This window comes from Puntigrus tetrazona, chromosome 7 (genome assembly GCF_018831695.1).
Source record: "Puntigrus tetrazona isolate hp1 chromosome 7, ASM1883169v1, whole genome shotgun sequence".
Classification (NCBI taxonomy): Eukaryota; Metazoa; Chordata; class Actinopteri; order Cypriniformes; family Cyprinidae; genus Puntigrus; species Puntigrus tetrazona.
Genome location: NC_056705.1, coordinates 38,881,557 through 38,953,645, shown reverse-complemented (window position 1 = coordinate 38,953,645; position 72,089 = coordinate 38,881,557). Strand labels below are relative to the sequence as shown.

Here is a 72,089-nt window from a genome sequence, read left to right as displayed (position 1 = left end):
TTGCGAGAGCTGGCGGCTTCGCACATTACGCAAGCGCTGGTTCATGACTTTTCGAGAAAAACAGGCTGCCTTATTAAAGCTGGCTGCCCCGGCTCCTAATCTATTTCTAGGATTTCCGAAGTTTCAGCAAACTGGGGATTAGAGGGTTTTTTTCCTTTCGCAGATTTAGCCTCTGTCCAGCACTCCTCTCGTTCCCAGATGGAGCCGAGTTGTTTGCGTCTGCGCTTTTGCCGGTAGCGCCTGTGTTTTGTCTGCACGTCTGAGGCGCTTTTGAGGTTTGTGAGGTCTTGCTTGTAACCCGTTTGAAGCACAGTACTCCCCTGTGATAGATGTATACACAAACGCATTCAAAACATATTAGCACATTTACCAAACAAAAGTGTGTATACACAGAAATTGGAGGCCTGGTGAAGTGAAAACAAGAATCGACTTTGAAGCATCAGCATTTGTTTTTCATTCATGGAAAGAAAATCGGTCTTGCACCCATACGTGAGCTGTGCTCTGTCTGTAATGGCACCTGTCCTGTCTCTCACGTCGTACCAGGCTTTTTGCCTATTGCGGTCATCCAAATTCCCAAGGCAGCCGTATCTCCTAAAAGCTTTATTCTGTCCAGCTCAAATTTCCTTTGTCTTCAGGTTTCAGAGTCAGAAGTGAATTTTTTGTGCAACCTCCAAATTAAATAGGTAATAATGACTATGCGTGTCTTTGGCAATTTATTCATGAGATTACTGAATGTGGTTTCTTTTGTTCCCCTTCATCTGGTTTATCATATATATACACACACACACACATATATGATTAACCAAGTGGTATATACTACAGTGCTGTTGAATGCTCTGATTGGCTGACGAATATTTTAAAGTAGTTCCAGGCAACTCTTTGACTGCATTATAGTTCTAAATCACTTCTCCAAATCGTTTCTATTATTTTAAAGGTCTTACTACAACAGAATAACCGAAAGCCACAATGACACTGGCCAAACAAATATAATAAAATATAAATTTCAATGAAAATATAATAATCGATGTGATAAAAACCTGATTCATTTCCGATACACATCAACATACGCGCTAATGTACGATTATACTTAACATCTACTTAAAAACAGCTTGGCGTCTCACAAGCGAGGTAACAACGGCGCCGTTAATGAAGAAAAACGTAAAGTTTCACCGTCTTAGCTGAACACTTTTGAGAGATGCACAGACTCAGAGGTAATTCAAATGCTCTCTCTCTCTTTCTCTCTCTCTCTCTATCACACACACACACACATTCATAACTTAGCTAACTGCATTTGTCTGTTATCAACATCTTTAGCCTCTGTTACTAGGTCTAAAATTGAAATGAACAACTAAACATTGGATGAGATGCGGGAGAAATATTCCTTCTCACAATAGCATTTTCAAGTCCAAAGACCGGACAAATACATTGAAATATATCATCTGATCGATGTCCGTAGTATAAGCTAAATTATTACAAAAATAATCTGAGATGCATTTACATTTAGTCATTTAGCCGACACTTTTTTCCAAAGCAACTTACACATGAGGACAATGAACCAATCAAAATCAACATAAGAGCAATGATACACAAGTGCTATAACAAGTCTCACACATAGCATTATGTATATATAAACACGCTTGTTTTTCACAAATGCTGTCACCAAAGGCACTGTGAAATTCCTGCAATTATTAGTGGGGCATGAGTGGGTTTGGGGTGGCTTATATTCAAAGTGGCCTTGAAACACTATCCCACATTGCTAAACGTTAGTGAGGAAAAACCAACATGACAGCAAACACATGAACCGTGTCTTTATGAAACAACAGCTGAAGAGATCAGAGCAAAACACAGAGGTCATGGAATTTGCCAGAGGTCAGCGACCCCTGACCTTTCGACATCTCAGTGTGTGTGTGTGTGTGTGTGTGTGTGTGAGTGTGAGAGAGTGGGGCTTCCTTCAAAAGACTTTACACTGAGAGTAATTAGTAATTCACACCGCCTCGTTTAGATGCAAGGAAAATCAGTGCTAATGTTAAAACGGTTGTAAACATCTTCAAATATTCCATGAACGCCTTTTTTCCATACCTCGGTTTTGAACTTAAACCTGCAAAGCCTAACTTGTGAAGTAATAATCCAGTAAAATCTATTCATTTTAAATGTGACAGTTTATTGAACCTTTATGCAAAATATTTTAAAAAGTGTGTTTTGTTTGTTGAGTATCAAGTTTGACATATATAGTATAATATAGTGAGAGTATGAAGCTCAAACTAGAAAGAGCTCAAAGAGCCACAAAAAAATTAATACTGCTATTTATATGAACAAAACACTAATAATATGATAGCTATTAATGCAATCTGTTTTAGAAGATATTAGTTGCAAAGCTACTTACTGTTAGAAGAATGTCTAAAAATTAAATACTATATATATATATATATATATATATATATATATATATATATATATATATATATATATATATATATATATATATATATATAAATGCATATAAATACCAGTTGTCAATTTATATATCTCAATAATGATATATTTATATTTATACCCCAAAAAAATAATAATAAACAAAAATAAAAGCATAAAAGCAAATGCATTGTTCCAAACATATAATACAATGCAATGCAATAATCATTACATGAACTAATAAACATGCCCCTACATCATATGATCAGCCATGTGATGAACATATATATTTGATGAATATATATATATTTATATATATTGCAAAGCTTTGAGGATGTTGTTCACTTCTGAGTGTTTCAAGTGTGATACAGTAACCTCTTGGGTTAAGCATATAGAGCTGTTCTGCAGAGCAAATGTTCAGTGTGTCTGGGCGGTTTTCAGCTGTTGGCGTCCTGCAGTGCTGTCAACACGCTGAAGGTGCTCAAAGCACTGTTAATACTGAGTCTCGAGGACAGAACCTCTCCACCGCGGCCCACTGTCACACAGCGTCCAAAGTCTGTGAAACTCTGGCAGCGCGGCTCTTAAAAAGGCTGAAGGAACTGGAAGAGGAACAGGTTTTTGACTGCTGCTGTGGCACTGGAACGGAGTGGATGTGAAATTATATCTGGGGCTTTGTCGAAGCTTATCGCTGGAAAGCTGGGGGCATTTTGGGGCACTCTGGAGAAGCGTGACGAGAGGGACAAATTGGTCATATGTATGTTGATAGTCTTACATGGCTCTGAGGTTCCTGTGCTTAATCATTTTAACTGCACGAGGAAACAAATAAAAGTCTGCTTTCTTTATTTTGGCTACCTTAATATCCACGAAGCGTGATTCAGAGACTACAGGCATATCCGATATCAAAGCCAGCTCCAAATGTATACTGATGCACCTGCCAGTGAAAGGGACTCTGACGTTTCAGGCAGAAAGCAAATGTTCAGGCCAGCCTTTATATTTGATCTGTGTGTCTGTAGCTCATACTAAAACACAGATGTTTTTGATTAAACTACTCTAAATGTATGTGCCATCATCTTTCTTTCAGTGAATTAAAAGATTTAGATAATCTGTAGTGATTAAGAGTGGAGGACGGGTCTGCTGGTAAATCCCTTCCAACAGTTCTTCAATATTTGTTTGCATTTTGTAATCTGTGACAGTAAAACCAAAATATTAATGCCAAGATATCTGCTATTGGCATTCTGTAAATGCACTGAATGAATCGCAAACATTTGAGCCACTTTCATTATTAAAACTAAAAACAAAATTAAAAGTAATAATATATATATATATATATATATATATATATATATATATATATATATATATATATATATATATATATATATATTTGGTTTTTGTTTTTGTTTTTTTACTTCAAATGAAATAACCATTACCTTATTTATTTATTGAATATGCCTTTTTAATTATGGGCGTTGCCTTCTTGAGATTCACAAGACTGACAAACTAACTAAGTAACTAGTTACTAGTCAAATAAAAGTGGATTCACACAGGTCTCATGCTTCAAAAATGGAATTCAATTCAGTTGCAATGGAATTAAACAAAATGCATTTTACGACACAGACATTGCAAACAAAAATGAAATGTTTTCAGACAATTATGACAATTAAAATGGTATAAATGGTATTGTGTATTATTTCCATTTATCAGGCAGCCCTATGAGTTTCCACCATTTATTGTATAAAGTGGTATAGAAAATAAAGTTGACTGGACCTGATTTCAAAATTGTATTGTTTTAAGTTTGATACGCATATTTAAAAAAAGCAAGTGCTCATGACACGAGCTGCTGAAAAAGAAAAGTGGGATATGTTGCATCCAGCGCGTTTGCATATGAAAAACAATTTGAAAAACCGCTGACACAAGGAGACACCATGTGTGAACGACCCCTAAGCAAATCAAAAGAAGTGATTTTGTTATTAAGTTTGAAGGCATATATTCCTTGGTGGCACCTTGTGTTTATCTGACTCGGTGTGACATTTGTTGTGTGCATTGACTCTAGCCTCACCATTGTGTTCACTTATTGCCACTTTATCAATGAAAGGATAGTCCATTCACATGCCAATCAAGAGCAGCCACACTGGATTACTAAACAGATTGCTGACCTTCCCCCGCCGCATAAAGCAGCGTCCTGCGCAGGGACACACACTTCCTCCTCTGCTGTCCTTTCTTTTACAAGTGCTCTCTGAGGGTCGACTTGTAGCAGATTTGGCTAATTAACTGCCCTTGTGTTGAGCAGTGATAGCTAGCGGGGATCCGTAGATGCTTTGACAATCAATACAGCCTTGTCCTTTCCTTTCCAGTTAGCATTTGGCAGGCCGATTTTATCCAAAGAGACCCGCGGTACTAACCAGGGGTTAAAGGGATCGTTCACCCAAAAATGAATATTCGGATCCACACCTGTTTAACTTCATTTCTGCTGTGGAACACAAAAAATGTATTTCTTTTTTAAAAATTGCTTGTTTTTTTTGGAAAGAAATGTGGTACTTTTTAAATCTGGCCTGGGCTTGCTTGTTTTTAATCATTATGAGGAATATCTACAACTACAGTAACATCATGTTCACGCAAAAAAAAAAAAAAACTGTCAGCCAATGAATAGGAACACAATAGGCATTGCTTATCGGAAAAAGTTTCTTATAAATTAAAATGCATTACTTGATACTTGAAAAAAAAGTAATCTGATTACTTGATTCGCATTACTTTGAATGCGCGTTACCCCCAAAACATACTTATATTAAACCGCCATCATCATTCAAGATGAATTCAAATGCAACTGCTATCATGTTTCACTTCACTTATCGATTGTATTTGCATTGGGACTTCCGTATTATTAAATATTGCCAGTGTACAAAATGACCGCACTGTAATAGATTTAAGATAAATAAGTAAGATTTAAAAAGTGCTTTCATCTCAAAAAGCATTTTACGTTGTTGCCATGGTGATAATTAGCGACACGGCTGTACAATATTGAAATATTGAAAAAAAGGGTATTAACAACAACGCTAAAAGACGACTCTGTATTTCAAAATATGGGTAAAACTGTCAGAAATGATAACAGAAAATTCCTTCATATTAACAGAACATACTGTGCCCTATTTTTAAAGACTTTTCTAAGAATATGTTGAATTTCATTGTATTGACAAAACATTTTTTTTTTTTTTTTTCTGTGGATGATTGTCATGTTCGGGTGAACTATCCCGTAAAGTCTCTTGCTTAATGTAATAGCAGAAAGACTCCATTGCTTGGGTCACACCTACTGCACCTGAGAATCCGAGAGGTCAATCACATGCCACGGGGCTTAAATACGAAGAAAAGAAAAAAACGTGATTCAAACTACTTACTGGAATTTCTCGAGATTTCAAGCAAAAACTATTGAAATGGACTACACTCCTCAGAACTATGTTTATGCAAAGCTCCTCTGATTCTAGGTAGTGGTGCTTAGAAACTACTCAGAGCGAATTCCTGATGGAAAAGTTAATGTGTTACTTTGCTTGAGATGTGTGCGGTTGGCTGTACTGCCAAGTTACTAAAAATACTATATATGGTTTTCACTATATTTAACAGGCTAGTTTGGTCATGGTTTCATCACCGTCGTAAAAAGAAATTGACAACTAAAGCTAATGATTAACTGCAAGTTAGGTCTTAATGACCCAATAAACAACTTTGATGAGTAATTAAGAGTGCGGTGTTAAAGCGTCAAAATATAAGAGGCAGAAACTTTGTTCTTGCGATCGTCGGCGTCGGATTGCGGTGTTACATTTCTCACCAATTACTCAGCTTTTATCATTAGCGTGGGCTTGTTTGAAAGTCAGGAACCGGAGCATTAGAAGTCATTACTGGGAGCGTCTGGGCTGGTGTGTGGTCATGACACCTTCACGGAGGTACAGAAGACGAGGTGTCATCCATCCCAAGTGTTAAACAGTAGCTAATGGGGATGAGCTGAGGGTGGTCTCAAGCAAATGGGGCTCTGAGAACCAGATCTCCCCCACTTTTCCTTCTCATAGCCAACACTCCTCTTCAAATGGCCAATGTTGCCTTGCAACACAGCAAGCATGAATCGGAGAATAAACACAAACTTTAGACAACTGCATTAGGTATATAACTATGCCACAGAATAACCATTTCTGTTGCTTCAAAGAATCTTTCAGTGAACGTTTTCAGTTTTTATTTTATTTTTCTTGGTAACAGAATAGGAAACACTTTTAATTCACTATTAATTAGAAGTTTTGCCTTAATAAATGCATAATTTGCTCCTTATTAATACTTAGTAAGTTGTTAACTTCAGGAATTGGGGATGTACAATAAGGTCACGTAGAATAAGGCACTAATATGTGCTTAATTGCTACTAATAAATGACTAATATTCTAATAATATGCATGCTAATACGAAACTAGTTAGGAGAACCTAAAATAAAGTGTTACCAAATACTTTTTCTTTTATGCAATGGAAAGATTCCTTAGATGTTAAAGACTCTTTATGGAACCATAAATGCCAACGAAGAATCTTTATTTTAACAGTATAGTATTATGAACTAGTTGGCACAGAGTCCACGCTTTATCTTTTTACAAGATACTAGTTCTTCTGTAGCCCTCGTATCCACTTCTGTGTCCAAATGACTTCAGATTTTTAGGAATCAATTATCACAATCACTCATTTCACAGTCTTTCCGCCTTCTGACAATGCACTGATTTTGAGTTGGCATGGTGCTGTGCATAAATAATTAATCTTCTGTTGCAATGGCAATGCCGTTTTCCATGTTTTAAAATGGTATGCATACCTGTACTGAATGTGCACTTATAGTGTACCTCATAGATATATTAGATAGATAGATAGATAGATAGATAGATAGATAGATAGATAGATAGATAGATAGATAGATAGATAGATAGATAGATAGATATTTTGATTCATTTGCAGCGTTTTATTCAGTATTACATTTAAAGTTAATATATTCTAACCCTTCGGTAGCTGAAATTTGGTAACTTTTAGGACACTTTATACATGCACACACACAAATGAGGGCATGATTCGAAAAAGCTAAATGGCCATAAATAAATAGCCACACTCACATAAATCCCCAAAAATTGCACAGCAATGAAGGGGTGAAACTCCTAAACATCCAGAGTGCAAACTCTACAGATGCACACACACATGTGCACACACACACACACACCACTATGAACTGTTGTGACTATAACAGGAACTACGTCAAATAAAATCATCATTCAACTACAATATAGTAAAAAAACACACACTCACAAACACATACATATCCAATTATACACACTCCAATGGACCCCAGAAAAGTAAATATGACTATAGTATTACACCATATAGCCAAAATGAGTTAGAAGACTAAAATAAAAGGATTAGGCTCTGATAAAGTATTTCTGTTCATTTTGTTACATTTTTATAGAGTTTTAATGTTTTGTGTAACAAAATGCTTTTGGTTGACTGTAGTAATAACAATGCAAAAACCTATATAATAACAATGCAAATAAATAAAAAAAAACTTTGACAGAAAGTAGCCTTTGAGAATGCTTAAATATACATTTTAATCCAGAACCTAATAAAATTAAACAATTATGTCTAAAAACAGCTAGCAAATTCAAGCCTCTCCATAGAGGCAAATACAGGCAACATATATTTTTGCAGATAAAACGTAGTTAGGTTTCCAGAGATATTTTACACTTAAGTATGGTCTTTCAAAGTATGTTATTCACTTTTTTCTTTTTAAGGTATTTGGCGCAGTGCAATGTAGGAAAGGAGCCATAAGTCAGATCGAATGTAAAGTCGAGATTCATTAATCTTTGTATATTAACAAATTTCCTCTTGCGCTTGTAAAACCACTCAAGTGCAGGCTTCACATGACGGCTTATTCAGACGAACCCCTAAACCAATGCGACCATTTAAGCTCTCCATGTGCAAACCCATCTCTTGGAAATATATGAAGGATGTTCCAAGTGCAATGCTGTCGAATCCAAATCAGATAGTGCGGCATAGGCCAGAGTTTCAGGTCAGTGCTCAGGCTAAACTGTACAAACAAACAGCTCTCGCCTGCACTGGATCATTACTCATGTAAAATATGTGCATGTGACATTTTCTTCCTTGATGGGGGAAGGGAAGCCATGCATACATGCCGCACGCGGGCCATCAATTGCATTACGTGTAAAAGGGCTCTCACTTCAAGCATATTAAATTTGTTGTGTATATACAGCGTGTCGTATGAAAGACTGTGAGTTATGTGGACGTGATGCCTGCAAAGCTCTGAATCATGATGCCCGTGTGAATGCTTTCATTGCATTCGACTGGACAGAAAAGACAGGAAGCGAAAGGGACATCGCGTAAACATGTTTTGACATAAACTCATATTACTGTTTTCCACGATCTTTCCTCCCTTGGATGTTGCCAAGGCAGACCGAAGCTCGTCTTACAGACGCAAGTTCGTGGAAGCCATATTGTGACATTAACAATTAGCGTCGCTGCTTAAGGCTAATAAAAGAAATCCCACTTCACCTTGAAATGTCAAGTTTCTAGATTAATTTGTTTAAAAGCGACACAGTCACTGTGAGAGCAAAAAAAAAGCTCAACTGTTTGTTCTTTTTAAACTAAGCACGTTAAAAGCAGCGTTTGCTGGAGTAACTTAATCTTAGTGGCATGAAATGGTGTTTTGGGGATAGGAAGTAAGGCAATTTGCATGTCAGAATGATGCGTTTAATAGGGGCTGTAAATGAGGTTACTTGATATTGGACGAGTCCGCAAATCTGGTTTCCTAGCAATCTTGCATGAAAAAGCATGCACGACTTAAAATAGCCAGTGGAGAGCCAATCATAATACTTTATTTTGAGAATGTAATTTTCTCAAGCCTCGCCAGTAATTAACCTCGCTACAAAAAAGGTATTGGAAGCACCGCACTCGCAATTCCAGCTACAGCACAGCAAAGGAGCGGCCATATGATAGGGAGGAACGAGAGGGAGAGAAAGCCAGTGAAAAGGGCTCTGGATTCGGCTTTATCTGTGAATGTCGGCTCTTTTTTTGCTCCGATTTTTATTTAAAACTTCTTTCTTTGGCTTCTGCTGAATTGGGGGTTTTGTTCAGCGTTAATTCACTTCCAGCTCATTCTAAGCCTTCTCCGAGCTGCTGGGGATCGCTTATAATGACGGCGGTCAAACACCTCGGCTGATAATTGACTGCAAGTGGTCCGACTTGTTTTGCGAAGGCCTAACAATGGAGACAAAGACTATTGAGGGCTAAAAGAGAGAAGATCTGAATCTTGAAGCTCATCGCGCAGGCAAAGTGAGAAGAATGTGTCCACCTGTGCCAAATTGCCTCCTTTTGCTCGGTGCCAGACTAGATCTGTTCCAAAACCCAGCGAGCTGCGAGCTGCCTAACAAAGGAAGTGTCCTAACTGGCACAGGACTTAGAAGTGACCGATTTGGAACGCTCTCACCACACAAGCGCTCTAAGAAAAGTACGTTTTGGTAGACTTTAACATGAGCATGGCACCTAACGCTGCAATAAGCATTAACTTCAATATTAAATATTTCCCAAAATAATTGACAAAATACTGCGAGCGTCTTAGGTTTATTTATTTAAGCTGAGCTGAGTTGTTAAGAATTGAATTATTAATACCGCACTCGTGGTTTGTCAGAAATGTACTACTTTTACGATTTAAAAGTTTTCATTATGAGAACATCTTTGCATATTTTGGAAGGAAATCTTCACGAGGAAAACATTCACTGGGCAATATAGAATTTTGGTAAAATAAATGCTGTGTAAAATACATACTGTCCAATCTCCAACTAGAAAACACATATTTTTGATAAATCTGCAAATGAAGTCAGCCAAAGAAAAAAAAACATAAAGAACATGAGAATGCTTCTATGATGCTTTATAATATTGTCTGTGGTGGCAACTCTAGAGGTTTTAGAAAACAGCTATTCATTTTTTTAGAGTTGAAGTAAACTAAATGCAAAGTTCAAGTATAATTTCTTATATACTATACTTTTAAATAAAATAGGTCTATGCACTATTTACACCGATATATTACATCTCAAAGCCGACTTGTTGCTATAATCTTGAACATGTAAGTACATGAGATATAAAATGAAACATTTTACACAGTACTACCAAAAAATTAGCCATTTTAATTTGGCAAACCATACCTGTGCAAGTATACAGTGCAATGTCCATTTAAACCAAGCACACTTAAGTTTATTTTTAACACCTTTGAAAGATGCATAAAAAGTCAACTGAATGTGTACATATTATTTTTAGCATGCTTGGAAAAAAAATAATTAAAGGTTTTCTTTGCAACCAAACTTATGCATTGCACAGACTCAATGAATCAAGTGTTTTCACCAAACCAAAGAAAAAACTAAATACAGAACTGTAGCAGCCTTACAGTTAAGCAGTCTTTCTAAGAAGGCTTTGCTTGCCATATCCATATTGCATAAGTGTATTCAACTTTACTTTAATAAATAATCGAGTGAACAGTGATGCTACTGAATGTTATGACAGTAAGCTTACATTTGAACAAGAACATGTTCCTGGAATCCTAGTCCCACTTATTTCTTTCTGAACAGACAGATTCATGCGCTATAAAACCTCTGCTCAAATTTTATTTTCCCGGAATCAGCATCCTAAGAGTGTGCAGATATAAACGCGTTCAGATGCAGTGCTGTGAAAGTTAGACAGTGACCTGACGGCGGACTGATCTCACAGTGGGCGGCCGGCCACTATCTGGAGTCTAATGTTGTGCTCTTTATACAGCAAGGGTTATTTTTAATGGCCAGCATGCCTCACGGTCTCCTGATGTGGCATCACCGAGTGTTGGTTCATTGGCAGTCACACCGCTGCCATTTAAACCGAGGGCATTCGGTGGTCAAACCGGACTAACAGTCGCTAGAGTCAAGAGTAAAAAAAAAAAGAGAGAGAGTTACTTAAAATTAAATAAATGTTAACTCAAATGTTAACAAGAATAAAAATAAAATGAAACACTTTAATTTTAGACAGTTTACATACATGTTTTAGTTTTCTGATTAACTCGAGGTACTACAATAATTAGCCCATATTAAGTATTTGCCAAAGAAATTTTCATTCAATTTAACTTGATGTATTATGAGAAAATAAAATAAAGTAAATAAAGTTTTTGATTTAATTTGAGGCATTAAAATAGCTTAAACTAAACCAAAATGGTCTGTGCCCTGTTTACACCAATATATTACATCTCAAAGCTGGCTTGTTGCTATAAACTTGAACATGTAAGTATATGAGATGAAACATAAACTGTAGTACTACCAAAAATGAGCCTGTGCAAGTATACAGGACAAATGTACTTATGTTGATTTTAAACAGTCACTTAAAGTACACTTAAGTTTATTTTTAGCACCAAGCAAAGTGATATATATATATATATATATATATATATATATATATATATATATATATATATATATATATATATATATATATATATATATATATGTGTGTGTGTGTTTAGATTAAGTTTAGTACACTTAAATGCAAATAAAGTATATTTACAATATTTTTATGTGTATTTTGTATACTTAAGTGAAAAAAAATCAGTTCAAAATCAGTTTCAAAATCAGTAAATATAATATTACTTTATTTTTCAGCATGCAGTTGTCCAAAAATGTCCATTCAATTCAGTTTGCACTGTAGTATACTCTTTTAAAGTACAGTAATTCCATAATAAGCACAAAATACATGCTAAAGTGTACTTGTTTATTTATTTATTTCAAATGACCTTTTCTGCATGCATAAAGCATAACTAGTCTCACACGGTTGTAATACTGAAGAACAACAGTCACATTACTCTGTAATGTTTAAGTGCAAAACAATATAAAGTGCGACAACAATTTTGACATCACAGAAACCGTGTTCTCTTTTCTGTGACTGTATTTAGGCAGTTTAGCTATTTCTGGTTGGGGGAAGAGTACAGTGGCTGCGTATGACTCATAAGCCAATGAGCAAAGTCTTTCTTTTTTTTTTCCCCCAGTCACTAAACTGTGAAACGATGAATCATACTAATTTCTGAGGCAGGCGGAGGATATTAGCGTATTATCGTGGTATCACACTGGCGTGCTGTTTTTACAGTCATTTTCAATGGGGAACGCAAACATAATTAGCAAGCGAAGGCTTCGAGAAGAGCGGCAAGGGCGAAGAATAGCAGCAGCTTGTCGCCGGGTGAATTTGAATTATTCCTTCTTCCCCTACGACAAAAGAAGGCATCCTGCACCCTCCCTTTCTTTTGGTTCCTAAAAGGGTAGATTCTTCCCTAAAAACTTCCATTTACATTGACCTATTTATGGCGCGGTGTGAGAGGAGGACAATGGTTGGCTGGTATATCTGACGGTTTTCAAGGCTGCGTGCCGTCACAAGGTTGCCTTAGTTGAAAGGCAACATTCCATCCTTTGCCCTTTTGCCGAGCCCACCTGTTGGAGCCATAAGTGGGTGTCAGGAGAGGCTGCGTTCAGACTGCCCCCGCGTTTAGCGCACTAGTGAGAATGTCACTATGAGCCCACAAGCAGTTGTTGTTTTATGGCCATTGAGAGTCACATTGAATAATAGTGTTGGCAGGATGAATATGTAATAATGACAGCCTAGAGGTTTTAACGGGATGAGGGCCTGAAAGAGGTAATTAAGGTATCAACCAGGGAAAAGGAGAAAGACATTTAAGAGTCTGAGGAGGAAGTGAAGCTGAATGATTGGAGCACATTTGCAAACGGAAGAGTAGTTCTAGTTGATATATTTGCAAGTGTTTTTAAATCGGTGTGGGATATTCAGTGTGGATTTAATATAATTTGCATTTGGTTTGATTGCTATTTTTTCTATTTTTGGTAACGTTTTAGTAATTGCGTGTGTGTGCGTGTTTGCCAATCAAAACCGATTATTCAGAATGATATCTGCCGATACCGATATTTTAATTGTCCTAAGGAAAAAAAACTGTCTTCCCTAACTAATGTTGTAAACTAAGAAGTCCTCTCAAATGCTACACTATTATATTTTTGGAGGTTAAAATAAACAACAAAATTATTATACCGCTAAATATCAGCTTGAACTGAGGCGCTAAGTGCCATTTATTTATTGATTTTAGGGTCAAACTGTTATTGTGTTATTGTTGCTTTACCTTCAGCAGTCCTTAATTCATCATGAGACGTTTTCAGTACGAGTGGGATATAATTTTTCCGTTTTTGAACTTCGGACAATGGCGGATGTTGAGAATAACTCAATAATAATTGCTTTTACTGCCTGATACCTATTATTGGCCAAAGCACTGGCGCAAGCCTAAAAGGTAATTCATTAATATTATATTATTTGCCAGTATTTTTTATTCTTTTTTGGATACTGAAATACAGCTGTGCATTCAATGCACTTGTTTTGAGGAATACTCAAATAAATAGCAACAATGTGCAAGTAAGCTGAAGTTATCTTGGCTAAACTTCTTGCCTTTTCTACACGATTATCCGGCAGATAGGTTGGAAGGCAAGCATGACGCATGGCAATGATGTTTGGTTTGTCGATTATTTCCTTGTCCTGGCTGTTTGAATAAGCTCAGATATGGAACAGAGAGTTCAGTTTTGAGCCCCGTCCAATTGTATTATCAATGCTTTCCGCCGAAACAGAAGATGGAAAAGTGTCATTTCTGAAGGCGCAAGGGCTGAACTTTACGCCGGCAATATCTAATGACAGGCTAAATGAACTTTCAGGCATCCAAAATATTAAACTGACAATCTGTTCTGTCACTATCTCACATTACCCGCTCCTTTTAATTGCCAATCGCTTTATACGCACAACACCGTGTCCAGCCCAGAAGGGCTTAATGTGACTGTTTTCATTGCCTGGGTTTATAGACACTGTACAAGGCAAAGATCACTAAATAGAACAGTCACTCAAGGCTCTGGTATTTTTATAATGGGGTTTGAAGCTGCCAGGTTACTCTCATATAGGTTAAGGTTCTGTTCCCCACAGGTTTTTAGAGACTGGCGCAGAATGAGATGCCAGCTGGCTCCCACGTGATGCCAAGTATACTGGCATGCCCAGTAAAGCTCTGCTGGCCATGCAATGCCTCTTCATATGCACCGCAACGTTTCAATGGAAAGAATCTGTCCGTCTCGATTTGCAATATGTCACTGCACACGCGTGCTATTCCTTCATTTTCCTAAGGACAACACTTCATGTAATCATTATGATATGGACATGACGTGACAGCGCTCACGGACATCCATGGCATGTGTTTCTTGGTCAAACGGTACAAACAGTGCTCGCGATTTTCTGCTTTCTTTGGTCGGACATGACAAGCTGAAAACACGTTTCAGGCATGGAGCTTTCAAAAGCAGCTTTTTAAAAATAAATGCAAAGCACAAACGGAGAGAAAAGCGTACGTGAGGATACTAATATATTAATTTAATAAAAGGCAGCTTAAGTTAAAACTTAACTTAAAAAGTGTACACATTCATGAATGTGTTTCTTGAGTGTATTTTGCAATTATGTAAAATAAAAAGTTTGAATTTAGAAGACATTTTAAGTAATCATGCTTTAATAAAGACGTACACTTATTTTGATGTGTTTATAGAATATTTATGGTAGCGTGCTTCGGTTATGGGATAAAAAATAAAAAAAGAAGTAATTGCAATTCTCTGACTTTTCTCAAAAATCTAAATTGGGGGGAATTGCATGATAAAATGTTCTATGGTGGTAGAAAAATATAACTCAATATCAAGACATACAATGTCAGAATTACAAGATGTATACTTCAAAATGCAAGATATGACTGTGAGATAAAAAAACTCAATGAAAAAGATGCATTTATCTTTTTTTTATTTTATTTTATTATTCATGGCAGAAACGAGACTTTTTGCTTTTGTTCTGCAGAGCTCTTCTCGAAGGAACTTTATTTATACCCCTAATACAATAAATATCTAAAATTGTGAAAAATTTGAACTCAGAATTGCGAGATATAAAAGTGGCAGAAACCGTAGCCGCTACATAGTTAATATAGTTAATGTATACTGAAAAATCAGCTGACGGTCAGCAGTAGAAGTCAAAAAGACCCAACGAGTCCACCGGCTCAGAATATGTATGGACCCTGCTGACGTCCCAATGAATTAGCCAGCATTAGCATAAAAGAGTTTAGTAAAGAAAGTGGCCCCCGTGATGGCCGAAATCTGCATATTGCTCTTATATTCACCTTTTTTGTCTTGTCACCATCCTCTGAATCAGAACCACTGTATAGTCTAGAGATATTTTCGCTGGCTTTGCATTTACTATTCATTTCAAAATGACTGTATCCTGAATAGGAGATTAACTTTAGATTCAGCCTTCAACATGACAGGCGTTCAAATCTTCCCACTATTATTTGATAGTATTTCTTGAATAGGAATGACTTCCTATCAACCCCCCTCTCTCGCTTTATCTTTATTTATTTAATTGTGACCAGTTAAAGCACTTTAAAAGTGTACATTTTCTGCTTGAACTTTTCACGAGAAATGAGGCTATTTGATCCTTCCACTTCAAAAGGAGTGTACGTGTGAGAACTACATCCACCGAATTATAACACTATCCTGTGTAGCGCGGGAGGGGAAAAAAACCATAAATATCTTGTATTATGAATTATTTAAGCACTCATTGATGATGTCCTGTGACGGTGGGTGGGGATTTCAATTTTTTTATTGCTAACTAATATCTATCTGCTTATGTGGTGCAATAAAAATCCAATTATGTAAAATACCTGTGTCATTAACCTAAGAGTGTTCATATAGAAATCAGCGGGAATTAATAAACAAACGCAGTAGTGCCTTCCACATGTGGGCTTATTAAAAATGTGCCATCATTATTTTTGTAGCATACCACTTTTAAACGCAATACATAAGGGGCCTTTTGTGGGAGGGGAGTATAAGTTTGGAATATAGTTTTTTAACTGAACCCACGTAAAATTCGGGCTCGTTTTATTATGTTTTTAGATACTAATTTAAAAATAAGCTCAACCCATATTTTTACATTTATGCAAACAAATATGCAGCTTCTGTCTGTACTTGCTTATGACATACTACTGACAGCCTTTCCTTCGAACGAACGCATCCCCATCCCTATCATACATGAAGCTGGGAAATGGGATTTTCCACTTTGTTTGCCTGGAAATGGTGGTGGCTGCTATTTGATGAACAGAAAACAACTGTGAACTGTGAAAACAAATTTCCCGAGGCTATTTTTGAAGAAGGGTTCAAAAGCAGCTTTTCCTAAACAGATAGCAAGCACAATAGCGCCTTGTGAAATGGAAGTGTGCTTAATTGTATTGAATGCGCACTTGTATAGTGTACTATATGTTATTTTATATGCACTTGCAGAAAATATAGCATTAATGGAATAAAAGCCTGTTAAGTGTGTCTTAAGAAACATAAGTCTTTTTAACGCACTGAAGTAAACCTTTAAAAATAATAATTTTAATCATTTAAAATTATTTTATTTTAGTTTAAAATATTTTTATAGTATTTGAGTATAATATAAAATTAAATAAAAGGCCACTTTAATTAATTATTACAATTTAAAAAAACTTTGTGCACAAATTTGTAATAATGTCAAATGTATATATATATATATATATATATATATATATATATATATATATATGTATACTTTAAAGTATATTTTAAGGGATCTTTATTTAATAACTGTATAGCTATACTTGCGATAATATGCAATTAAATAAAAGTCCACTTAAGTATACTTTTAAATGAGCGCTTTGTAATAATAATAAAAAAAAATCATTTTACTTTACTTTATCATCATGTAATAATCTAATAAAATGATATTACATTTTGAGTCAATAGTTTTTTAAAATGTATTAAATTTCAATATAATATGTATAATAAAAAAAGAAACTGAAATGAGTTACATACATTTTTCATTAAAGTAGTTTGTAGGTATTTTACACTTTCTCCATATTATCCTTTGAGGACAACTGCAGCAATTATGAAATGACATGCAAAGATACGCTTAAGTCCTACTTAAGTGAGTCAAAACATTATATGTAATATAATTCCAAGCAACGGTACAGTTTCATATAATTACACTTGACATTACTGTAAGTGTCTGAAAACCTTACATTAAGTTTGCCCTTGGGTATGCTGCTTTACAGTATATGATTTGCATAATAAACACTGTTTTTAAAAGTATGCTAAAGTGTACTTCCTTATCACCAGGGATCCACTGAACTCGCTAGACCTTTTACAGACCCGATCGTATGAGTGATTCACAGACAGTCGGTGAAAGGGAAAACTTTGGACTCCGGCGGGGTTGAGATGAGGGGATCACGAGAGTTTGTGCTGCCATTGAAGAGGAACATGGCATGACAGATTCTCCCAAAGATATGACGCGTCTGGCTGCTAAAAATAGGCAGGAAAAATGCCCTCGCGTAAGGCATTTATTTTTCCACGCTGTCAAGGAATGACGACACTGTTTCCATATGCACAGACAAAAAGATATAATGTCCCTCGGGTGGCTTCTTCTCACTTTACCTTTAAATTAGGGGTCCTCGGCTGGAATCGGGTGGAATTCGTTTATCGTTCCAGTTTAACATGCTAATGCAAAATAAATATGCAGAAATAGAAAGCACTAGTGAAATGGGATGTTTTGCGTCGCAATGCTTCCAGTAAATATCAAGAAGCCCTGACCTAGTTTGTCCCTCACCAGCACATATGCATACACACTTTTTTTTTTCTAGGTCTCTCTCGCACTGACTCACGCACCGCTATCTCTTTCCCCCTCACGCGCATAAACCCGAGCACTGATGGGCTCTGACTAAAGAATTATTCCTTCTTTTCCCTTCCCCCTCGCCTCCGTCGTCTTCTGCCGTCTCAGACGGCGAGGTTAAGAAAGCGGCCCTGAAACCAAGTATTCTTTCGCTCTCTTAATCCCCAAACTCCCCGCTTTCCATCCTTCTCTTGACTGATGCGATGAAAAAAACAACCGGCCTATCTCTGCCAGCCATTTTCCGCACCATCACGGCTACGAGACCTGCGCCCCAGCACGTCCCCGCACCTCCGCTGTGATGGGGAACCCGGTGCAAATTACCCCGTCGCTATCATAGGTTATCAGCAGCTCACAACGATCACCCCCTTCCCGAAAAATCAGCCCTGAGCCTCCAGAGTTCTGTTGTCCAGGCGTTTCTGCTTTGGCTTCACTGAAGTAGGAACACTTTTTACTTTCTTCCCTCAGACTCTCTGAGTATTTCTCGGTTCTGTTTGATCCCGAGCTCACCTTTAGACTCCCTTGAGAGAATAGGACAGGATCTGGTAGTTCAGACCTAAAACACAGTCTTAGTAATGCTATGTTACTTGGAAGGTAGGGTGATATATATTATGTAGCATCTCAACTGCTTGGTTGCTTGAAGCATTGCAAATAGTGAATTATGTTATCAATCTACTACATTTTATTAAATTCAACTACAAGGATTTAAAATAAACTGATACCTTACAATTTTGCTATTTATATATCATTGCCTTGCCTACTACTTTAAAACAATCTTGTGACAGCTAAAAATATTTGTACATTATGTAGAAATTACTAATTGAGTAGTTATTTACAGAAATGTGTGCACGTGTGTGTGTGTTAAACAATGCTACTCATACCGTAATTTGAATGCACCTTGAAATTTTTGAGGAATATGTAAATGCATGAAATATTTGAACAAAATCTCTGCACTGGTTATTTAAAAATAACTAAATATATATATATATTCTGTCTGAAAAATCAACATGACCATGAAGTGACATGCAGGGAAAGAGAAACAATACCATGTGTGCAATTTGTGCAATATATGATTAGTTTTAATAATAATATTTAAGAATGTTTGTGAATGGTATATATGAAACATATATATACACTAAAAATTATATTTAAAACCCTACAAAAATGTCGCTTCTTCACCATTTTTTTTTTGTTCTGTGTATTTCATGTACAACAAAATGTGACTAGAAATGTCCAGGGCTGTAGCTGGTGCCCTATGGTCGGTTTTTCCTGATTAACACCATGTTCGCAGCCTGATTGAACCGCTTGTGGCTCTACTTTTATATGCTAATTCACAGTCGCAACCCTTTGCCCTCAACTGGAGGCCATCTGAGGTTTGCTCTAATGAACTATTGTTTTAAGAGCTGTATGAGCCACGAGGCACGGGGGGACGCGGCTAAATAAGTGGGTAAATAACTAAGCTGGCAATTAAGAATACCCAACGAGTTACTGCTAGGAAAAGTGTCATTTAGTACGCAAATTAGAGCATAAGTAAGTGACCAGGAGCGTAAGCGAATTAGAATGGAAATGGATGAAGAGATAAATGAATAAAAATGTTATGTGAGTGGGTTTGTATGTAAATGGGTGCACAAGTGTGGAGGGGGGAGTAAATAAATAGCTTAGTATGTAAATAAATGAATAAATGTACGACTTAAAGGAATGGGACGGAGCCGGGGAGCGAGCGAGTGAATGAGTAATGAGCGAGTGAATGAGTTATAAGATGAACTACTTATTGCATTTCAAAGGAGTGAGAGCTTACCGATTAGTTCTACACCCATCAGCTTTGAACTGCATCAAGCAAAACAAACTAGATTTCCCATTTTTGGAAGAAAATAAAAGTGCTCTCCTGTGCTGCTACGATACTTATATGGTTGCTGAAGTGGTTCGAGAAGTTTTTAGCAGTTAATGAATTGTCCCGAAAGCATCTCCATCTGGAACGTTTTTGCGACACTTTCTAATAAGCTTTTTTTTGGGGTTATGATGCGCTGCTCATTGGTAATGTTAGCTAATGAATTGACGTTGACAAACTGCATTGGTGTTAACAAATCAGACCTTCTCGTAAAGCATTGTTTTGTGTCTTCACTGGCCATTGTTACTGTTTTTGCAGATCTCTGCTGAACATATATCATCTTTCCTTGTGTCCAGATGATGTGCCAATTACTCTCTAATTACGTGCGTCATCTGGCTGATAAATCCTGTTTACCGTACTGACAAGCCTCCCGGTGGTCGCCGCAGTCTCTGGAGGGAGAGATGAAGTGATGGACCTCCGCGAAGAGAATACGGCGAGAATTGGAGATCAAGCAGGGGCTGTTTCTGAATATAGCTCTTCCCGAGCCAATGACTGCACCTGAATGATTACTAACAGAGTTTCATATTGTGTTAAGGGCTGGGTAAACAATATTCACAATTCACCGGCATGCAACTTTATCTGAAAAGCCTACGGATCGTATTTTCATCAAAATTTTGAGAATTTTATATAACATTTCACTCTAAATCCTTCCATAGCAGTATTTGCATTTCAGTATTTATCCATTCTTTAGCCAGTTGGTCATCGATAAAAAAGATACCAAATACGGTATTGTTGCTGACATGCTTTTACTTGCAATCATTTGCACTTAAGGCAAGAAATATTTTTTTCCCTAAATCCCATCATGCTCAGTTAAGCAGTCTGAGCCCATATTAACACTAAAATCTGTTAAAGACAGTTAAAACAATGCCTTACTGCTCAAAGCATATAGTTAGACATGATAGATCTTCATTTTGTAATCACTTTCTGACCAGAATCAGTATAGCCAATCTGATCCTACAGAAGCCTCGCTACTTTCAGACACTTTGAGGCAGATTACACATTTGGGTATCGAATGTCAGTTATTGGATCACAGAAGTGCTATATTGAGAACATTTCCTGGGTTTATCCATTCATTTAAGCTCCCTTCGTTCTGTCAGCTCAAAAAAAAATCACTGAAAACCACTACCATTGAATCACCCAACCATCTCTACCTTAATTACACAGGAATTGTAGAGCTGGCACTTTACTGCATGACTGCTTTTGAGGCCAACTGGGCAGCCACTCTTTCCTCCGCTACTTCAATGTACCGAACTATCCTCCATAGACTTCGTGTGTCACAACATTAGTGGCTCGCCTAAGAGATATTCGTTAACCAAGGCATGGGAACTGCTGCGCAGAACGAAACTGAAGTCAAAGAAACTCCATCTCACTGTGAAAATGTTTCTTGTGGTTAACCACTTGGGGAAAGATTTAACATTAACCACAGGCTCATGTAGTAATCCATACATGCACTCTAGAACAACATTCTCATCGTTAATGAACCATCTTAACAAGAATATAAAGTATATGAATATGAAAAAATATGTCACATAAGTGCAGTGTACTAACTGTGTTCATAATGTACTGCAAAACACTTTTGCTGCTATTGAGGTGGGATATGGGTATGGTTAGGTTTAAGGGTCCAAGGGATGGGTCAACAGTGTAATTATAAATGTAACAGATTGCTTTTTTATATTAGTACAAGTAAAAACTTGTAAAGCGACCTAATATAAAGTGGGACCAAAATATGTAAGTAAAATACTCTTGTTCTCCAGAAGCAATATATATATATATATATATATATATATATATATATATATATATATATATATATATATATATATATATATATATAAAGCAGGTTTATAGGATTTCTAATCAGTTAGACTCAACAAGTGGTGCAGAACCAGTTTTTTCAGCCCAGAACAGACTATATTTTCTGTGATGGACGCACATAGAGTTTGAGATTCATCACCCACCAACCATGCAAGTCAATTTCAATACAAAAGCTTTGTTTTGAATCTGCCTTAACTCTATCAATCCGCTGTTCGGCTGCGATGCCACCAGTTCCCAAACATCTTTCCATCCATCTCCCTCTTGTCGCGGCCATCTATGAATTCATGTCATTTTCTGTCTCCATGATCTATCTATGCATATTAAGAAGCACTAAATCTGCATGTCTTCACTCGCAGCTCAGGTACGCTACAGTAATTTGGGGGAAGGGGTGGGATATGGGAGAAATTCCCTCTGTAAGGAAAAAAAAAGATGATGATACACTCTTTTTTTTATGATGCCGTAAGGGCTTTCGCCTGTATGCAAGCCAACAACTCACACGCAATTTTCCCTTTCTCCTCACGTGTTCTAAGAGCAATTAGGCCGGTCACAAGCAGCGCGCCGCATTTCAATAACATTTCTAAAACGTTCTACCTGTGTGCTTTCCCCTCCCCCATTTTTCACCATTTCATGGTATGATTTTAACATGGAGTTTCTTGCAGGCGCACCACTCAAATAGTGACCTAATTCTTCCCAAGCATGCCGACGCTGCTGAGAGAGCAAGAGAGGCAAACTCATCTTCTCTCACAAAGAGAGTTGGAGTTCTAATCATACCAGGACTACATAAGAACGGCCGCTAACGTGTTTCAACTCCTCAGTTCGAATGCCGATATCAAGTATGTTGAGGCTTCAATCAGTTTAATTCTGCTCGTTCGAGAACGGTCCTTCGCATTCTGTCACGAGAAAGTCATAAAAATATCTCGCCCGCATGCAAACGCATGTCATTCGGAGCTTGTAAACACATCCCTGCCAGGGCTCGTCTTCTTGCCAGACTCATGTTTTCCTCCATGCATCTTTCATGACTACGTAGTGATTTTAACGTGCCGTAATAACAGCCTGAGCCACATGTGCTGCTCTGATGAGCAACCGGGAGCCAGTTTTTTTCTCTCTCTCTGCTTGACCGTGGTATTTTTGTCCACGGGAGGCTTCGGTGTTTCAAGTTTTCTCTTCGGAAAAAATATCACAGGGCTTTCCCACTGAGCCCATATACTTCTCTCTTGAGTTATGTCCTTGGTGTGGATATGCTGTTGTGCCCCGCCATTGTTATTTCCAATTTCATAGCCGAGTCCTGGCTAGCACGCCCCAGCCTCGCTATGCCATTTACTGCAATAATACACACCGGGCCCTCCAAGGTAGCAATCGGCCACACTCCAAACCTCCTGTGAAATGGTTGAATTCGTCAATAGAAAGCCTTTTGTTCTGATAGACTAGGCTGAATAGCTTTCTTTGATTCCTCTCTCAAGATGACTTCCTTTCAGAGGAACTGTCTTCCATTTGCTGCTATTATTTTGGGTTTTATTGTATCCGCGGTACGTTGTGCGGTGAGGTGATGCATCTTAAGTGTTAAGTGTATTTCAGAGGCCCTCGTATTATCTCTCAGGTTGCTTTCATCTGCTTTTCTTATTTTGCAGAGGAGATCTAATGATAAGAACTATAAAAAGCTGGAGTGAACTTGTCATGTGTTCATTTGTTGCTTCGAGATATACTTGCCTACCAGACATGCATTGTGTTTCGATCGTCCATCTGCGTCCACCAGCATATATGAACGCTAAAGTAAAGCATATTATAATCCAAAAGTATCATCATAAAACAAAGTAATCTTATATATAAGAAGAAAATGCATGCATTTGTTTAGTTTCTCCGCGTTTAAATTGAATTTGAAACACTTGGGTAGTATATGTCCACAAAATAGCTTTGCAAATATAAGCACAGATGCCTTCAAACTGCAAGGTAAGCTCCCAGGGCTTTGCCCCAAATCTGCCTCCGAGTCCACGTTAATAAATGTTTTACAGAGCTGGTGCGTCTAAGCCGTATCCAACACAGCCGTAACGTCCAATACAGTATATAAAAAGAAAAATAAAACAGCGATTTAAAGTGCGCTCTGAAGTTGAACTTTTAATTTGGTTGCATTACAAAGTGCGCTTTTTAAAAGATTAGTGAAAGCGTGGTTTTGCAGTAGAGCGCACGCGCATTCATTTCATTGATCTGCAAGTCATTTTAAAAATATACTTTTAAAATTTAAAGTGCACTACAAATGCACATTTGATTAGATTCCAGAATACATTCGTTTAGCTGATTGGGTCTGTTTGACATTCCTTCATTGACAGTTTGACTGTTCATTTACGTTCAAAGCATGCTGTTCATTTACATATTTCATGCCACCACGAACCACAGACTCGTGACAGGTTGTACACTTGTTCTATCTGGAATTGAATATCTCCTCCTCTCTGAAACGTTCAGCTGCCAGCACGAGGGAGAAAAACGAAAACAAATCAAAATCCATTTAAAAGGAAATCACAACAGAGTCATATTTTTAGCTCGCAATTTCTTAATTGCCATAAAGAGAACAATCAGATAAGGCTTGCAGCTTGTCTGTGAGTAAGAGAGAGAGAGGAAGCAGAAAGCAAAGGGACTGAAATGGAGTCACGTGCCTTTGCTACCATACAATGAGCAACCAACTATTTTCATCCCTCCAGCTCCAGCCTCGATTACAATATGGCATCAGTGTGTCATCTGTGTGTTGCATTAGTATTGTGTTTATGCTACCATGTAAGAACCATCTGAGATAAGAGTGGTCGCCTGTGGATAGAGCACATGTCTTCATTACGCCGACGTGGAATCAGCTTCCTGAAATACACAGACGTATGAAATAGGGTCTAATTTTTTGCTCATGAATTTTTTTGTTCATACCTCACCAACCACATACAGCGGTCGTCAGAATGGATAGAACACTAGGCGTATTTAAGTGGCTTTTTTAGCCGGCCAATCTGCTGGAACGCTGAAAATAATGGACTGGCCTCCTTAAAGTCTGGAGCAAATGTAAGAAGACCTATTCGAAAGCCTGTCAAATTTGAAATCTTGTTTTTGGAGGTACTGTCAGGTGCTCTGACAATTTTGGCCACCGCTTTAACTCTTTTTCCGTGTTTTGGTCACGAAAACGGAAGAAGCGGCTGATAAACAGCGGGCTCGCGGCTCGCCAAAAGTGGCCGGCCATCAGTGGTCGAGCAGCGTTTTTGTTTTGACTGTCTACAAACCTCGTGTTTTGGTTTTCTCTACGTCCGTGTTGCGTACACACGAACTGTTGACACTGTACACCTCGTCACCTGCTTCTCCCCGGCGTCCGAGGCAGGAAGAAAACCCGTCTCGAGCGCATTACGCGCTATCTCCCGGTCGTCGCGACTCTCCGGAGCACGCGAGCCGGCGGTGCCGCTTCGTTCGCGGTGCCTCGGTACGTGGAAGCGTTGCATGAGAGCATAAATCGCGCGCGAGGGAGAGAGGTGGGGGTGCTAAATGTGACACGACATCCAATGAGCTCGAGATGAAGAAGCCAGTCCCAGCTCATTCAGCCGGCGTATATATATACACACGCCACGAGACAGTGTTTGAGCTCGCATGCGCGCGCCGGACTGGGAGCGTTGGAGTAAAGAAACCGCCTCAGGGTTGTATAGATTCAAAGCATTCTGTGAACCACCACAGTCCTCACAACTTATCGACCGCGTTCTCGCATAACCAACCCATTTATCCTGTCTTTATTTACATTATTTCCCGTCCGCGTCGCTCTGAGATGAACGATACCGCCGCGGATCTGCTTAATAAAGAGGCCTAGAGCAACTGTTTACTTCGGTGAACGAAAGTAATTAGGATTAAAAGCTTTTCTTAAGCGCACCAATATAATTACATTTGATATGGCGAATGAGAAAGCTGTTCGCAAGGAAAAAAAATATATAATAACATATCTGATGGATGCACTGATGGGTAAAAAGTCCCGTCAGAGTCGTAAATGATCCCTCTGACTGCCCTGACCCCTGTTTCTAAACAGACACAAATACAACCCCCAAATACAGATGAGCTAACTACTAATAACTAATGTCATGTCAGAGTCCTACATAAAACAGTCCAGCCTACTAAACCCGCAAATAAGACTACATTCGTTGCACACTTCGTTATTAATATGTTTTAATGGCACGCTGCTTGTTTCACACGTTTGAACTGCATCAGCTGAAGTTTCACGTTTTAGTACAGTTATTTCCGGTTTGACTTAATGAAAGAAACCGTTCCCGTTGTCGGTAGCCTCTCCAAACGATTAACAACGTTTTGATACTAAATCAAGCAGGCGCTGCCCGGGAATCGAACCGCGCTGGGCGCGCGTTATGCATTCGATTCGCCAAAAAGAACCGGCTCACAAGAGTCGTTCGGCAGGGAATCGAGCCGCATCGGTCACTGTACGTCGCGCGCTGTTGTATTCAGCGGCCGAACAGCCGAACAGAGACGGAGCCGGAGCCCCGTCCCTATCGGTGGAAGAATGCGCGTTCAACGAGACCAAAAGTCATCAGACCCGTTCGGTTCCGGCGATATTTATAAAAACAACACGGCTTCTCGGTTTCCAACCCTGGCCGCTACTGGAGGCATGTTGAGAGGAGCTGGTGGTTTTATAGTTGGGGAAGATTTACTATGCGCGTGCCAAACTCCGCCTTCCTTACGGCACGTCATTGGCGAGTAACAGCGAAGGGGAGTCACTCCCCTGCCTACTTTTAATAGCTTTGTCATGTGATGGAAAGCAGTTGTAAGACAGGTGCCCTCGGTTCATTGTCAGTGAGGGGCGCGAGGGAACGAGTGGATTTTCTCTTTTGCCCGTGATTTCTTTTTTATTTTTTCGTACCGTCATTCAGTGGCTGGATGGCGTGGGACAGGTGTAATCAGGATTCGGTGTGGAGAGAACTAGAGGTGAGAACTGATGTGCAACTTATTTGTCCAGGGCCGGAGCACATTTTTTTTTTTTTTAATTTTTCTGGGGAGACGGATCGCAGGAGACGTCCAAGACTGGCTTCGCTCGTAGTTCCCGTTACGTGAAGCCGACCGATCCCGTAAGATGCGCGGAAGACACGGGAGCTCTGAACGCACGGGAATACGCGATAAAGTCTAATTTGTTTGGCAGAAATTGTATGCGCAGTGATTTTAACCGGTGATAGCGCGCGGCTCCTCTCGAGCCGTGTCGGAGTTGAACAGTGACGGTCTACTTAGGATGTCTTGTCGTGGGAAATTGTGTTGACGTGCCCGTGGATGGAGTGCGCTCGCTCGCTGTAACGCAGGTGATGATGAGACAGGTATCTGCTTCAGTGAGAGCCTAGTGCCACTGCCGATGTGCTGGAATTACTAATATGTTCTCGCGTCAGGTATTGCACGTTGAAACTTTCCTATTAGAGCACGGACGCGGTCTCGGAGAAGGCTATTTGCATGCGTGCGGAGCGCTTGCTGGATTTATCATCGGACGACACGCGCTGTAAAGCAAAGAAAAGCTGCCGAACCTCGTTGTCTTTATATTATATCGAGACCTCGTCGCAAGGTTAAGCGTTGCTCCGATGCGATACGTCAAAAAACGATCGCATGGCTGTGCACGACGTTTGTCGTTCATCGCGCGTATCGCTGCATTTCGGGACGTTTTGGGTTTGTTTAAACGTGTTGTAAGAGATGGAAGATGTAATGTCGCACTTTTAGCATCATCGTAGCCTACACTACCAGTGCAGTCTATATATCTATCTATCTACCTGCCCGTCTGTCTTGTCGCGTCGTGGTTTATTGCCGCTTTAACCGTTTCAGATATTCATAAAGCAGCGTTTCCGGCATGCTTAGCTGAAACTTTTACTCACTATATAGAAATATATGGCTGCTCTGTATATGCACCTGTCTGTGTTGCAAGGTATGCACGTCGCGTTATTGTTATAATCGTTTTCAAAGGTTAGTTGAGCGTCTCTCCAGGTGCCCACAAGTAGCTATGTTCTCTCTCTCTCTCTCTCTCTCTCTCTCTCTCTCTCTCTCTCTCTCTCTCTCTGTCTCTCTCTCTATCTGCATGTGCTCGTGATTAAGCGTGCCCGTATTTTGAGAGGAAACGGGAGAAGGCTTTAAACAAGATGCCGAGGCATAAGCATTTAATGCATGCTTTTTTATCATTGGATGCAGCCGCTTTGCCGGCGTCTATAAACCCGCGACAGCGGAACGACGGGATTTGTGTCATAAATAGATCTGAACTGAATCAGACAACGGCGATCAAGTTTGACGCGCGAGATCCATCGGCACAAACCGCCGTGCTGCCATTTTATTTTGATCGCGTGTGACATTTCTGACAGCATCGCGGAGAAAAGAGCAGAGCGATACGATCGGGCAAGGTTGCGTACAATGTTTGCACAAAACGAACGTTCACTTGCGCTTTTTCACAAAACGCATCACTCTACAGCACCCTCCGCCGTTTGACAAAACTCTATACACCTGTGCGCACGAGCCGCTGTTGGTTTAGCTTCCACTTCGCCTCTATTTTACTCACAACATACTCGCTGATATGAAGTACAGTATCTGACCGAGCGGAGGGCGTGGCTGTGGCGCTCTTCCCCACGACGGCCCGCCCCTCCTCTCCCTCGGCCAATCACTGAATTGTTTGCTTTCTGGTTGGTTTACGTTGTTGAGGTTTCCTAAATGCAGCAAACGCTATGTGCAGGGCTGAAGAATATGCAGTTTGGTTAGATTTGAGTGCGCTTTGTTTTGGTTGGTAATATGTCGTCCTAAATTAGTGCTTGATTTATCGGTGAAAGGAGTAGCTTTTGCAGGCTGGTGTCAATTATTTGGAAAAGTTGCAGAAAGGAAGAGTTATTGGTTGCATCAGTCACACACTGGGCAAATAGACAGGGATTGGAGATATGTTGGTGCATGCTGTGGACCGATTGGTTTTGGTTATAAAGACAGCTAAAGCGATACGATGAAGTGTTGCGTTTCCGTAGTTGTTTTATGTTTTGCTTTCAGTCATTCTCATAGGTCATTCAAATTGTCCTTCTCGTGGAAAATTTCGGAAGTAACTTGATATCTCTTTTTTAAAAATGATGCCATCTTGAATACCAAACTGCCCCTAGCCGTAGTGCCAAAGGTTTCATTTTTATATTATGTCACACTTATTAGAGATAATGAAACCATGTATGTTGCTTTAAAAAAATCAGTTTTTTTTATGGTGCATAGTGTTGTGAAACCTGTCAAGTTTTACTTATGATTGGATTTAAAAATGAAAAACAATGAGGGAAAAATATGGAGGAAAAAAAAAAAAAAAAAAAAAAAAAAAATATATATATATATATATATATATATATATATATATATATATATATATATATATATATATATATATATATATATATATATATATATATATATATATATATATATATATATATATATATATTTATATATAATAAAATCACTGGAAAAGAAGAAAAGAAGCAAATATATATATATATATATATATATATATATATATATATATATATATATATATATATATATATATATATTTATATATAATAAAATCACTGGAAAAGAAGAAAAGAAGCAGATTTTAGAGTGTCCAGGACTTCTGTTTGTGTTAAATAAATAGGTTTGCAAGCTTACTCCATTAAAATGTTTATATCTAAAGTACTGTCCATATAAAAGGTGTTGTGAAGCCTGGCCAGCATTAAATAATTTCATATCTTTTGATCCCACCATTGGTTTGATACCGTTTTGATACCATTTGTGTTTGAGATCACACAGATGATGCAAAGTGGTAAAACGTTCCATCTGAAAAAAGAAAAATCTTCTACAAACAGACCCTTACATTACATGGCATTGTAGCTAAATTATGGGTTTTTGAGAAACCGAGGGCATGCGTCTTCACAAACACCGAATGAAGGCATCTAACATCCTAGCAAACATGTCCTTAACCATCTCCTCTCTCTTTCAGTGTGCTGCCTTGGTTGGTGAAGACCAGCCCCTTTGCCCTGACCTGCCTGAGCTTGACCTCTCTGAGCTGGATGTCAGTGACCTCGATGCAGATAGTTTTCTGGGAGGACTCAAGTGGTACAGCGACCAATCAGAAATCATTTCCAGTCAGTATGGCAATGAAGCATCGAACCTGTTTGAGGTAAAGAAGGTCATGCTGTGTTTGCTTATCTGATTGTGCATGCTTGTATATTGTAAAATTAGATACGATTCCATCCTCATGCAGTTTATTGCGCGAGTGTGGAATTCTTCACAAGCTGGGATAGTCAGTCAGTGCAGTTTATTAGTTAATAACTAATACTCTGATCTTTGGAAACGAGCATTTATCCATGCCGTGTGATAATTGGGGTGAGGTATTATGATAAGCACCCAACCTTTGTCCAGTTCTTAAGGTCAGTGCTTGTACCTTTTTCTACAATCTTGGGCTGGAATTTATGACTGTTTGTGTGCACTTTTCTCCTTATGTTCCAGAGTAATGGTCAGTAATGATACAGAGCAACAGTGTCTGCTCACTTTTTCAGCATCCTTGGTAGGAAGTATTTCTCCCCTTCATTTTTTTTCCATAGGGATTTTTAAAAAGATTATTAGTTTATGAATTGTCAGCAAAATAATAAAGTGGATAGCAATGCTACAAACTTTGATTTGAAGGGGAAAAAAGTATATGAGAATATGCGATATGTGCCTTTAATAATAATTAAAAAATAAAAATAAAAATAAATACAATTGTGGGAATTTTTATAAATAAAGTAAAGTAAAAAAATAATTATTAAAAATATATTTAACAATATTAAAATTTTTTTGAAAATATCACATATTTTGCATAAGTAGTTTGAAACTGACTCTGCATCATTCACTGGAGCAATTTTCTTGTTGCAGATTGGTGATTGGTGGAGATTTCTCTGCAGCAACATGAGTAGTTTTTCCCGTTAAACATTGCTTGTTTAAAAATAAGTTGAAGTAATGCTGACCGAGGCTTCGACAAACGCACACGTCATTGATTAGAAGCCTCGTAACTCACAGCAGGTCTTTCTTTAATGGCTTTTAATTATCGTTTGAAATCAATTCCACCGTGGAGAAAATGAATGGCATTTTAACTTCTACACTCTGCGGTGGCAATGGTACCGCTGCCCAGTGGACAACTCAGTCAAAATATGATTCATTGATTCAATCGCCGGTGTTGTTCTAGTTTATTATCCAACTGGTCTGCATTCTCAGCTTGATCCAGTGGGTCTACTTTTAACCGGCTTGTTCCTGCCCGGGGTTTGTCGTGTAGCAAAAGGGAAGAGGTAAAACTTTAAACCTGTTGCACTCGTGCTTCTTCGTCACTGACAGAGAAAGCAAAGTCCAGAGGAAAAGAAATGAGGCGGCTGAAACAAAGCAGCCCTGGCCCTGGCTAGTTCATTACGTCTTATCTGGGCAGATAGAGAAGAGAAATGATAATGCCGCATTGCTTTGAGTGCTGGCAAATATAGTGCAGGGTTTGGGGGTTTGTGTCACGATGCGATAGCGAATTCTTGAAGGACTGTGTGAAACACTTACCCAGATCGTGTGGTGGGAGAACGACTTCGTAGGACCCGCAATTACGAGTGGCAAAAATAATGCCGTGCGTGGGTGCATGTTAATTAACACGGTAATAATTCACATGCTTTGCATAGAAGCGTGTTCGAAGTTCTCGTAGATGCAGAACACTTCAGACTGCTTTCCCTGATTTCAATTTACTTAGCGAGAGAAGCCGATCCTAGTTTAGCGAAATGGGACATGAGGTGTCAATAGTGATGAATGTGTGTATTGTATATGCATTTCCAATACTGGCCTATGTGGGTCAGCGCGGTGCCCGAGAGCAGAGTGAAGACAGGTTAATGAATGGCCAGCTCTTGTGTAAAGCTAGTTGGCAGGACTTTTTCTTCCTCCCGTCGCACTCATTCGAACCCCTGGCAATGTTTTCTTAACCTGTCTGACTGCAGTATAGTTAATGGGTGGCCTGGCGAGTCCTGTGATGTCACACAGCAAGCAGGCCACATACCGCCACTCGGCTCCGCCTGTGCTGATATTTTCATTTCATTCTTCGATCTGTATTTATATCTAAAAAAACCCAAACAAATGGCGAAAACCCATCTTGAACCAACCCTTTAAAGCCTGTTCTGACATATACATTATATGAACCATTTCATTGACACAATAGACAAAAAATGAAATAAATAAATACAAATTATATATATGCATATATAAGTTTGCAACGTTTGCTGGTTATAATGTTTGATTTGATTCTGTTGCATATATCATATTATATACAGAGCAAAAGTAAGCAATTTGGTGAAAATGTTGACATTTATATGGCTAAAAATCCAAATTCAATTCTGCTAGATTGTTAGGGATCTTTATAACAGTAAAACAGACTACTTTCATAAAATGCATATAAATGTAATGTTTAAAACATCTCTCAACCTCAAAAGCCTAATAACCATATTTGTTACATTTGAACGTGATTTGTCTACAAAATGTATGTATGCATAATCAAATGAATCAGAGTTGCTTCAGCAATTGTTTATTCTTTAAATATTACTGACAGTGTTCAAATGATCAGTACGTTTTATCATTAAAGATTTCATATCAAAAAGTCACATGAGCCACAAGAATGATTAGAGTTATACTTCACAAAGTTGCTAAAAACCGGATGAACTACCAATCAGATGACATTAGGCACGTAACAGATTGTGTATAAAAGGGTTTCAGCAAAGTTTGGATCATGCTGATCATTTCAACCTGGTCTCATAAAAATGCGTACCTCTGTGCACTTTTTGTGCCAAATCGTTTTATGTACCGTACTGCACATTTCACCTCAGTTTCAAAGACAAACGTGCACCGAGGAGCGATAAAACACAGGTTCAATATGTGAACCCTGGTCCCTTTTTTATTATGTTGAAATAAGTACGTTTTTGGGGTTTTTTTTTACGTTGCTTCAGTTGGTTCAGAATTCAAATATCTGTCGCTAAAAGTTAATGCTCTTTCATGTTGGAAACATGGCCTACTCCAAATCCATTCGTAAACCTACCCGATAGTGTTAACAAATGCAAAACTGATTGCATTGTTGATGCAACTTTTACACAAATTTCCATATCTGTATCGTGTCTATGAAAACCCATAGATATGAAACTGGATTTGTGTGATGCTGACATTAAAAAGGCATCAGTTTTCCAATCTTTCGGCATATTAATATTGCTTTGAAGTTATAACACGGTTATAACATGAAAAATTACATTTTATTAATCAAACTACTAAAAAAAAGAGTTTTACTGCCTCTAGTGTTCATTTGTTTTGAAAACTGCAGTGATGTACTTATTGGTAAGTATTTTGTGGCTCGCTTAAAAGTGCACGTAAATGCCACGAGACCAGGTAGGATCATTTAGAGGCCTAAAACATTTACTTATTAAACACGAAACATGTCTGCATAAAATGCAGAAACGTACAGCTACAAAATCATCATCAAACAGGCTTACATCATATATTTTGATAGGCTTTACACACGCAACATGAAGCTTTTCTCAAGATTATGATTCATTATTTCGTGTCTTGCGCTTTCCTGACATTTTGAACATGATGTTCCATTATTGCAGGGCCATGTGGGGCAAGCCGGCAGGCAGATGAGAGCGTGCGATAGCGGCGGGCAGGGAAACACAGCCTAGAGAGTTTGTGTGACGTGACGGCTTGTGCCTTTCAGTGGCAGTTCAGCCCTAGTTATCAAGCCCATCTCAGGGGCTAAAATGGATCTCTGGAGGTGGAGGGTGACAGGAAACTCGCTCTGCCCCAGGGAGAGGGCCTGACAGCGCGGTCAGCCTGTCACCGGCAGCCCTTCTCTCGGGAACAGGGCCGCGGGGAGTTTGGAAGCACTCAGACATGTAAAACCATGTTTTGAGTCAAATAGATTTGCTCTTTTAGGCACTGGTTGAAAGTGTAGGGCTACATTTGTATCGAGCTGCTTGTATTCCCTAAATGGAACATTTACTTCTCATGCATAGTGATAAGTGCTCCACACAAGTTCTGTCATTTTTTCTAGAAATTTAAAAGGCAAAATCAAGCTAGATAGCACACAGACTATTAAAAAGACAATCCCTGAGAGATGCTTTGGTATCAGGCTGCTGTGACAAATATTGCAGCTATTGTGCCTTCGAGAAAAAGTACTGTGGTGGTACAGTGATGACAGCGGATCGTTACGTTAAAGAGAGAGAAAGAGAGAGAGAAAATACAGCTTGCACTCGAAGAGGAAAAAAAAACACCTCAATTTTATTCAGAGGCCCAAACTGAGCAAAAAAATAAGTCAAAAAGTGCTAAAATTCTGACTACTGTCTTGGTAACAAATGCACCATTCTGCAAAAGTATATTATGTTTCTTGTTTTGTGACACTTACTAAGTGAAACGTCCGTTGACTCGGCTTTGACTCACTAGAAGCTAGCTAGATTGTGTTTTTTAGGGTGCAGTGCTGTACCAGGTGAGCAAGTGTAGAAATGCAAAAAATTGTGCAAGAAATTGCATGAAAATGATTTTTTTATCAATAACCTGTCGCCGTAACCATCATTTGTGTAAAGAAAGAATAAAAGTCGTCATGTTTTTTATTGCCACTAGCGTTCATTTCTGCAGGAAACTGCATTCAGTTGTATGTTTAGATACGTTTCACACATATTTCCAGCAATCCTGTGCTGTTTCTATTACTGTTAATAAACAGAAAACAAACTAAATTATTATTTATATATATATAACGCACTTCAAAGTACGCCATGGTCTAAAGCATTGCAGTTTGCAGTGCAGGATAGCGAAAGTGAAACTAAAGAGAAAAGCAAAAATTTGCTCTCATTTAAAGCATTTAAAAACCGTCTGTGTAGCCGAAGAACGGATCAGTTCTCGGTAATTAGTTTACCGTAATTCTACTTAAACCTGTGACGAAAGCGTGTTTTAGCAGTGGTCTAGTCCTAGATGCGGTCCCGATCGCTCTCTCGTTTGATAAACAGGTAAACAGGTGACCGGAGCGTAACATGCTGTCTTTTGGATGGCATTTAGCTCCGAATCCAGGCTAGAGTTCTCGCTGTTCTCTTCGCCGCATGGACAATGCGTGGAATGGAACACTCCCTGACTCCAAATGATTGCCGCAGCCTTTTATTTTAAGGGCACTTGACACCTAGTCAAAATAACTCCCCATTAAAGACTGTACTGTATTAGGTCATCCAAGGCTGTTCGGTCGGGTCGTGTGATGTTTATATCCAAACACGAAACTATGCTGCCAGCGAGTGTTTGGAATTACAACTTGTTCGTGGAGCGAAAGCACTGGCTGTGCTTTGTAAGGTGAGCGCGGTTACTGATGACCGGTCAAAACTTTGACCAGACTCTGACCTAGCTGCTGGAGACGAGCCAACGTGTGTATTTGGAGGTGTATGCGTTTAGAGGCTCGGATGTCCAAGTGTGAAAGCGAGATTAATTGCTGAAATAAATCAGACGCATTCACACTTACGCATAAACACATCTAGGTAAACAGGCCCCGTTTGCTTCTTGCTTGTCTAGTCATTTGTAAATCTGCGAACAGAAACCCAGATGAAACAGTCCGAATCTACTGTAGGCCTACGTCTCTCAGAAGACAGAAAAACGCTCACCGGCACATCTACGCCGAGACACACGCACATGGTGTTAACGGTGACTGCTGATGGCTTCGCATTTTTAATTTGCAAATTTATGCTGACATTTGAAAACACACCATCAGTTTAGCTGCACAAGTTCAGCTGGGCCAAGCATATTATCATTTTGTGCTGTATAATGTGATTTCCTCAAGTGAACACTTACGCGCACGCGCACTTGCGCGCACACACACACACACACACACACACACACACGCTCGGCATTTTGACTTATCTTCTGGCCGTGCCTCTCGAAGCACAGACAGTTTGAATGTTGTCAGGCGTCAAAAGCATCACTTATTTTGCTGCTGCTGTCATTTTTTGGCTAGTGTTATTTATAGTATTGATTAATATTTTAAATAAGCTTTTATTTAGATTTTCTTTGTCATGTCATTTTTGTAATTTGAAAAAAAATCTATCTATCTATCTATCTATCTATCTATCTATCTATCTATCTATCTATCTATATTAAACTATAAATTATTTGTATTTCATTTTTAGTAGTTTTAGAACTTTATCCTATTTCTTTCTTTCTTTTTAATTCCAAGATTTGTTGGCTGATTCATTAAACATTAAGACTTCATGCAAAGACAAATTAAGACAAACTAGTATCCATGATTCATATAAAAGCGGGTCAAATAGTATGATAACAAGTAGCAGATTCTATAATAATTGTAGAATGTTCTTTAATGCTTTTCTTTCAGCTTTACTTTAAATGAACAAAAAAGAACTTGAATAGTTTTAGTATTTGTTGAGATGAACAACGCAGTTTTATTTATTTATAGTTTTCATGGTATTTAGAAAACATGAGATCTAAATTATTTAGATATTCTAGATATGTTTAGTTCGGTGAATTTCCAGCGTTATATCTCTCTCGTTTTGCTTTATATGAAGGTACTATCGTTATTTTAATTATTATAAAATTATTTGAATAGTTTTAGAATAAGTTAAATGTATCAACACTGGTTTTATCAATTTTTATGCTTGTTGAATGATATTCATATAAAACTAAACGAATTAGAAATGAATTAGAAATTTAAATGGTACTGATTTTCATTTTTCATCTCTTATTTTGCATTTTGCAAGTACTTTCATTAATTATATTGAAATTTTTACTTCAGCTATATTTTCAATGTTTTAATGTAATAATTTTAGAATTAGCTAACAATAACAACACACATTAGCATTTACGTTTACGCACCTGACAAATTAATTATGCCGTTTCTTCAGAGTGAACCTAAATGGTTTAATAAATGTTCATGGTTACATCTCTCATTTTGCTTTAGCTGCAGGTATCAGCTTTATTAATATTTTATTCATTTTAGCTTTAATTAATGCATTTTAGTGGTATTAGTATTAGTTAAGAGTAACACCACTAATTGCGTCTTTTTTCGTGTCAACTAAATTAATGAGCTGTTCTGTTGCTTCAGAGTGAATTATCTTGGTCGAATCTCTCATGTTGCATGAGCTGCAGGTATATTTGGCTGAATGTCACGGCTCCGTCCTGCTCCCACGGGGGCCTCCAACCTCCTCCAACACACCTGCCTGGAGGGTTACAGTAATCTTGACGACCTTGATTAGGTAGGTACGGTGTGTTTAATTAGGGCTGGAGCTGAGCGCTGCAGGATGCCAGGACTGGACTGGACACCTAGCTAGTAAATGGGTGGTATTTTTCTGGTCCGTGCGAGCGTCGGTACGTTCAGGTTATTGGTTAGGGTTGTTTCGTCACACATTTGAAGTCGGTTTCTCATATATAGTGCATCAAAAAGAGTCGGGCCATTTCGGGGCCGTACTAGGGTGAATTCTTAGTTGCAATAGTCTGGAAATGTGACAGAGCCCTGTCATCAATAAGGAGCCTCTGAAGTTTTGGCAGTGAAGCTTGTCAAACAACCGTAGAGAGAGTCTGAAATCCAGCGGGCATAAGCAAATATATTCACTTTGCAATGAAGGGAAAGGAAAAAAGCAAGGGAGCGCGGGGAGGAGGGAAAGAAGAGGGAGGGTAACATCACTTGCAGCTGGAAAATAGTCCCCGCAGGGCATGTTTGGAGTAGCACAAGTTAACATAAAGCTTGTTGCTCGGCTTGCTTGCGTACTCTTGCATTCTGCTGCGTTCTCTGGCTCTGGTTCCCTGTCCTGTATTCATTTCTATGCTTCTGTCATCTCCCTCTGTCCACGAAGGCATTTTTTTCATGCTTGCTTTCCTATCTCTTGCTGTCTAAAGTGGTAGTTGCATGTGAGATCTTTCTTCGGGGGCCTGAAGCCTCAGCTGATCTTGATTCTCAGCCACCTGATGCTCATCACAGAACCAATTTAACACCCTTCACACCCCTGCGGGGGGGAGAGAGAATGGGGGGGATTTGTTACCAAGGGAATTCAAAGTCTGTTTGTGCAAGAGAAAGCAAAGGAAAGGGTTTCTTTAATTGCACTGCGTGTATTGGCGTTTACTGACATAAAAGACCTTGTTTGCTGATATTAATATTGCATGCATTCGAATTTCAGTCACCTAAAATATTTCTGAAATTATTGCCTGAAACAGTGACGTTTTGCTTTTTCAGCATCTATTTCATGCATATAACATCGTGGCTTACTGCATCTCATGCATGTTGCAAATGTATGTCGACGACAAGAAAATTTAGCACGCACCTCCTCTCTGAATATATCTCGCCACAGACTCGCTCAGTTATTTTAGTCGAGTATGAAATAAGCCTTGTTTTAGCGCAATGCTTTATTGACAGCTGAGTAGGAGGCCTTTTACTGTTGTCTGCAGCATATGAGGACAGATTAGCATTTACAGTACAAACACAACGCATTTGCAAGTGCCATGCAAGTACCAAAAAGTATTATCTGTTGCTATACTGCAGCCGCAAAAATTCTGGCTGCCATCTTTACGTTGTAGATAATTCTTTACCAAGACTTTATATCTGCTTACAAATCTTATCTAATTCCTTCAAGCCATCGGTATGAATTACCTTAAGCTTTGATCTTAACACATATCTCCCATGCGTGTGTGTGTGTGTGTGTGTGTGTGTGTGTGTGTTTGTGTGGCATGCCGGTACTGTTCAAATGGCTGTAACAAGGTTTAGCTTCCTTTGCTCTGGGACACACTGTGTTCTGCCAGTTCAGTGTCAGCTGACAGCCGCTACCCAGAACTGAAGCACCACAGGTGGTGTCACACATGAGACCGTTTTTCCATGTCTGAGGGACAGTTACACATGGGGTTTTCCTCGGACATAGTGGACATCCCCTTAAATCATGTTTTATGAGTCTGGCTCAGACGGCTTGTGCTGGAAGTCGCACTGATCTGGTGCCAAATTTCATCTGGGTCGTGATAAATATCCTGCACGGACAGTACAGCCAGTACTCCTTGAGGATTTAATGAAGGCTTATACGATGCCTGTATGTTCACGAGCTTCTCATTAGCGCCTGCGTGCATGTGTTCGAGCATCCAAACGCACGCGTGCACGCGTTCAGGTACAGAAATATTCACGTTTCGTAACGTGTCACCAGTTGTAAGTGCGGGATAACCATTGTGGGCTATTTTTAGTCTGGGACGTTAATCTCTTCTAAGAGCCTTTCAGGGCCCGTCTCTTTCTAACCTGGCCGGAAACGCTAAGCCAATAAGCCCCAGGCGTCTGGCTCAACTTTAGGCCGGGAGAGAAAGTGAGTCCCGGTACAGGCGATTCCTGGATTATTTAATACTTCAGCATGGCAGGGAGGGGGAGTTTGGATCTCTGAATTCCAGGAACGCTGGTTCTTTTAGGGCTTATGCGCTGCAGGGTACAGAGTGTTTCGGACGTAGCTTAGTGGCGTCACGCTGCACAATTTTACGGAGGGGGTAAATTAACAAACAGAATGCTACATTTTTGCAACGGAGAATGAGCCGATCGGTTGCATCGCAGGAGATAAATTTGATACATGCTCAGACTTGCACTTTTAATAGCTCTGTCTGCCAGGTAAAATGAAACGATGTAACCTATATTTCCAAAGTTTTGATTGAGGATCGGCTTTCCAGTTGCAGACAGCCTCATTCCTCCTTTCAACTGTAGTTCATCCCGCAACATTTCCGTGATATTTATCATAAATGAAAAGAAAAAAACTGTGAACATATGTTGAGTGTGATATCTCCTTGTCACTCTTTGCTTTCTGTGGTAAAAAAGATGGTTAAATGCTCTAAAAATGTACTTTTTTATCAGTTTAGTCTTTATGTGGAGAGGTGCGTTGCAAAATCAACTTTAGGTTTAGTTTTGGTTGGTTTTAATTTGTGGCCCAGGCCAAGCCAGACCTTGTAAAGGTGTAGGCCTACATACAACACAGTGTCTTCAAACATAAATTCTTATAATTTATTGGTATCAGCATTATAGTAATTTGCAATTACTTACAAATCCAGCAATATATGTATGCATTTATTTGGTTTTTTTGAATGATCCGTAATTATGTTAATATATACACGCAACAGTCAGGCAAGGACCTTTTGGCAGCTGTGATGCCTGCCTGACTAACGGATTAAACTTGATCTAGATTCTTTTTTTAGATTATTGGGTCATCACACCTTATACCTTTACCGATTAATTAAGCTTATACTGTAAGCGTGTGTGTGTGTGTGTGTGGAGACTCTGAAATTACTATTGAATTTCACAAGTAACCCTTTGCATAAAACCCAAAATTAGCTTGAAAGCTTTAGGTAGCAAGGTTAAAAAAAAGTGTTTGCCTACAGAACATACTTGCATAATATGACTTTATTTATAAATAAGTCATAAAAATGATTATTATAGAAATTATTTATAAGTACCTCTAGTATTTCTCTGTTCTGTTTTTTTTTTTTTAAGCAAATACGCATTCATAGTTGATCATCATGGAAAAAAAAACTAATAAAGCTGATATTGTTTAATAAAATGTCTAGCATCTTCCTGACTTATTCATATATATATATATATATATATATATATATATATATATATATATATATATATATATATATATATATATATATTACTGAAAAAGGAGAAGAAAAAATGAAATGGGCATTTGAATCATAATGTGAATAATCGTCTCACAAAGTCAAGGTCTGGTAGATCTTCCCTCACCTACAGGAGATGGAAGTCAAGGTAAAAGATAATGCATTTAGTTAGTAATCAGCAAATAGCTTTTATCCACTGGGGTGAGAGCGTTGCAGTGGGGTCTGATAAGATCATTTGCTTTCAGGTGTTTTGCTGGCTACTGTACTCAGCATTGAGTGTAAATTGAATAGCATGACCTTTTGCAGCCGAATCAAATTGACTGCATTTCCACACACATTTGGTGGTTTCAATTACCATACATTTTTTTGATATCGGAGTCTGCAACCCATCTTGTTCCTCGTGGATACTCGTACGAGGGCAGGTGTTTGTAATGAAACTGCAATGTCATGCAGTCTGTAAGCACTCTTTTGCCCTCTGCTTTCATACGTATTCGGCCAGTTGACCCACGTGCAGTTAACACGTGCTTTTTTTATAGAAAGAGTATTGTAGTTTGGTCTTTCTCCTTTGTTGTCGCTCCTCTGCGTGTTTGGTGCAGTGCCGGTGATGCTGATATCAGGCTGACAAATGACGGGCCGCCCCGCCGGTGTGCCGCTCATGAGCCTGCCAGCAGCCGAAAGGTCAGAGGGGGATAACAAAGCACTTTTAATGAGAGAAAGGGTGACTTTACACGCTTAAACGCTTCATATTTCCATATTTTCTTGTTTCCACGTGTATGGCAGTTACTGCTGCATTGAAACGAAACGGGACTTGTTTTTCTTTCATCCTAGCCTTCCTGCTTTGCTTGTGTTTTGTAGCACATCATAGCATGATCACCATCCTGTATATGTTTATTCTCACAAAAGATTGCCTACCTCTGCAGATTTGCCACCTCAGACTTAAACAAAGCTCTGTTTGCGTGCACGTTTCAGAAAGGAATTACGATGTGTGTTTTCCTTTTCTCCGCTGCATTAAAATATTTAGACTCCAGCTCTTTAGGAATCCGAGCACCCTAGTGTCAGCATTATTGGGCCAGTTTCTAAAATAAGCAGTGCATCAATAAGTCTGAGCACTGAAAACTAAGTTTATTCTAATTGCATTAGAAACAGAGCTGTGGGCCATCTGTTGCACCACAGCTAAGAAACAGCATGCAAACTCCTTTTCCTCTCTTTATCATCAGTGCATCCATTTAGATCATATCAGTTTGTTGCTAGCCTTTTTTTTACTTTTAAATCTTTAATTTTGTGCAAGAGAGCTATTATTTCTAGGTACAAATAATTTGTTTGCGTCGATGTAAATATATATTTAGCAAAATGTATTTAATTTTGCTCTTCTCTATGCATTATTCTGATCCTTTGCACGCTAAAATAACTCACTGCTGATGAGTTTGACTGCTACCTGTTCGAGCTTCTGGTCCAGACAGCGTCAGGGGGGTGGTAATGTTGGTTTGGGTTATAAAAAGTTAATCTTTGCCATACTCCGTCTCTCTGTGATCATTGCCTCTGGAGCAGGCATGCCTCGGTGCCCAGCGTGCAGGATCATTTGCAGGGGGAAATGAGGTTTGAAATAGTGCTGGTGATTCCACTGGCAGAATCCTATTTTTGAGTATGACATATGACGGCTGTGCCATGTACATATACTGTGACACAATCTGGTTAGGCTTATTATGGGAGGCTTACATTGGAATGTTTTTGATAATGTGAGGGACAATATCATGTATGACTCATGTCTTTTTTTTTTTTTATTGGAGCTCTGAATTTGGTAAAAAAAACTAAAAAGTCCCTTCTCACCCACAAATCTATGACAAGGTACAGATTGCATAGTGAAGAATATCATTCGGATTTGTTAGCTATGGAATTAGATACTGTGGCGAAAATAGCGGAGAAAAAAGCCAACTTAAAAGACGTGTAGAGACACCTATAATTGTTTTTTTTCCATAAGGAGGCGTTTTCCAAACATTTTAAGCAAAGTTATGTCCTACTAAATGCAACCAACACGAGTCTCAGCTAGAAAAGGGTAAAATTACAGACACATATTGAATAATGCAAATCTATTTTAGAGCTGTGAACAATATCCTGTCAGATGGAAACAAACTCAGAGAGGTTTTAGAGAGGTTTCAGAGAGAACGAGAAACAAAGAGAAAGAAAAATACATCAATCTTCACTTTAACCTTTTTCCACACATTCTAGGTCATTTAATGTCTTCCTTGTGATGGTGCAAGCCTTCAGTTGTAAAACGCACTCTGAGTAATTGACTTTCTAGGTTTTATTACCTGCAGAGTTTTCCCCCTCCGTCACGGTGAAGATGCAAGTCCGCAGACGCGATCAAAATACGGACCTCCCGTTTTCCTCCTTTTTTTTTACATTCTTTCATTTACCTATGTGGTATTCGCACAGATCCTCAAATGATATCGGACTATTTTTTCCAGCCGTGAAGCTGGAGTAAAAGAAAAGGACCATGCTACCTGTTATCAGTGGCATAAGTTATATCTCAGGAATACAATGGCTTAGGTGGAACTCAATAAAAGAGTTAAAGCAAGGACAATTTCAAAGACAGCCTGTCTGATAACAAAAGAGCGCACCTGATAATGAATGACTGGTGAGCGCTGGCGTGCCTCTGAAGTACCGGGGAAGGGAGGGGAGCTAGATGGAGTGTGACTGCCGAGCGCTTGCCAGTGTGTTTTATGGCTAATTGAAGCATTTGTGGTAAAACAGCCATGAATGGCACCCTTTAGAATTAGAGCAGGTTAATATATTGTGATCCCACAATTAGCCCACGATTGTTAAGATCTGTTTAATTCGGTGAGGTCCATTAAGCGGAATGGGAAAGGTCCTATCTATTTTTCTTCCCTTCGCACTCTGACCGTTTCTCTTTAGACGCAATCGATGGCTGCAGACACAGTTGCCTGGAAAATTTGGTCGCTCTGGCACAGGGTTGAATGTACTTTGCTAGTGTTGGTTACACTTTGAATTATGTGCCTGAATAGAGGACAAAGGTTATTGGCCTGTTTCATAGAATACTGAGAGATAACCGATGTTGTAAGAGGAGTGCGGTTTTTGGCAGAATTTTTGATTGCTGTATAAACCCTGGAGTACCTTCTGTCATGCCAGATAAAGTCCAACCATGAGTTCACACTTTAGTTTTACTAACTGCTAGTCCTTATTTGGGTGCATGCTTGTGCTGTGAAAGCTGTTTCTGAAAAGAAAATCCCCAAAAGAATAAAAGCTTTCCTCTGTAAATCAAACAATGAGCATCTATCGGAAGTCATCCTAAATAACCAGGATTATAATTAGCTTGAAGGAAATGCTTATTGTTATTGCCCTCTGTTTTAATAGCTGCCTGGGTTTTTCTGAAGTTGCAGAAGACAAATTAAAGGGAGACAGCAAAGGCATAGCTCACTGAAAGGACATTATTAGCCAACCATTAAACAGCAAGTCACAGGCTGTGATTTCTTTCTAGCCGCTTTATGTCACAACTCAGGTGCTCCTGCATATCTTTTATCTGTTATCAATTCAAGCTCAGATTTAGAAAATATGTCCCAAGGAGGGCATTATGAACTCATTTTCCTCCCTGTCAGTGGCTAATCAAACGTTAGAGCTATCAGTACCGAAATCTTTTAAATGGAGTGAGATAAGTAAAATGGCCTTGTTTTGATGTCTCAAAATCAGCTCCCGTGAGCATATGAACACGCTGGTGTGTAATCGTAGGAAACTATTAATAGAAAAGGGATCAAACGGGGTGATCGTTGCACATGGGACCGGAGGCTAAGCAACGCAACACTTCTATCTAAAGAGGACAGTCCCCCTGCAGCCACCACCATCGTGCCCGAATGCTATCAGCAAGCGATACTAATCCTGTGGTGTGCATAAAAGGATTTGTTCTTGTTGGCCTGCATACGCCACGTCCCCCAGCAATTTTGGTGTTTATCTGCTGCAATTGCTAAGTCCCGTGGGTTTTGGTGCTGGAAGTTCCACTGCCTGCGACTTTTCCACAGCCACCGCTCCATGGATACTGCCCCTCCTGCGTTACCATCTGCGGAGGAGACGGAGAAGGGAACATCAAAGAGTTTAGCATTTAGCATTTGATTCTGTAATCACACTTCATATGCTCAAAAAATTGCATCTATTTCAAGTCACAATAAGGCTCCTTATCTATGGATTGCCAGCTTGAATTTGGTTGATGAGCCATTTGAGTTAGGGATTGGAGGAACTTAACTTCCCTCGTATTGTTTCTTACCTCTTTCTCGCTACTTCCCTGGGTAGTTGCTGTGTGTCAGCTCAGTTAATGGGTTTCTTAGGGGAGATATTATTTTGGTCCAGTAAGCTGCATGTTTAATGTATGACTGACAGTGCTGACTCATGTGGCTTAGGCAATTTGTAGTTGAAAGAGATTTTGTAGTAAAAAAAAAAAAATCTCTATTAGAGATTATGGAGCTCCGCTCCACCCAGCCTGAAAACAGACTAAATCTGCCACTACTCCAAACTAAAATGTCCTATTTTCTTCCACTGTTCTTTCTCTTTCCCCTTTTCTTTTGGCCCCCCTTAAGAAGATAGATGAGGAAAATGAGGCCAACTTGCTGGCAGTGCTCACAGAAACCCTGGATAGTATCCCAGTGGACGAAGACGGGTTGCCTTCGTTCGAGGCCCTGGCAGATGGGGACGTGACCAATGCCAGTGATCAGAGCTGTCCTTCCACCCCAGACGGCTCGCCACGCACCCCAGAGCCAGAGGAGCCTTCCTTGGTAAGAGACCCTCCCCTGTGCCCAATCCTATTTCGCCATGAAGCATGGCCCTCTTATTCTGTTTCCTTCCCTCACTCTTTCTCGGCCCCACTGTGTTTCACTGTGCTCCCTCTGTCTGGTCTTTACTAGCACCAGATAAGGAGATGCTGCAGGCCTGTCACCAAAAATGGGTACAGACTCGCCAGACAGCAGTCTCCTATTGATGTCTGCACAGAGAACATAGCCCCAGTGCTGTTGAAACAGCAAATCGAAGTAGATCAGTGTTCCTGAGGTGTTAATTGCATTGTTCGTTACTGCGAAGGGAAATACACAACACAAAGAATTTAATTTAATCAAGTGACTATTTTAATATTCCATTTTCTCAATAGTATGAACAGCAAAAGTTTAATGTTCATCATTAGTTACAATTAGCACCCCAGAAAAATCCCTCTGCTTGACATGCTTTTTTTCCATGCACATGATTCTGTTGTCATCAATGACTTTGTCAACTTGCTTAGAGAAACAATTCTTTGAAAACAATGCATGCAAACATTAGCTTACAAGAGACCATATACAGAAACAACAGAAAGTGCTAACAATGCCAAGGTCATGGGTTTGATTCCAGGAAATGCATAAACCGATAAGCTGTATACCTTGGATACAGAGTAAGTCGCTTTGAATAAAGCATCTGCCAAATGCATAAATGCAATGCAAATGCAAAAGTATTGCAATATCTTTGCATTTTGTTTTAAATTCATAGCTGTAATCCCCTTGATCTGTTTCTCTGCTCTGTTTATAGCTGAAGAAGCTCCTCCTGGCGCCTGCTAACTCCCAGCTCAGCTATAATCAATACCCAGGTGGCAAGGCACAGAACCATGCAGCCAGCAACCAACGGATCAGACCAACACCTGCTGTTGCCAAGGTAGCTGCTCGCTGCACTTCTTGCATCAAAGGCCTGGTCTGTGAGCTCATCTGCTAGTTCCATGTAATTTTTCCTTTCTGTGAAATTATACAAATAGTCTGCTCCCTCTAAGGAGCTAAAGCTTGATTGAGTTTTGTGTGTGATGGTGTCTCATCTGAAGTTATATTAGCCTTGATGATGTTCAGTACTTCTGAATCTCATTTCCATGAAAAAGAAAACAAAGATGTCTTGATAGAATTAAGGTTGTTGGTCTCATTGTCACAAAAACAATGATTTATTACCACAGGCCCAGTCATGTTGTAAACTAGAAAAAAAACCCAGAGTAGTTATTTGAGGTGAACATCATGCATAATTCTCTTCCCTCCACACAAACACACTCATGCACATGCGCAAGCTCTCTTTGAGGAGTTAATTTTCCATAATGACTTTGACTCCTCTGTTTCTGGAGCTCTGCACATGGCAGGGTCCCAGAGGACACCGCTGTCTCCTCCTGCTGCCTGCATGCAGATCTTCCTGGAGCCGTCCCAAGACCTCGTAATTAAGATGATGGGCAAAGTACACTCACGTTGCCTTTTGGGAGACTAAACCACCTCTGTGCTAACCCCCTCCTGTTCTAATCTCCCTGTGTTGCATCCCATGCTCATTCTGCCCTCTCTCCCTCTCTCTGCTTTCTGTTCTTTAGACAGAAAACCCCTGGAACAGCAAACCACGAGGGTCCTGTCCAAACCGGTCCGTGAGACGCCCTTGTACTGAGCTGCTCAAGTACCTCACCTCTAGTGACGAGGCCTTCCAGACCAAAGCCAGGGAAGCCAAGAGCACCTGGACAGGTTGCTGCAAGGACAGGGGAGGGGCTTGCACGTCCTCCTGCTCATCTTCTTCCTCTCCATCGTCCTCGTCCACCTCCTCTTTCTCCTCCCTGTCGTCCTGCTCCTCTTCCACCGCCTCCAAAAAGAAGACGTCCTCTGCCTCCCCATCATCACAGCAGCAGCAGCAGCTGGCAGTGCAGGCCCAGCGAGGTGAGAGCCAGGCAGCCGGCACGTGTAGTGTGGCTGGTGAGGGGCCGGGGAAGTGGCGGCGGTGTACTCAAGGGGGGCACTCCGCCCCCGTTGCGCTGTCCCACGGAGGCGGCTGTGGCCATGCCTGCTCCGGCGAAGAGGGGAGGCCGCCAGGCCTGCAGCCAGGTGTTGACCCAGGCAGCTTGGCCGCTGCCCGCTTTATTAGGTACATGCACTCTTACTCTCTCCCGCCTAGAGAGACGGGTCATGCAGGCAGCTGTGGTCATTGCCTTGAGGCGGGCGGCTTGGCTGAGGCTGGCCGTGCTAATAGGCACATCACGGTGACCATTAGGAAAAGGAGGCAAGAGCTAGAGCACCCCATGCTCAGTCAGCTGCTCACCTCCAGGCCCAGGCCGGCCCGTTACCGGGCTCACCTGCAGTTGCCCCAGATTAAAAGGCGAGACCTACCAGACATTGCTTCTAGAGTCCAAAAGAGCTACAGACACTTAGAGCGAGCTAGTCGAGAGGTCCCTAGAAAGGCACCTAGCTTACACGAGCAGGCATTTAGCGTGGCCGACCAGAGCAATCTTGAGTGTTCGGCAGAGCTTAAATTAGACCTAGAGAGCTGGTTGAGCATGCCAGAACAGGTGACAGGAGACAGCTTGCATGATCTGGTGGGCCAAGGCGGGGAGGATGTTTTTGATGATGTCATAGGCAGCCCCATGTCATTCTCACAGGGCCTGCCAAGCCCATTGTTCCCAGACTCTTTAGTTCCAGAGCTCACGCCCTCCGACTCACAAAAACAGGCACTCCGCAGGCACCTCGATGAAGTCCCACCAATGTTAGGTAATCATTGCTGCATCCCTGCCCTCTCTCCTTTGCCTCTCCTCCTTTAACCGCTTCCCAGTTTGACCACACACTAACCACAGCGCTAACCCAAACCTAACATTTACTTGGAAGCAAAACTGATGCGAAAAAGCGTAAAACTCTGAATTGGCACAAACCTTTGTCTTTAGATTAATTATAAATGAAAGACGGGGAACGCCTGCAACACTTTGAACTATCACGTCGCCCAATTTCAAACTCAGATCTGTGCTGAAAAGCTTCTTTCTCAGGCTGCCGTAATATAGCTGTCTAACTGAGAGGTACTCCCTAGTTGCAGTTGGAGATGGTCGCAGCCTCAGGCAACTGCACACGCTTCCTTGACTCTTCTTTCTTCCTCTGCTTTGGTTTCAATTGCATGCAAAACATCTTCTTGTTAGAGTTAATTTTTGTAGCAGTATGAAACATTTGTGCCGTTTCTTTTTCATATCATAGTCTGTTGTTTTTTTTTTTTTTTTTTTGTTTGTTTGTTTTTTTATATTTTCTACTCATTCTGACTGTTGGAATGTGGTGGATCTTGTATGATGGGCTGGGAAACTGAACACATGCCATCACTTCATCCTGCCTCACAAAGTATGCAGTCAGATAAAGACAAAAAATATGGGGTCAAGTTAGTTCAACTATTGGTTTTTCTCAAAATTTCTGTCTGGCTGGAGAGTCACCTGGCCTTTCAGCGCAGGGTTGGATTTGCAACAACATTGCTGTCACTGATCAAGTCGTTAGTTGTAGATGTGGACCTGAAATATCTTGGGTACAGTGTGAACTAGTAAATTAATTACCCATGCTCCTTTGTGTTCTGCAGCCAAACCCACCATCTTGCCACTTCCTTTGACCCCAGAGTCTCCAAAGTAAGTGAGAGAGTTTTTACACAACTTTTGTAGAGCAGACAAAATCTGAACTAAAAAAAAACACAACAACAATGATGAGGCATTTTGTTAATTTCATTTCCATTTGTAAGCTCACACAAACACTTTCAGAACTCCATCCCTCTTCTCATCTTCTTTTTTTTCTCTTTTGTGTTACAGTGACCACAAGGGATCTCCGTTTGAGAACAAAACCATTGAACGCACATTGAGTGTGGAGATCTGCGGAACCCCAGGTAAATAAAAAAAAAAAGTTTTTGCTCATAACCAAGAAGAGAATATAAAAAGTGTACCTAAAACAGACAGATGAATGGTGCAAAAGCTCCCCCTTTCTTCCATTTGTTTGGTAGTTAATCTGAAATACTGTGGGATTTTTTTTTATCATTCACTAGTAAAGATAACATTTCTTTGGCAAAGGTAAAAGTCTCCTACTAGTCTACTTTGATAGTTTAATTCATTTGAAATGAAAGGTTCAAGGTGAACTGATGGAACATGGTCAGCAGTTTACATAGTCCTTCATTGTTTACTTTTTTATTCTTTGGCTGATTTATTGGAAAGTTTCAATCTTCCCCTTTGAAGAGTTAATATTCTCTCTTCTCATTTAGACTCTAATGCTTTTTGACTGGGCAGCTCGCTGCTTCAATACATCAGAGATAAATTGTTGTGGCATTATTATTGTTTTAATTAGTTTTGCCATGCAATTTGGTTTTGCCGATATTATCAGGATCCTTTTTTTCAGACAGTCTGGCAATTTGATTAGAGACATTAAGGTAATTTCCTATGTTTGCTATTTATGCGAAGGGTTCATTTGTGAAATTTAACCAAACTTCAATTTATATATATATATATATATATATATATATATATATATATATGTGTGTGTGTGTGTGTGTACTTTTTTACCACATTGGTGTTAACCCGAAGTAATTAAACCCAGACGACGTGTACATCAGCTGGGGCTCTTCAAGAGCAGCTCTTCAGCAGTTCTCCCCTTTCTCACTTTTTTCTCTCAGCATAAATCATGCAGGTAATTATTTCTGTATCCCCCGTGCAGAGATTAATCATTCCAGGTCAATAAAAACAAAATGGCTGCCCTTTCCCTATCACAATGTGTCTTGGTGAATGGGCCATTTGGTATTCACTTAGTACAAGGTAATGGCCCTCAGTGTACAGATTTGACCTAGCCTGAGGGTACAATGTAACTCTGTGTTTGGTGTTTTTGCTCAAATGTGGATTATGTCATAGCAGTTTAGTGAAGCTAGAGGTTTTGAGGAATTTTATGACTTCTGCAAGCTATTCAAGTTCTTGACTCTCTATGGTAAAGTATCAGGAGTCATGTTAGGTCACCTTTACAGCCTCTTATGCAATTCTAAAGGGTTCATTTATCTTTGTATTTAATGCATGAATTTGTGCCTACTAACCTGAAGCAAAATCCAGCACTGTTTAACTCAGTAAAGCTACACTTTTTTTTCCAAGACCATCATTTTAGATTTGTGATTCAATGAGGGGAAGTGTTTTGTTAAAGCTCTCTGATGAGCATTAGTTTACATTCTCCTATAATGTGTCTGCTGTTCTATAGACTACCTTAAACCCTTTATACTCATATGTCTTTTCTGACGATCATATCAGATTAACTGATTACAAGTCACTGTAAAGCCAGATGGGGCTCTGAAGTCATAAAATAAATTTCCATTGGGGTTTGTGCCATCATGACAACAGTGCAAGAAGCCATTTTTATGGTGCTGTTGAATTAAAAAAAAGGCCCAGGCGTTTTACTGCAGAGCAAAACACCTTGACACCTGCGGAATAGCCAGCACTATGAAAGTGCCAGATTTAATACCGTTCCCTAATCCCCATCCCTCTAATAGATTAACTTGAGCGGGGGTTCCTTTAATTATGGTATCGTATGACACCCAGGTCAGTCTGTGTTACGCTCCTTGCATGGCATTTTAAGATTACCACGGGGATCAGTTCGGTAAGCTTTAAGTAATAATTCGTTCAGAGGTCCCTGCGTAATTCACACCCTGCCAGAAATCGCAGAGAGAACCCACCGGTATATGATTAGTGTTTGTATCCGAGTACATTCATCATGGCTGCCTTTGACTGAACAGTGCATATTTATGTAATGCTATGTAATGTAATTTATGTAATGTAATGTAAAGGCGATAATGGTCCTTGGTTTATGACCCTGCGTGCATTTTATGCCCAGATGGTGTTTGATTGGTGCAGCAGAAGTTCCTTTGGCAGTGCATGCTTTCTTTTCATAGCTCATTGCATTGGCATAATGATTAATTTAGTCATGGCCACTGTTGTTTTGTATGCCGAATCAGGCTTGTGCCCACTGCAGTACTGTATCCATTTAATTTATTGATTGATGCAGAAAGAAAGAGATACAGTAAGAGGGGCGTTGTTTCAGCTAACCGGTATTTTGTTTGGAATATCAGTTTCAGTATAGGGTTGTAACAGGAAGTGGTCCTGAAAAATATTCCAAAAATGCCTGCAGTTTGAAAAGAAAAATAATTTATCGACAGGTTACTATTGTAATGTGTGAGTGGATCGGGAAAGCAGAAATTTGAGAGATTTCGAAATAGAAAGAGAGAGGGAGAAGTAGAGGAAAATAAAGAGGAACTACCTCCGGTTGTTTGTGCAAGTGCATTAACCATGCCATAAAGCAGCACATCTCAAGACTTCCCATATAAATGCCATCTGTTGGCACATAAATCTGTCAAGATGGCTGGGGGTTCATGAGGAGAAAAGGTGGCAAAGATGAAGAGAATGATAACAGCTCCTGCATCACTGTGCTTTCATCGCGGTCCCAGGAGTATGGCATTCATGCATCTGTCGAAAACACCAGTATTATTCTAAGATCTGACTACTGTTTACTTTCTAATGAATTAGGACTGGAGGAAGTTTAATTGAGTAGCTCTGTCTGTATCGCGGTGCAATCTGAGGTCACATAAATCTGTCAGGGTTGCAATAAAATGGGGATAAGGATTAGGTCTAAATGAAAGAGAATATTTTAATCAGGCTCAAGAGCGTGCTCGTTCAATCACTTAGAGACAGACCCGGCACTGTTAAGGAAGGAGAGGGATCTTGTTTGGTAAATCTGTTGTGTCTTCTTCCCTCCAGGTCTGACACCACCTACCACGCCTCCTCACAAAGCCAGTCAAGAGAACCCTTTCAAAGTATCACTCAAAAACAAGCTGTCTTCATGCTCTCCCTCGGCCCTGACAAGCAAAAGGCCCAGGCTGAGCAATGGGGGCTCTTGCCCTCAGCCAACCAGCGGCTCTATTCGGAAGGGCCCAGAGCAGACTGAGCTCTATGCCCAGTTGAGCAAGGCCTCCTCCACAATGCCCCTAGGGGGCTTGGAGGAGCGTCGGGGCAAGCGGCCCATGCCCCGCGTCTTTGGCGATCATGACTATTGCCAGTCCAGAAGCACAAAACGAGACAGCACCACCATAGCTGCAGCGGTAACTGGGCCAATGGAGGGCCGGCATGTGGAATGTAAAGACTCGAACATGCCGACCTCCTGTACTTCTACATCATCGTTGTCTTCCGCCTCCCCTTCGTCTTCCTCCTTGGCCAGGCACCTTCAGGGCCTTTCCTCCAAAGCTCAGGAGGCTTGTCCGGACACGGATGCTCACGGACAGGACCACGACTCCACTTCGGGCTCCAAAACGTCAGCGGATGGCAGTTCTGTTGGAAGGAAACTACTTAGGGACCAGGAGATCCGCGAAGAGCTCAACAAGCACTTTGGAAAGCCTCAACAAGCCTTCTATAGCGGGGTAGTGGGAGAGCAGCGAGGCATCGGGCCTCTCGAGGACAGTGACTCTGGGGACGACTACCCTGGTCTTCTTGATGACTACATACACCCGGGTCTGCCTGATTTTGAGAACCTGGAGGTAGGCAGGGAGCGCCTGTTCTACTTAGGGGAAGGTTCACCACTCGAGCTGCTCCTCGAAGGGTCGCCTTCTAGCTCCCCTTCCAGCAGTTCATTCTCATGGAGCTCTCTCTCGCCTCCTTCCACTCAGCTCTCCCCACAGCACCTCCGCTGGCCACGCTCCATCTCCCGCTCCCGCTCCCGTTCCACATCTCACCACAGACGCAGATCCCTCTCCAGGTCTCCGTACTCCCGCTCTGAGTCTCCCGACAGCCGTTCTCCCTCCTGGTAAGTTCTGCCGTGAGTCTTCCGCCTGTCTCAGAAACACGTTTACCTAGCAATCTTTGTGGACACGAATCCATGTGTCTCAGCAGGAGGGGCTGTAAAGAAGGTAAACATCTTTCTGTGGCTGTCATTGCAATGAAGCCCAAGTCTGGGTCTCACAGCATGGCCACTGAAGTCGTTACGGCTGATTTTGCACAACCAGAGAAAAATTACGCACAATAGACAGTAAGCATTGGCTTTGAGAGACACAAGATAAAATGAGCTTGGAAGATAAACAGTATCTTAGGTGGTAAATTGCTCATCTACACACTTGCTGTTACACCAAATGAGCCATTCCAAACCTGAGTTCAGGCATTCGCTCACCATTATAGCGGTACTTTTTATAAATTGCAGAAATGCCTTCAAAGGCATTTTGGAGTTTTATTTAGAAGTTTTTCATCTCTCATCATTCAGTGCAGATGACAAATAGAGTCCAGCAGAGTCATTTCTTGGGCAAACAAGCTTGTGTCACTTGAGAAACTTGAGAGACTTATGGAAGTCTCACATTGTTTCCTCAATGGACCTTCATTCTTTTAGCTTGAATTTTAGATTAATTTCTCTCCAGCTCTCTTTGATGGGGCTCTGTTGTTTTTAGTAGCAGCTGTTGTTTTGCTCGACAGCGTTGCCCGCTCCATCCCCACGAGATGAAAGAAACGCCATGTGAGTGAAGTCTTGGACATTTTAAAGTGGGTTACATCCAGACAGCATGCCAGAAAGACAATATTTACAGTGCCTCCTTTTGAGATACATAGTGATAGATACTGATCAAGGAGACTCTAAAACCAAAATATAGGAGATTTATACACCCTTTTAATATCAAATGACATTGTCATTTTACAAACATCTAACTATACATCAGATTTTAGTCACATCAGCATCTTTCTCCCCCGTTTTACTCCATGTATTATCCTTCACTTTTTATCTTATGCCTGCTGTTTAAAGTTATACATGCATTTAAATTGCCTGTGATCCTTTAAGTAAAGACAATGTTCAGTTTTCTGGCTTGGTTTTGACTTTTTTCTAAGAATGTTGTTGTCTTTCTGCTTGAATGCAGGTCTCCTCGCAATTTGGGCAATAGCACTTTTATTCCCAGGATTTATAGAAGCCCTCAGTCCCAGGCTCAATCTATTTTTGGTCGGAGACCCAGGTAAGTGCCTGTGCATGGCAAATACTTTTCCATTTGTTAGTCTTTAATATACTGTGCATGTATTATGTGACACTTGCACTAGAAAAATTAATATATGCTGATATTATAGACCAGTTCATGAGACTGACTTAAGTGCTGCAAGATAATGTACTGTGTCTGCAATACTTTCAGAGTCCGTCCTTATGCAAAGGAAGCAAGTCACTTGCTGACTCTGTCTAATTGATATGATGAGTTATGATGATGCATCATTTCAAGGCCTTAACTTTTCAAAGTTTTACAATAAAGCTTTCGTTGGCAAGAGCAGCTTGCATTAGGGACCCACTACCTCCCAGCTACACCTTTTCCCTGATGGTGCTTTAGTCCGCTCATATTGTGCTTTTACACCATGTTGCCTCTGTTGCAAATGGCTGTAGAAAAAGTTGCACTTTTTGGACGTAAAGTTCAAACTAAGCAAAAAGTAATGGCATGTGAAGTTGTGCTGACAGACACAGCTGCCAAATTTCTGCCATATTCCCTTAACAGTCCCGCCATTGGGAGCTGTAACCTTTTGCGATGTAATGAGACATCTTATTAATGTGTTTGTTTGTTTTCCACGCTAAGAAGAATGGAAAGCAGTCTGCTCTGAGCGAGCTGATTCCCAAGGCCACTTGAGCAAAACAGCAAACAATACATCTATGTACTGAGAGAGAAAAGGTTTATTGCTCAGTGGTTGCTCTTTCACAGCTCAGAAGACTTAATGGAGTTCTCAGTTATGTTTCAATTACATTTCTTCTACAGTTCCATTGGAAAAAAAAACATAAAAAAACTGAAGACTCATAGCTGAGATTATTTTGTTTTTGAAAGATTTGGCAAGAGTTCCCACCGAATCACACGGAAGTTTTATTTGCAGAATTGACATTGTTGAGATATTTTCTGAAACTCTGTAGGAGACACTTGATATTAGTTGGGACTTATTCCTCACAAAAAGTATCAGAGAAGCAGAAGACCTAAACAATTATCTCCATCTGCTCTCTAATCTCATCTTGGAGAAACAATTCAGATACTAAATATAATATTTTCTTTTTATATAGTTGTGTTTTTAGAAAGAACTTATTTGGATTACATTTTTTCTTTTCAACTACAGATATGACAGCTATGAGGAATACCAGCATGAGCGTCTGAAGCGGGAAGAGTACCGACGTGACTATGAGAAACGGGAATGTGAGAGGGCTGAACAGAGGGAGAGACAACATCAAAAAGCAATAGTAAGTGCACCCACCTATGTACCCACTTTATTAAGTTACTGAATGCTTAAATCATTGGGGTTGTTATTTAATAAAATTAACAAGCTTAAACTATGAATAAAGTTGCTGGTTTTTTTAGATACAGGGCATATAATAATGTTTGGTAGGGAACACATATTAACTGTTAACCAAGACTTTTCTCTCAACCCTAATTTGCTGTGTAATGATAATAAGGTAATTGTTATGTTTAGGTACAAGGGTTAAAAGTATTTTTTACTCCAAAAAATGACTTTTTGTCATAATTTACTCACTATCAAGTTGTTCCATATGTTATTTAATTTTTCTATTTCTCTTGGTAACCAAAAAAGTTAACTCGTAGTCATTCACTTTCTTAGCTGTTTGGCTACCAGCAAACTATCTTCATTTGTGCTCAGCAGAAGATTTATACAGGTTTGGGATATTTAGGATATTATGATGCAGAATAAGACATTAAAGGAACACTCCACCATTTTTGAAAATAGACTCTTTCTGTAACTCTCTCAGATTTAAAAAAAGTAAAGTTTTACCATTTTTTAATTCATTCAGCCGATGTCCAGGATTGGCAATAGCATAGCTTAGCATAGATCATTGAGTCTGATTAGACCAGAAGCGTCTTGTTTAAAAATGAACAGAGAGTTTTGATATTTTTCCTATTTAAAACTTGACTCTTTTGTATTGCAGTAGGCCCACAGAAAATTCAAAGTTGAATCTAATCAGACTCAATGATCTATGTTAAGGTATGCCAAAAGTGCTATCGCCAGAGCCGGAGATCGGCTGAATGGATTAAAAAATGGTAAAACCCAACCATTTTTGAATGACCCCATGTTCAAAAACAGCGGAATGTTCCTTTAAATGCTACAGCTGATGTGCTAGTAATATGCACATTAACAAGCAACTAATTAATACTAGAGAATATTGTTTCCTAAAGTATTGGTGAATGTTTATTCAAAACACTAATAATATGTATTTCTATTATGAACAACAGTAAAATTATAACTAATAAAAAGTATTTTCTGCTAATTTTACTATCCAAAAACAAATACTTAAATAAATAAAAATCTGTTATTTCCATCCCAGAATTATATTAATCACGGAAGGAAATGACACTGGGTTGAAAATGCTTCAGATAAAATGACAGTTTGTCCACTGTTGAACATTATTAGTAGACGATTTAAGCAAACTAGTGCGGGTGTGTTTTAAAGCTGTTGATTTTCTAAAAGTCCACAGGGCCAAACATGCCCATAGTTGATGAAAACCCTATTACGCTTGGAGGTGTTTTTCAGTTGTGGTCTCTCTCGTGCTGGCAGGAATCGTAGATTAGCACAGACGTTATCCTTCTCTCAGGCTTTCTCTGCCTCCATCTCTGTGTTTGCCTACAGAAAGCTCGAAGCGCACAGCCATCCCTGAGCTCTCTCTCTTTCTCTCTCGCTCAAAAAGTGAACTCATGCAAAGACGGCGCTCTGAATCATTCAGGCTACACGCGTTTCCTCTTTATCTCCCAGTTGTGTATTTTTAACATCTCTGTGGCATTTTCCGAACGCTGCCGGATTCTATTAATCACACCACGGGCTAAATGCTTTCGACCAGACAAGGAAAAAGTTAAAGCAAGACCCCCACCCCCTCCAAATCAAAGGTATGTTAATACTCGGACTCAAAATGAGCAGTTTAATTTCGAACACTTACATATTCGAAATGCAGTTCTCCGAGATGGAATATCAGTTTTGTTCTCTTTCGCTGTGCCTGACCAGACTGTGAAATGAGACGGCTTTCCAACTCAGTTCACTGATAAATGCACACGTCAAATAATGCACGCATGACTCGGCCCCGGCGTACGTTTTTTCTCCCACCTTTTTTCTCTTTTCTCCGTGTTCTGCGGCAGCGAGACAATTACTAGCGGCGGCGGCTGAGCTGTCAGAAGAGGTTTTGGGGGGGCAAAGGATGTGAGAGCTTCATATGAAGCGCTAGTCTCAGGGTGTCATCTTTAAAACCTCACCGCATTTATCAGCTGTCAGCAACAAAACCACCAATTCAGCAAACACTTTTGTCTCCTATTGTACTTGATGGAAGCACGAGGGGAGCTTCAGAGGAAATGCAAAAAAGAAACAGCCCTCCCAGGTGTTTTGGCTAATTTGTCGATTTTTGTTTTTGTTGTTGTTGTGACACGGTGACATCATGTACACCGGTGAATTATGACTCTGTTGAGGGCCAATAGATTTGTATCATAATTTTATGTATGACTTACAAGAGACCTCTGGTTATTGTTGAGGATCATAAGTATATTTTGTCACACATAATGGCAGGTACATGAGCATATGAATAAATAATGCCACGTAATAAGGCCCGAGGCTTGTGTTTTGTCTCAAGATTAGCAAGCTGAATTAAATACCTCCATTTTATGTATTCAGCCTGGTGGGGTCTTTACGTTCTCTCAATCTATGTGTTCTCTCTTGTGCTTCGTTGAATAATGGAACAAAGTGATATTAGCCCGTGGCTAAAATTGATGATTAAAGCACACCTGTGACTGCATATCAATTGATTTCCGTTTTAACGCCCTAGATCAGGCATGTGAACAATATTATTCGTTCAAAAATAATGGATTATTATACATGAACTATACTACAATGAACTATAGTTATTCAGAAAACTGATTGTATGATTTGTCAACTCTCAAACATGTTGACTGCATTTTTTTATTAATGAGAATTTATTTGATTATTATTAAATCATTTAAAATGTTTAACTGCTTTGATTGATTGATTGATTGATTGATTGATTGATTGATTGATTGATTGATTGATTGATTGATTGGTTGATTCTGCTTAACAATGCTGCTGTTTGGTTGAAAAGGTACCCTTTAAACCAGTGGTTCTCAAACTTTTTACAGTGATTTACCCGCAGGTCATTTAACATACCCCCACTTAGACCACAGTCACACCTTTTCCATTAAGGCACATTATTTTCCACCTTAAATTGATTTAAGGCAAAGATTTTTTATCTTTATTAATTCTATGTCATGTTTTATGGCATTTTCTTACCATTCCATTAAGTGTATTATTAATATAATAAATAAAGCAATAAATGATTAAATGAATGAAGAATGATAAATGAAGAAATTAAGTGATACTTATAGATTACAAACTAAAATCACCTTTATGTGGCAGAACGTCGCCATTTAAATGAGCGAGGCGTCATGTCATTCATTCATTCATTCATTCATTCAGTAAGGAGGTTGTAGTTATGGTCATTAATCAGTGAATCTCTGAATCATTCACACATACAGATTGATGAAAAATGACGTTGTTGCTTGGAGATGCACAACAGTTCTGTTGCAGATTTGGTTGGAACTATTGTTTTGTAGTAAAATATTACACTACTATTGACATCTGTCTTTAAACTGAATGCTATGTTTAAAACGTAAAATGTTCACATAATATACTTTTTTTGTTGTTGTTATTTAAAATCGTTTGGATATTCAAGGAAAATTGCATTCTTGCTTGTATTTCGAACATGAAAAGCAATAAATCTCACAGGGTACGTTTCTGTACCAGCAAAGGTTTCTTAAATCGATCTTAAATCTACAGCCTGTCAATATTTGTTCTTTATGTTATTAAGTGATACAAATCAGCATATTTAGCGGCAATCTATCATATGCACGTTGCTTGTGTAAATACAGTCAGTAATTTGATGCCATTTGACCATTTACAGTACTCCAATTTTCTTGTTTTTATACCAGAAGCGGCATTTTGTTTGTAAGAAATAAATGGTTGTTTTAACTTTAAGTTTAAGAATTATAAGACTGACCAAACTCCAGTGCTTTAAACCATTTCACAATGAAAACAAATAACACAATTTATATTGAATATGTGTCAAAAGACTGAAAAATATTGGGACGATTTTTAGCTGCATCACCCAGCTGTAGTTGTAAATACAGAAGACGGTAAAAGATTGATGAAAGTCATCAATCTCCAAATAGAAAAAGAAATTCTGCACATACAGTATTCAGTATAAGAAACGTCTGCAGCATTTATAAAGCTCAAAACAATTCTAGTCATTTTAAATGATAACTGCTATAAAATTATCAGGGGCCAACGTTGTATTGTATACGATTACCTCACGATCCTATGGATAGTCCATGTTTAAGACAGAATGAGACTTTTTCAGTTTAGGTTGCTTCTTGTCCACACACACACACACACACACACACACACATACACACACAGAGTGAAAAAGATAAAGGAGAGTCCTCCAGCCATTTCCTCCAGACTGTTCTTGGCTTTCCCACAGTGGTGGATGTTAATTACAGTCATGGGGTGAGGTTGAGAGAAGTCAAGGAGAGGGGGAAGAGGAAAAAAAGAACAGCAGAAGAACTATGTTAGACTAATCTCTTCTCTCTCGTTCCCTTTATGACCAGGAGGAGAGGCGAGTGGTGTATGTGGGATGTCTTCGCGCCAACAGCACACGCACTCAGAGCTCAAACGCCGCTTTGAAGTCTTCGGCGAGATTGAGGAGTGCACAGTCAACTTGAGACATGACGGGTAAGACCGTGGGCCTGCAACTGTGTGTTTTTCTGGATTGTGTGTGCGTCAAATGGTTAAAGGGAGTCAATATTTTCCTTTAGCATAAAAGGAATCGTTAAAATCTGGTTAAAGATGAACTTGTGGTCACTGGACGGTGATTAGTAAAGCAGACTTCACTGCTTCTCCTTGCACATGCAAGTGCATTTTGGAATACAAGTAGAATTAAGCCACAAATTTAAAGCCACGTTTACCAACAGCTTGCGCCAAACGTTAGTGAAAGAAAGTGTATGCATTTATCATTTCAGATGCAAATATTTTTGTGTTTGGTGATTTCCTAAGGTATGAAATAGTAATTTTACTGGTAATTGAATAAATAATAATAAAACTGGTATTTTACTCCCCCCAAAATCACATTTTAACCATTTTTTTACATGCATCTGATTATCATCAGATCTTGTTTGTGACTTAGTCTGTGCTGCTCTTGGTAGATAGTGTTGTTCATCACTGAAATGACCATCTATGTCTTTTAACTCTCTGTGCTGTTTGGTCACTTTTTACCGAATTTTATTTTGGAAAAATTTGTATTTCATCTGAATGGTATGAAACTTGGCAAAGGTTCTAGCAATTGCTATGTAAAAAATAAATTAATTGAAAAGTCACGGACTCGATTAGAAAGAATGAAATGAAAAAAGTCACATTTAAAAATGAAGATGAAGACTTTAGAAATTAATTGGAATTTTTTTTTTTGCATTTTTTCAGAAGTTTCACTTTATTTCACATCAGCGAAAATCTGCTGAGAAGTGTCTTCTTTAAAAAGAGTCCAAACTCCAAGGAATTCAAGATTTGTGACAGTTTAAGTTGGAGAGTAATAAATGTTTTACAAATATAGTTACATATACAAAACTCCATATTTAAATATACAAAATGTGAAAAAAGAGAGAAATGAGAACGACCACGACATGAGAAACATCAGAGTTCATTTACAGATTGTCAGCAGCTCGGTGTTTTAATGGAGCTGCAATATAACACTAATTTGTTCTGTTTCGTAAAACTGGCCCCTACTGAGTCCAACTTTGCATGTAGAAATATTAAATGGCAGCTGATAGAATCACGCATTGTTCCTTTACTCTCTTCGAATGACACTCCATTGTCTTTTTTGTCAACCCAGGGATAACTTTGGCTTCATCACCTACCGCTACACTTGTGATGCGCTCGCTGCCCTTGAGAATGGACACACGTTGCGCAGGTCGAATGAGCCTCACTTCGAGCTCTGCCTTGGTGGACAAAAGCAGTACAGTAAATCGAATTATACAGACTTAGGTAAGTACCCGGGGCCGGCTGTATTTCTACACGGCAGATAAAAACCAACACCTTAATACAGAATGAAAAACTGCTAGGATAGTAGATCCTAGATAGTAGATAAGTTATGATGCATTGTGGGAATTCTCTATATAGTACTTCTGCTTTAGCCGTGTACATGCGTTGGTGCTCTGGATGGTTTATGTGAGTTGTGAAAGCAGTAAGTACGGGTAGGAGAGCGAGGTCACGTTCCTCTTCTAAAACGGGCTTCCTTCTGCTCGCTGCTGGGATGCTGAATAGCATCAAGACCTCGCCATGACACTGAGGAGTGCGCAGCCTGCAGAAAGAGATAGACAAAAAAGAGAAATGAGAGGATGAGCTCTGTCAGCTGTGACTGATTCATAAACAGCTTCATCTCCATCCGCCCCAGTCAAGTCCGTGTTCTGTCCTATTCTAAGCCAAGCCACTTGAGCAGCAGCTTTGGACTAACATAGATATTCTTGGCATTTTATTGTACCCTTTTTTTAATTCATCTTTTTATTTTATTCATCATCTCCTGTGCTGATAAATAAATAAATAAATATTATATTTCCTGAGAATAAAATAGCATAAGTTTAAAATGAAGTACTAAAATTACTAAAAGTAAAGCTGAATTATAATATAAAGCTAAGGAGAAATATCCAGCAAACATAGAAACAAATAAACATATCGATCTATCTAAAACTGAATTAAAAAGGATAAATAAAAATGGAAAAAATCTAATAAATCAACAAAAGCATGCAACACAATTACAATTTTATACATAAAAAATTGATATATATATAATGTTATAAATATGTATAAAATGCTGTCTCCAGTGTTGTCATTGTTAAATAGAGCTGTAACTATTTTATTACTTGAAATTCAGGAGAAATAACTTTATTTTACGCACACATGTTGCCTTGGCAACAAACCTAAATAAAGTGAGTTTGAGATGAAGTAATAAAAATTACCCAATTTAAATAAAAATTAAAACAATTCAAACAAGTACATAAAAAATATGACACTTGAAATGAAATATGAAGAAATATTATTATAGTACAAAATACTACTAAAATAGCGCTGTTCGTCTCTGTCCCATCTCTTTCACTCTCATCCCATCACCCTCTTCCCCAAAGGCTTTTAGACGCCCATGCTTTCTTTTCATATGCACCAAGCCCTCTGTCCAGGATTACCAAGGTGACAATCTAGATCAGATTGATGTATCTTTGAGTGACAAATTCCTCTGTAAAATGTTATGGGGCTTTTTTCTACCCATGATGCCTGTGATAGGATTGTGGCAGAAATAGGCAATCATCATCTCCACCCAAAGGCGGAAAGTGTCTATTGGGGGAAGGGACGAGATAGGGAGCAAAAAGGAATTGAATCCTCAGGGCAGCACCTTTACATGTTGGTCGAAGAGGGGGTGCGGAAAAATGGGGATCCCATTTTTCCTGTTATAACAGGAATAATGGGATGCTGGGGAACGGCGTGCACTTGAATATTTAGTCAATGCTCCGCTTCTGCAGAATGTGAGGTCAGGGACGTGTAATGCTCGGGACGCTGGGATGATCCGTCTCAGTGGCGTTGATGGTGCTGCAGGTCAATGGAAAGGAACAAGAGCACTTTCGTTCAAATAATGAGGACATTAGCATGTATTTCAAAGGCTCAGACTAAGGCCAAAGGTATTCAGATTGTGGACATAATACGCTCTCCAAAGGTGAGTGCTGAAGCTTTGGTTAAGGGCCATATAGCAGAGCCATTGTATTTAGGAATCTACCCTCGCCTTGGGGCAGATGGATGACTTGACCTTCATTTTCTCGAGGCCTTTCTCTAGACGCTGGCTTTTACGGTGAGTGTAGGCTGAAGCACGGCGACAGGTTCAGATGAAGAGGGTATGGCAGTAAAAAGAGGCAAGTGACTAGAAAAATGCGGCCTCAGAACCTTCCTCTCAATCTTCCGCCTTTCTCTTCCTCTTCCTCCTTGTTTTCCGAGACACCGTCCATTAGTTCTAAGTAGAGCGCAGGGGCATTTTTCATCTTTCAAGGTGCGCGGCATGACACCGTTCTCCCCTTAGCCATAGTATTAGATCACGACTGGCATCTCCTGCATGCCACGGTCATTCCCATTTCTCACGCGCTCCGAATGCGCCGCTGTGCATGCGGGGCACCATTTGTGAAGCTCTCTGCGACTAGAGATAAGACAGCCGTATTTTTTATCCTGGATCCGAATCAAACCGTACGTGTGATGGGCTTTGGGTTCTCGTCCTCGAGAAGTCGCTCCTGACCGTTTAATTATTAAACTAAGTGCTTTAAGACAGTGGAGAAGTATATTACAGCAGGGGTTGAGACGGAGACCTAGAAGACTGACCCACAATGATTGAAATCTGGTTTGGAATACACATGCCAGGTTTTCTTGTTAGGTTTTAAACAAGCTGTATGCTATTTTCTATAAATGTTTAAATCTTGTGATCCATGTGAGTGTACATGTCATTCAATCAAATTCAAAACTGTTTTGCATCTAAAATGAAATCTGCTTTGGTAAATCATAGAAAAAAGAAACTACGTCAAGTGAGATTAAGTTCATTATAGACTAAAGGTACAAAAGCTGTCACTGGGGAGGAACCTTTTTAAAAAGTGCACTTTTGTACCTATTAGGTTCAATTCGGTTCAAATATGCAAATATGCTTTTAATACATTTTAAGTGCTAATATGTACCTTTAAGGTGACAAAATGGATCCTTTAGGTGCAAACGTGTACCTTTTGAAAAGGTACCACCCCAGTGACAGCTTTTGTACCTTTATTTCTGAGAGTATAAGATAAAAAAGTAAACATTATGACAAATTATTATAGAGATAGAAAGTTAGTATTTACACAAATAAAATGACTAAATTGACAAAATGTCATAATCATCAACTGCCAAATCATAAATACGAGATAAAATAACAACATTTATTAATAATAAAATCATAATTCATAAAAATACAATGGGATGATGTCCTCAATTGACAAAATGTCATGATTCTGAGATGATTTGAGATGATGAAATACTAAATAATAATTATGAGATAAAAAGTAAAAATAAAAATTACATCTAAATCTTGAAAAATGTAAAAATATGACAAAGTTAAAATGAATTCATCAAACAAAGTTTAAATTATGGGATAAAAAGTGACAAAAATTCTGTGCTACAAGTCAAGATCGGGACATACTGAAAGATAATAAATTGAAATTACGTGTCAAAATTTAGATTAAAATTATGACAAAAAATGTAATTGACATTAATTCAATGAGATAAAAAGAAAATCACGAGATAATGCGCAACTGAGACATCAAGAGTCGTCATGATCCCGCTTTTTATCTCGTAACTGATTTACCAAAAGCATGTTTGTTTGTTTTTTACGCGTGTGGCAGAATAGGCATCCGTTCGAAGCAGCTCTCGCAAAGCGAGTAACGCACAATAGCGCCTTTAAAAACGAGGCCAGCCTCCCTGATTTCCACAGATGTTCAAATGTGCCATTTTCTTCCTCCAGATTCCCATTCTGACGACTTTGATCCAGCCTCCACTAAAAGCAAGTACGACTCCATGGATTTTGACAGCTTGTTGCGAGAGGCCCAGTACAGCCTGAGAAGGTAATGAGCTGCACCGCCGCACCGGCTGCCTGCGAAGAGAGGGATTCGCAATACCTCACTGTTGTTTCTCTTCTTTTGAATACAAGACTACGAGACGTTTTACACTTTATCGAAGTGGAAAGAGTATATATATATATATATATGGACGAAAAAGCTCTACGTTTATGAAGGGATATCTACGTGTATCTGCAAGCAAAGTTTACATGAACCTAGCTGCTGGGAGAGACTTTACCTGTGGGAATAGCCAGTGAAGTAGCCGACGCTGCTTTAGTGGACTACACAGATCCGCGTGGAAGGCTCTGGAAGAGACAGATCTTCGTCGGAGCCGGCTCCACGCGCCCCCCATCGCCCTCGGCACTTCTGAGAGGTGAAGAGCGCAGCTCGTTCGGTCGGTTTTTATTGTTTGGAGTTTATTTTTGCGGGCTCTTTCCGTTCCTTTTTTTAATCTGGTTTGGGGAGAATCTCTCGGAGGTGACATGGTCTACATTTACCGAGGGGGTGAGGGGTGGATGTAGTCGCCTATTTACAAAACGAATATTTTTATTTGACGTGCATATCAGCGTTCTTAGTTTGTTACAGCTATGCACTGTAAAATGCAGCCTTTTTAAGACGAAATTTTCTTAATCGAGAATGTTGATCTGTAGTCATTACGATGATGTGTAACCTACATGGCGTTTAGATGACGTGATTTGATTGTAAAAATACGTATGGAGATTTGCCGCTCTTTTTTGGGGGAGCATGCAACCGTCTTTTCCGTTTTTTATTTCGACTCCAGTTTCATCTCGAAGTTCGACTACTCAGTGTTTTCCGTATATACATGCAGCGTGTAAGATAAAGTTTATGTTCACTATTGTGTATAAAAAAAAAAGACGAAAAAAAAAAAAAAAAATAAGAAAAGCCCCGAGATATTTTTTTATCCTTTGCGTCTTGAAGGAATCGAGAGTTTTTATTTAATTTTTTTTCTGTGCACACGAATCATTGTTATCGTTCTCGTTTGATAATACACTTTCACAAAGAGATGATTGCTCTTCTAACACAGAATTACTCGTTGCTTATTTATGTATTTATCTCAGTATTCTAATCAAAATATTTATGGCAGCCATCTCACGTGATGCGCCTTACAAATTTTGCTATTTATATTATTTGTTATTCAACAATCACTGGAAAGGATGTAAATTTAAAAGTTCTAAGAAATATCGTTTTTATATATGCCTTCGGAGATAGAACAAAAACATATTGTATGATCACGTTTTAGGCTTACGATGAACTCTGCTGCTCAGACTCGTTTGATTTTCTAGCTCTGAAACACTTTCATCCCCCCTTTTTCATCTCTTTTTTTATTACATGAAGCAATAAAATGATTTTGCAGGTATTTTGTTGTACCACAGAGAATCTGTGTCTTTGCTCCACACCTTTGATTATGTGAATGCCAAACTGAAGTTTACAATTTTTTTCTTTCCTGAATTTTTTAAAAAGAAAAAAAATATGTATTTGATGTAAAAAAACAAAAAAAATATATATATATATATATATATATATATATATATATATATATATATATATATATATATATATATATATATATGTATGTATGATCCTAATCTTGTCATTACTCACAATAACAAAAAGTAATAATAAATATGAAAAATGTGAATTAAAAAAGAAATAAATAAAAATAAAAAAGCAATAAATATTTTTTCAAATCTGTATTTTAGCTCATGTTGTTGTATGGTTTTAGACATGACAAATTACCCAGACTCTGTTCATTCCAGTGCCTCGACACAGATCGACACAGAAAGAGCAGCTTGTGTGTGTGTGTGTGTGTGTGTGAGAGAGAGAGAGAGACAGAGAGTACGAATCTAACACAAGCAATGACTTAAAGGGTTAAAAAGCCAAAAATTGCATCTGTGAGCTCGAGTCTCTTTCCAAAGCGAGAGCTATTTTTGTCTTTGCTGTGGTTTGAAGGTACCTCAGAGGAACTGTAAATAATTCAAATCGCCCGAACACAACAGGCCCTTGTCACCGACACTCAAACTGACCTCTCTCTGTCAATTAAAGACCGGTTCCGTTGTTGTGCCGATCTGTTTTTGAATGCGAAACCCACATTGAATTTCTGCACTTGGAGGCATGGAGAGAGCGTGATTTTCTGCACAGAGCTTGGGTATGACGTCATGTCGCGTGTGGCTTTAATCGATGCGACGCGTCCGTTGCAAATCTGCTTTGTAAATTGCTGTAGCAATATGTTACAACACCCGATGGGGTGTATCTTTTCGGAGTGGCGGACTTTTTACCATAGTAAAAACTACCGAAGGACTCGCCACCGCTTTGGATTTTTTTTTTTTTTTTTTTTCGTTTTCCTTTTTTTTTTTGGTGTTTCCATGAAGAAGCAGATCTATCTAAATGAGGCTGTGTGTGGTTTTGTGTGTGGATTTGACAGAGTGTGTGTGTACTGGGGGTCAAGGGGACTGTGTTTGGCTGTTATCTTCTCTTCGTCTCCTATCCATGTTGCCTTCTGCTGAGTCCTAACCAATGCCTTTGTAGTTGTACGTATTGTACAATCTTTGTTGTGAATTTTCGTTTTTTTTTTAATGTGTAGTTTTCATCAGCCTCACCATGCCAATAAAGGGATTTGTGTCTAAATTATTCTCCCCCTCCGTTTTCTTGTGTTTCGCCTTCAGTGTAAGTTTACCGTGTGATTATGTGTTGCGTTAATGTGCTCAAAAATTGTGAAATATTATTACAATTTAAAATCGCCGGTTTCTATTGCGATATATTGTAAGATCGAATTCATCGCTGTGATTCAAAGCTGAATTTTCTGCATCATTACATGACGGAGCCTTCGTAAATTATTAATATACTGGATTTGCTTCTCAAGAAACAGTTATGCTTCATATTTATGCAGAAACCATAACACTTGTTAACTATTAACTATGACTTTCCCCTTAATAAACTCCTAATTTATTAATTGATAGTTAGTAAGGTAGTTGTTACGTTTAGATATTGGGTACGATTAGGGATGAAAAATAAGATCATGTAGAATAAGGCATTAACATGTGCTTAAATGCTACTAATAAATGGCTAATATCTATTAATGTGCATGCTAATTAGCAACCAGTTACCAACCAATCAGGGGTTTTGAATAGAAATGAATGATTTCAGCAAAAACGCACTGAAGTGATCAAAACAATGTCACAAAATATCAAAATATCAGATACATAAGCAGCACGTAATAATATTTTGGGATATATCGGGACGATCACGTGACTTGCGTCGCATGAATAAATCATTTTACAAAATATATTCAAAAAGAAAACGGGTCTTTTTCGATTCGGGTCGGTTTCTGCTGTATCTGTGATCAAATAAAGGCGGCCCCCGTAAAGTTTGGGACGACTCGCTTGCAGACTCGGTTATTTCTGGCCAACGCTGGCGTTTTCGCCCCGGCCGCGCGCGAACCTGCACAATGAGCGACGATAATCCCGCGGAGCTTGTTTCTTAATTCCCATAAACCCTTCCGACGGCTTTCGCCGGCGCGTCCGTGCCCGTAAAGGGGCCGAGAGGGTTTGACGGCACACCTGTCCCGGCTGAAACGTAATACTCTATCGTTATTATTCGGCCCCGTGAAATGGCAGAGGAGGTGAATAACCTCTTCTCGTCTGTGAGAGATGTGGCAGGAGCGGACATTAAATTTTAAAAGAAGAGGATCCAATTGTGGATTTTATTTATTTATTTATCTTTTTCATTAATGCGCAGGTTTCGCCTCGGAGAAAAGAGGCGCTTCTTTCATTTCGCCGTCACAATCGTGCGGGCAGGAGGTCTCTCGATGTCTGCCCTTTTCCGCACAATGAAGCTGGAAGCTGAAGAGCTTCACTTGGCGTCTGTCGTTGTGTGTGATACAGGTACTTACTCCGGCAATCCGTCCTTATCTTTCATTTCACACAGCCAGTGCTGAAAATGCCCATGTCTGCACTTTTTGAGCGTCTATTTCTACCTGCTATCCTAAAATATATGAGTGTGCCTGAAATATGGTGTATTTATGCAGGGACAGTCAAACGTCTGAATTGTCACTGACCGAGTCAAATTTCCAAACTCAGATTGCACAAATATATTGTATTGCATTCTGAAACATTACATAACATTTTAGCAGTTGCATATACAATATTTTTTATTTGTAGAATATATATATATATATATATATATATATATATATATATATATATATATATATTAATTTTTTTTTTTTTTTTTTTTTATTATTATTTTTTTTTAGTTAGTTCCCAAGACATGTTTTACATTTTATTTTATTTTATTTTCAAAAATATTTTCTAAAAATCATTTTAATCATTTTGATGTCAGTTGAGAATAACAACCCAGTTAGCAATAGCAATGGTATTTAATTATATATATATATATATATATATATATATATATATATATATATATATATATATATATATATATTTAGTTTATTGCCACTTTTGATTTGAATAATACATTTCCTCAAAAATACATTCTACTGACCTCAACCTTTCTGCGTTCCCTTAAAAATGCATACTCTACTTTCAGCTGCATTAAAAACAAATAATGGCAGAGAGAAAGGCAACGCGAGCTGAATCCGCCGTGAGATTTATTAGGACGGAGTTCAGAAGCTGTTATTGATGATGATGAAATCACATCAAAGCACCCGCGGGCTGATACTCGGGATCAGGGAGGTATTTGGAGGCGTCATCGACACCGATCCCAGCCTCGTGCTCCATCTTCTTCTTCTTTCTGGTTATTTTTAGAGAGCTTTATGAGCGTCACACAATTCTATTGTCTGGAGGTCTATCAGATTTACTTTCTCATGTAGGACAACAGCTGGCCGTCCCTAGACATTCAGCCAGTCTCTACCTGTACAGACGAGTATACGTCGGATGTTTACTCAATATTAACTTTGAAAACTTTTAAATATCACAGAGGGTAGCAAATATGATGTTATACGGTCTAATGCATGAGATATAAACCACAGTAAGGTGGGCAGGGGACCAGATTAATGTCAACGTTTTTATAAGGTTTTGATACGAAGCGGAAAAACATTAAAGTTGTTTACTCCATTTGAAGTTAAAGTTAAAGCTGGCAAAGTTTTTAAGTAATAAAACGTGGTTGGGTCTGTGTGGCAAACCTTTGAGATTGACATTTGCTGCAATCGAGAATAAAGTTTAAAGAACTTTAACCACATTTGCATAATTCATTTAGTTAACTGACAGTATAGGAATATTAATTATTTAATATTGTTGTTGTTAACTAAAAAATTACCAATAAATGATTTTGATTGATGTAAATGAAGCTGGAATAAAATATAAAAACTTGATATATATATATTTTTTATATATATATTAAAAATATAAGAAAATATAACAAAATTATAAATAAAATAAAATGTGAAAAAAATCAAAATATTGAAACATGATAGCATATATTATTAAAAAAAAGAACCGAATTTGCTAAAACTAAAATAAAAAAATGCTAAATAGAAATATTAAAACAGAATAGTGAAAATGTTAAATGAATGAAACATTAAAAAGACTATAATACAGGGTATAATATTTCTATACTAATACAGTGTATACTATAATAGCACTAAAATTAATAAAATAGAAATAGAAAGTTAAATGCCTAATTTTTTCGAAAATTACAAAATATCACTAAAAACAAATTTAAGTGAAAATTTAAGATACAACTATAAAAGTTCATTCTAAATATGAAAAAATAGTATTGTAGTATATGTAAAAATAGTAAAAAAAAAAGTAAAAAAGTAAAAAAAAATTAATGAATTAATGAATCTAAAAAAAAAAATATATATATATATATATATATATATATATATATATATATATATATATATATATATATATATATATATATAAAATGAGCCTTTATAAACAAGCCTAAAATAATGCTGCTTTTACCATGTTTCATTTAAGGCTACATCAAATAATTTACTAAATGTGTTAAATAAGCCGATAAAGCGATATGCAAAACCAAACAATTAGTCAAGTAATGAGCAAAAAGCTGAGTGTGAGATTTGTGCCAGCTGCTCAACACCAGCCGTCCTCCATCTCCATCCACACGCTGCCATCTTCCGCTTTAAAGAGTAATGAGCGACAGAAGGGACGTATTCCTCTTCTCCCAAACTATCAACTTTGGGGACCAAACGTAAACTTCGCTTGATAATTAACGACGGCAGACAAATGGCGGCTGATTGAGCAACTCTCCTTTATTGTCAATCAGCATCTGGTCCTGAGCGCCGGCGCAACGCAGCGCTAATTACCTCGAGTGCGCTTAAGATGCCTTTATTAATTAAAAGCAAAAATAAAAGGCTTTTAGGGACACCGTGGACTGCGGTGGGGCTTGCGGGCTCTTCTGAGGGAGGTCCCATCATGCCCTGAGGCAGACGAAGGTCTTTCAGACTGCTGCGGTGCGCAGGTCTCCGGGACATCAGCGGAAAGTCACGGGCCGAGGGGAGCAGGGCTGACAGAGACGGTTAGCACGGATAGAGCTGGATGGGATGTTCTTCTGTCAGGGCTGTACTCGGGGTGATGGAGGACGGACGGATGGATGGATGGATGGGGTGAGGGACAGGAACAAGAGATTGACACAAGGGTGGGGAGAAAGAGAGGGAACGATACAATAAGAAATTAGTATATAAAAATATTATTAAAAAATATGTCGAAATTCAATTTTAAAATCGTAGTACAATAAGTCGAATATATAACAGCAATAACTTGCTATAAAATTGTCATGTTTCATTTTAAAAATATGTTATTTAAAAATATAATATTGCAATAATTTTATTTAATTCAATGCTAAAATGTATGATAATTTTTTATTTCTTTATTTTACCATCTACATTAAACCATCAACAGTATCAAGTAAACAACAACAACATCAATAATAATAATAATAATAAGAAGAAGAAGAAGAAGAAGAAGAAGAAGAAGAAGAAGAAAACAATCAATTAAAAAATAATATATATAAATAATAATAA

At 39.0% G+C, this 72,089-nt stretch overlaps 1 protein-coding gene across 1 annotated transcript; it reads left to right on the top strand.

Annotated features, from left to right (window-relative positions):
* Positions 1–26,696: 26,696 nt before the first annotated feature.
* On the top strand, positions 26,697–67,705 carry ppargc1a (peroxisome proliferator-activated receptor gamma, coactivator 1 alpha). Its single transcript, XM_043243906.1, is given in 14 exon segments — positions 26,697–26,878; positions 29,913–30,092; positions 45,151–45,345; positions 46,124–46,246; positions 46,929–47,262; positions 48,926–48,971; positions 49,149–49,222; positions 52,116–53,154; positions 54,245–54,337; positions 55,461–55,581; positions 60,011–60,061; positions 60,064–60,134; positions 61,285–61,436; positions 64,966–67,705. Coding segments are annotated over 14 exon segments (2,631 nt in total). The 5' UTR covers positions 26,697–26,830; the 3' UTR covers positions 65,070–67,705.
* Positions 67,706–72,089: the final 4,384 nt, after the last annotated feature.